General features: G+C 31.8%; 9 protein-coding genes and 1 pseudogene across 20 annotated transcripts in view; 2 read left to right on the top strand and 8 right to left on the bottom strand.

The window, feature by feature from the left end:
• The window catches only part of LOC130933166 (vacuolar protein sorting-associated protein 41 homolog), an 8,870-nt gene extending 420 nt beyond the window's left edge, over positions 1-8,450 (bottom strand). Inside the window, exons 1-20 of one of the 3 annotated variants that reach the window (XR_009067631.1) lie at positions 7,929-8,450; positions 7,462-7,731; positions 7,168-7,347; positions 6,733-6,990; positions 6,530-6,662; positions 6,349-6,439; positions 5,646-5,748; positions 5,276-5,379; positions 5,098-5,191; positions 4,826-4,981; positions 4,370-4,432; positions 4,189-4,254; positions 3,104-3,304; positions 1,997-2,074; positions 1,798-1,917; positions 1,598-1,678; positions 680-765; positions 370-417; positions 201-282; positions 53-88 (exon numbers count right to left, since the gene is read on the bottom strand). Coding sequence is in view for 2 of the 3 variants with exons in the window: in XM_057862712.1 (XP_057718695.1) it covers positions 1-88; positions 201-282; positions 680-765; positions 1,598-1,678; positions 1,798-1,917; positions 1,997-2,074; positions 3,104-3,304; positions 4,189-4,254; positions 4,370-4,432; positions 4,826-4,981; positions 5,098-5,191; positions 5,276-5,379; positions 5,646-5,748; positions 6,349-6,439; positions 6,530-6,662; positions 6,733-6,990; positions 7,168-7,347; positions 7,462-7,731; positions 7,929-8,225 (2,551 nt within the window). In the remaining variant the exon portion in view is untranslated. Of the gene's footprint in view, positions 89-200; positions 418-679; positions 766-1,597; positions 1,679-1,797; positions 1,918-1,996; positions 2,075-3,103; positions 3,305-4,188; positions 4,255-4,369; positions 4,433-4,825; positions 4,982-5,097; positions 5,192-5,275; positions 5,380-5,645; positions 5,749-6,348; positions 6,440-6,529; positions 6,663-6,732; positions 6,991-7,167; positions 7,348-7,461; positions 7,732-7,928 lie in introns of those variants that run through there. The other 2 variants (XM_057862712.1, XM_057862713.1) reach the window with 2 other exon arrangements.
• Positions 8,451-20,624: 12,174 nt separating this feature from the next.
• On the top strand, positions 20,625-23,991 carry LOC130932997 (pentatricopeptide repeat-containing protein At5g21222-like). Of its 4 annotated transcripts, none has more exons than XM_057862478.1 (4): positions 20,625-20,726; positions 21,250-21,335; positions 21,852-22,763; positions 22,851-23,990. In XM_057862478.1, exons 2-4 carry the CDS (start codon positions 21,273-21,275, stop codon positions 23,673-23,675), a joined length of 1,800 nt encoding a protein of 599 aa, XP_057718461.1. In that variant the 5' UTR covers positions 20,625-20,726; positions 21,250-21,272; the 3' UTR covers positions 23,676-23,990. The 4 variants fall into 4 exon arrangements, with proteins under 4 accessions (XP_057718461.1, XP_057718460.1, XP_057718462.1 ...); XM_057862477.1 differs by lacking the exon at positions 20,625-20,726 and adding an exon at positions 20,785-20,899 and having other exon boundaries at positions 22,851-23,991; XM_057862479.1 differs by lacking the exon at positions 20,625-20,726 and adding an exon at positions 20,813-20,938.
• Positions 23,992-26,242: 2,251 nt separating this feature from the next.
• On the top strand, positions 26,243-30,829 carry LOC130936626 (sugar transporter ERD6-like 6). Its single transcript, XM_057866721.1, has 18 exons — positions 26,243-26,564; positions 26,701-26,763; positions 27,004-27,093; positions 27,270-27,329; positions 27,411-27,476; positions 27,563-27,628; positions 27,714-27,789; positions 27,958-28,022; positions 28,107-28,199; positions 28,312-28,392; positions 28,502-28,586; positions 28,946-28,992; positions 29,077-29,139; positions 29,229-29,288; positions 29,384-29,449; positions 29,546-29,605; positions 29,896-30,010; positions 30,499-30,829. Exons 1-18 carry the CDS (start codon positions 26,373-26,375, stop codon positions 30,609-30,611), a joined length of 1,461 nt encoding a protein of 486 aa, XP_057722704.1. The 5' UTR covers positions 26,243-26,372; the 3' UTR covers positions 30,612-30,829.
• A 788-nt stretch (positions 30,830-31,617) lies between these two features.
• Positions 31,618-34,874, bottom strand: LOC130934952 (3-ketoacyl-CoA synthase 4-like; annotated as a pseudogene).
• A 4,672-nt stretch (positions 34,875-39,546) lies between these two features.
• LOC130935253 (3-ketoacyl-CoA synthase 4-like) lies at positions 39,547-41,315 on the bottom strand. Its single transcript, XM_057864901.1, has one exon. The coding sequence runs from the start codon at positions 41,313-41,315 to the stop codon at positions 39,756-39,758; it is 1,560 nt and encodes a 519-aa protein (XP_057720884.1). The 3' UTR covers positions 39,547-39,755.
• A 1,495-nt stretch (positions 41,316-42,810) lies between these two features.
• LOC130935254 (uncharacterized) lies at positions 42,811-46,667 on the bottom strand. Of its 3 annotated transcripts, XM_057864904.1 has the most exons (10): positions 46,484-46,667; positions 45,736-45,807; positions 45,574-45,648; positions 45,052-45,135; positions 44,392-44,472; positions 43,828-43,897; positions 43,634-43,725; positions 43,521-43,562; positions 43,322-43,402; positions 42,811-43,046 (listed from the first exon to the last, which is right to left on the bottom strand). In XM_057864904.1, exons 1-10 carry the CDS (start codon positions 46,508-46,510, stop codon positions 42,975-42,977), a joined length of 696 nt encoding a protein of 231 aa, XP_057720887.1. In that variant the 5' UTR covers positions 46,511-46,667; the 3' UTR covers positions 42,811-42,974. The 3 variants fall into 3 exon arrangements, with proteins under 3 accessions (XP_057720887.1, XP_057720885.1, XP_057720886.1); XM_057864902.1 differs by lacking the exon at positions 44,392-44,472; XM_057864903.1 differs by lacking the exon at positions 45,052-45,135.
• A 911-nt stretch (positions 46,668-47,578) lies between these two features.
• On the bottom strand, positions 47,579-53,658 carry LOC130935252 (uncharacterized). 3 transcript variants are annotated; one of them, XM_057864897.1, is made up of 6 exons: positions 53,486-53,637; positions 49,723-49,740; positions 49,198-49,466; positions 48,448-48,562; positions 48,177-48,295; positions 47,579-48,080 (listed from the first exon to the last, which is right to left on the bottom strand). In XM_057864897.1, the coding sequence occupies exons 3-6, from the start codon at positions 49,419-49,421 to the stop codon at positions 48,029-48,031; spliced, it is 510 nt and encodes a 169-aa protein (XP_057720880.1). In that variant the 5' UTR covers positions 49,422-49,466; positions 49,723-49,740; positions 53,486-53,637; the 3' UTR covers positions 47,579-48,028. The 3 variants fall into 3 exon arrangements, with proteins under 3 accessions (XP_057720880.1, XP_057720883.1, XP_057720881.1); XM_057864900.1 differs by lacking the exons at positions 49,723-49,740; positions 53,486-53,637 and adding an exon at positions 50,715-51,078; XM_057864898.1 differs by lacking the exon at positions 49,723-49,740 and having other exon boundaries at positions 47,581-48,080; positions 53,486-53,658.
• Positions 53,659-55,687: 2,029 nt separating this feature from the next.
• Positions 55,688-56,396, bottom strand: LOC130935251 (50S ribosomal protein L31, chloroplastic-like). Its single transcript, XM_057864896.1, has one exon. The coding sequence runs from the start codon at positions 56,291-56,293 to the stop codon at positions 55,898-55,900; it is 396 nt and encodes a 131-aa protein (XP_057720879.1). The 5' UTR covers positions 56,294-56,396; the 3' UTR covers positions 55,688-55,897.
• LOC130935249 (uncharacterized) lies at positions 56,259-58,909 on the bottom strand. Of its 3 annotated transcripts, XM_057864893.1 has the most exons (6): positions 58,675-58,909; positions 57,929-58,000; positions 57,767-57,841; positions 57,228-57,311; positions 56,573-56,653; positions 56,259-56,463 (listed from the first exon to the last, which is right to left on the bottom strand). In XM_057864893.1, exons 1-6 carry the CDS (start codon positions 58,699-58,701, stop codon positions 56,377-56,379), a joined length of 426 nt encoding a protein of 141 aa, XP_057720876.1. In that variant the 5' UTR covers positions 58,702-58,909; the 3' UTR covers positions 56,259-56,376. The 3 variants fall into 3 exon arrangements, with proteins under 3 accessions (XP_057720876.1, XP_057720877.1, XP_057720878.1); XM_057864894.1 differs by lacking the exon at positions 57,228-57,311; XM_057864895.1 differs by lacking the exons at positions 56,259-56,463; positions 56,573-56,653 and having other exon boundaries at positions 56,662-57,311.
• Positions 58,910-61,038: 2,129 nt separating this feature from the next.
• On the bottom strand, positions 61,039-62,628 carry LOC130936461 (protein RADIALIS-like 4). Its single transcript, XM_057866529.1, has 2 exons — positions 62,211-62,628; positions 61,039-61,325 (listed from the first exon to the last, which is right to left on the bottom strand). The coding sequence occupies exons 1-2, from the start codon at positions 62,489-62,491 to the stop codon at positions 61,301-61,303; spliced, it is 306 nt and encodes a 101-aa protein (XP_057722512.1). The 5' UTR covers positions 62,492-62,628; the 3' UTR covers positions 61,039-61,300.
• Between the last annotated feature and the right edge of the window lie 7,765 nt (positions 62,629-70,393).

The raw sequence follows: 70,393 nt of genomic DNA, 5'->3' as shown, positions 1-70,393 counted from the left end.
TCGCTCGTGGCTCATCTTCTTCATTAGTTAGACATATTCCCTGCTTTGCCTCTTTGTAATACTTAACTAAAAGGTTGACACAGTCCGCCTATTTTGATGTCAAAAAATCAGAGGGATACAATATAATATCAAATTAATTAGATTCTAAGGTTTCTCGTTATACTATACTATACTAGGGGTACGGTGGGGGAGAAAAGAACCTTAAGTATATCATTGCACCCATGTCTAAGTGATGTTTCAGTCCTGAAGTCAGTGATAATTTTTACCAGCCGATCCCTTAGCCTACGGAAGAGTAGACAGAGAAATTAAATTACACTGTATAAAACATAATGCTACTGAATAAGGCTGGAATTGGGAAGCCGGAATGACCTACGCAACCATGAACCTTCTGAGCACCCAAGTCAGGATCAAGATCCTCTAAAGTGAAAAGATTTGTAAAGTAAAAAAGTAAGTATTTAATGACCATTGAATTAAAATAGTGAGATTTACATATAATGAAAGTTATAAATTCAAGGGTGATTAACCTCTCATTTTATAACTTCACTAATTTCCTCACTTTAGAGAATCCAAATTCCTCAGTTCAAATACAAAAACAGATAGATGGACCTCTTCTAAAACTGAGTGCGATATTCAATCAAAATACTTTTTAATTAGTTGTTACGTCACATTCATTGCTTACCGAGGTATTTCCATCCCATTGGGAACCTTATTTACAATGTAGAGGGGGTCGAGGTTTCCAACTGTGTGCTCCAATAGTATGCCCACCTGTTGTCAATTACAAGAATCAAAGAACTCGTTGGACAAAGACAAGGTATACAAAACAAGTGAATATTGGATCGTTTGTTTTTAAGGATTTATTTCTTCTTAAACATTTTAACTCCCACACCAAAAACAAACAAACTGTTGTAAGGGACAACAGACATAACCTACTCCCTCTCCCGATGGAAAGATCTTTGCTCATCTGACTCCAGATAAAACTAGTGTTAAGATATGGTGAGGCAAGATGTGCCGAGTACAATAACGTTAACAAGACAACTCGACTCAGCAAAAACATAGAAGAGAAGTTCAGATTTAAGATATAAACATAGCCCAGCAGCAACCTTTGGGTTAACAAATATGACTGGCCTAGCTTTGAGACACTGGAAATGATGGTAGAAATACACTTTTGCATTTGGATTCTGTTTCTGTCCTCACTTCGGGAAGGAAATATAAGAATTTTTCGTCTTTTGGGATAAAAAAGTTGTGTCTCTGTCCCCATCTGGCCGTCTCTACAACCAAAAGAATTATTTCTCTGCTGTTTCGATATTTTTGTCTTGAAACGTAGCCAAAAGATGTGCTGTTTAAAATGATTGACACAAACAAAACTTGCGATGACAGTTTTCACGTGTTGGGAAGGAGATAGGGGAGTTAAGTACATGGTCATGTTAAAGACATGGCTTTTGGCTTCAGAAAATCTGATTGGTTACTTCTATTTACTAAAATATTGAATAAGTGCATGCACCTAAATAATTTTCATTTTCGCCCCAAAAAAGTTCTCAACAAAAATAACCAAACAGGCATGAACATATAAATATACATCTTAGCTATCAAGTTATACCATTTCAGGTTTGTTAAGGCATTGCTGGATTAGTTCTTCCCAAAGATCATCATCCTGCTGCATGGTGACAAACTCTACAGCCTGCAAAAGATTATGACCAATCCAAAATCAACATAAAATGCCAGAGATTCTGATTCAAAATTTGGATTTCGGTTGAAAGTTAAAACCAAAATCCACTTCTGGATGAATAGTTGAAATACCTCCTCTATGTCTCCCAGTTTATTTATAATTACAGCTAGAGCTTGCTTTGAGTTTCCCATCCTTCCTAGGATGAAGACTTGCTCTCTAATTAGATCTCTCCTTATGCAAATCTCATAAGCCTGAAAAACGATTGAGAAATGGTTCCGTGAATCACTAGCATGCGAATATATAGCTGTCATTTACAGGTTGATCCCAAACCTTCTCAAGGGTATAATGTTGACTGTTTCGAAGAAAAGGTACCAGCATCTTTGGATCATAGTCTGCATATAGTTCTACCTAAGCAGAAGAAAAAACAATGATATTAACTGAGAAAAAAAAATTCAGTTGCAGGCAAAGAAAGGAGGAAGAATATAGCAATAATATGCTATAATAGCTTGAAATGAATACTGATGCCTCCAACATGACAAAGAAATGCATCAATAGAACAAGGCCATCAGTCTACAAGTTGCAAATATGGCAGTAATAGCCAACAATTGTTAGCAAAACAGATTGAATTTCAGAGATCAGAACTAATCAAAACCAAACATTCTATAACTGATTGTGCGGACGACAGTTAGTTACTTTCTATTACACAATAAGAAATTCTGATTCCGTTTCGAAAACAAGGGCAAATCTCCACAGTGTACATAGAGCAACAAGGCAATGGGATCTAAGAATCCAAAGATATAGCCAAGGGCACGACCATATAGGACCAATTCAAGCTGTTATGGGAAGAAAAACGTCACATTTATTGTTGCATACTTGCATGTGAATCACCAGGTGTACGGGAATTTTGGTTGGATGAATTAGAAAGGATATAATGGCACAGGAAAAAGCAAATTCTTTAGTTACGGCATTTCAGTCTTTCATATTTGTTTTCGTTGTTGAAGTTTAATATATTCGATGTAGGTTGTTGTTCTCCTTGCTAATAATATTATTTACTTAAATTTTACAATTGAAAGAATATGTTTGTCTTCTAGAGAAAAACTTCAGCAAACGAGCAAGCACCCACAGACCAGGATATGATGACTTCTACCTTTTCAAACATCCAGAGAGCAAACTGGGACTCTATGAATAGAAGCTTTGGCCTTCACAGGTTGGTGTTAATAAAACGGGATATGAGTCATGTAGAAGTCATTAAAAAGATGAAGAAATTCTTTTGTCCAGGATGAAAAGTACAGACTTACAAAGCAGCAACTACCTTAGGTTGCAGCAGTGAAAGCAAACACGTGAATTTCACAAATCCAAAATACAAATTTTGCATTGATCTACGTTTAAGAATCCATAAAGTAAGCTTGCAAAGGTCTATATAGAAACAGAGCCTACCTGCATATCATGAAAGTCCCTCCCAGCATGTGGATTAACTTCAAATAATGAATGGAGATATAAATGCAAGAAGTATCTTGAGTCAGACTCATTATCAGCATTTTGAAGTTGCTTCACAACTTCAGGAGCGCTTATTAAGTTTTTAGCTTGGATTAACAGAGGAACAGCACGCTTGCAATCAATCATCATTAGTTGGAAAACCTGAACAGGTACAGCATGTATAATGAGACACCAATAGCTATATAGACAAGTTTTAAGGATACAATATGTTGTTAATGACATTGATTTGGTTATCAGTTAGTTGCTCATTAAGCACACAAAGTGATGGTTATATGTGTCATTTCATAATTTAGTATTAGAATAAGTAAAATTATAGGGTCAACTTAAGTTCTATGGTTATGGGGATCAGCATATAAAGTTAATCTTTTGTTTACAAACCGAAAGCTAAAAGTAGCTCAGGGAATGATAAGCATATTGTATATGTATACTAAAGTGTAAAATAACCTTTGATTTAAGTAACTAATTGCAATAAGCTCCCAAATCCCACTATAAAGGATACAAGTGACATTTTGTAATCATAATATAAATAAACAAAGATCTAGGACCATCTTATGAATTACAAGGCATAAACATATTCATTAGGCACTTGCTCATCAGTAACATTTATGCCCATTCTTTGTGTCATTTTCTATTGCCATTCCCAAAAACTCTAGTTTTTCTAACAAAAGTGGATACAAGTACAAACAAAACATCAATTCCCCTTAAACAAGAGGAAGGAAATACCACAAAGTTTTCTCCTTCAGATAAATATGAGACCATTCAAATATTAATAAACAAATTTTGGATAATTGGGATGGACTCTGCTACTCATCCATTTTTTTTATACATTTAATAAATATAAGAGATGTGACAACATCAATAACTAGATCCTAATACTGTAACAAAACTTGTAGAAAGATTCTATAGGTTCATTAATGCTTAATCATGAAATACCAAAGGAGAAATGTAGAGTATATTGCTCACATCAAGTGACACTGTAAAGACTAAAGATAGATAAATATCACTTCTGCAAATTGCAAGCATACCTTCTCACGAATTGCACCATGCAGTTTATGTTTATCAATGAAGTCAAATACTTCTGGCTTCATAAGCTGAAAGTTTCATCAAAGAAGGGTGTAGGAACTAAATCAGTATAAATGTACTTTAATCACTTTCAATCAATGCACTTGCTTCCTGAACACACAGAAAAGATATACGACCACCTACATCAGCATACAAAGCAACAGCTTTCTCATGTTGCCCATTAATTACATACAATTCTGCTAATGCCTGGCATAGAAAACAAATACATCATTATAAGCAAATGACTATCGAAAACATAAATATAACTAGTAAGACATCCCAGTCCCCAATTCCTGTAGGGCTTTGGTGTATTAGGGCAGAAAGTAATTCCAGGGTTTTTAATGATTTCTTTTTTAATATTGGTTTTGTTTGGGATGCGATTATTTAGTTGGTATTCCTTTGGTGCTCAGCATATGGTTTATTTATTGGTCTTCTACTGGTTGATATTCAAAGGGATTGACATGCATTGTTACATGGTTTATTTGTTAGCTATTTCTTTTCATATCTATCCGTGATTCTGTGTTTGTCGTATTCTCTCTTGTCCATTCCCTTAAACTAAAATTTCTTTTTCTATAAAAAGATAAAATGAGAAACGCTGACCTCCTTGAGTGGTTCAGTCATGGATGAAGTTTTAAGCTGAGGTTCAATAGCTGAAATAACAGATAGTGCAGAATAAATTACAGGTGGCCAGGACTTAATAGTGGACAAGAGATCCTTATGAAAGGAAGGATTTGTAGCCAATGCATTTAGAGCAACCTGTACAACAATAAGCAGAAAAAATGTCAAAGTTAGTTGATTGCAGAATGCAGCTTATATAAAGACATTACTTGTAAGTTGTAACAGTGACTACTTTGGTTTAGGCTTTAACCAACCTCATAGGCAGAATCACGCAGTCTAGGATTTTCTGTAGGCATGTACGGAACCAAAACAGGGAGTTGACGAAGGTGAGCAAAGTGGAAAACCCATCTGTTGAAAGCAGTCCATTGACACTCAATCATCAAACAAGAACTACAAGCCTGATTAACAGTTACCAGTATGTGGTTCAGTTACCTTTCCCAAGCTGAGGCTGACCCTCGAAGCAACTTGGGACACAATGAAGCTGCTTCAGAATATTTTCTTTCCACTATCAAATGATCAAGGTATCTAGATCCCACCTACAAATATAAAACTCAGCTATGATCGAATGGAAAAAAGTTAATTTAGAAGGAGACATATCAAGTGAAAGCAATGATTGTTAGAGTGAGTGGAGTAAACATTGACTATTAGAATGTTACAAAAAACGATCAATATAAAAGCATAAAGCCATAAGACTTCTTTTAGTGATCTTTCTTTTCTTTTAATCTTTGATCATTCATGTGTGGTTTAACAAAAATACATGGATAACCTTATTCCACTATTATGAGATAAGCTTACAACTTACCTCATCAAGAAGTTCACTTCTCCCATGACTTGATTCAACTACAGCCAAAGCTTTTTCATGCCACCCATGTTGAAGAAGCCAAGTAATATGATCTTCAGTATCCCTAATAATTAAAATGCATTTATTTCTCTCATCATCATCTTAATTTTTTTACTTCCAATTTATACTCCCAACTTATAAGATAGCAAAACACTTCAGATATTTTACATAAAAAAAACTCTAAAAGACAAACAACCTTCATTTGTACGTTTAATCTTCCTAGTGAACAATGGTGTTTAGATTGATTTACTAGTGTAGTGAATATAACAAAGTTAAAGAATCTGGCATATGATAGTGCAACGCCCTTTCTCAGAAGTTACTTTGAGGCATGTAATCTATTTAACTAAAATAAATAACAGCTCTATAGATTATCATACTATGATATTTTAATGAGCATATATATATAATCACGAATAAACTGAACAATGCTGATCCCTTGAACCAAACCCTTGTAATATTCTTCCATGCCAAGTGGTCAGCTGGCAAGAAAGACTGTTTATTTGTTTGCCAATCCCATAAGAATAAAGTTTTTAAAGTACGGTAGGATATATTAAAAAAACACCGCATCCTTTGTTTCTCCCTTTTATTTATTTATTTATTTATTTATTGGTTATAAGCAAATGCATCAATCACCAAACGATAAGATCAAGAAGTTGACATTGACCTTGGCTTTGCAATAACTACATCCTTTGGGGACACAATATAATAAAGTGGTTCATCACCTGCAGCCCACTGACCACCAGCATTACTGCTACCTACATTTGAATGAAAAAGGTAACTATTGCCGTGCAGGAGCAGCAGGAGAATTTCATCCACATAATATAAGAACACTGGATAATGTTCACCTGAGAAGGGAGCATGAGCAAGAGAATAGTCCTTTGCCTTGTAATGCTCAAAGCCGTGTACTGGTAGAGCATCTGTTGAAAGTTCATCATTGTTCCATGTTACTATTCGAACCTCTGGTCTTTGAGCATTGCCCTGTTTAAGAACAAACCAATTTATGATATAACTTCATTTCATCATATCATATGTAAGAAACCGTGAATACCTGCCGAGAAGGAGCAGTGCTACTAAAGTCCTTTTCTCCATCTTCTCCAGGAACATACGCCAGAACAACCAGAGCATCATCAAAGGGGGCAATTCCTGAGATGAAATAGCTAGTTTGAAATGATGCCACAATGTCCACCTGGCTCATACTAGACAAAGGAAAATTTCTGTATGTCCCATTGGCTACTTGATAGCGGTTTGTTCTTATTGAAGCAATTTTGACAGTAGTTCCCCAGCCAATAACCAAGAGGGTGTCACTCTGTACAATATGGAAGGATATTAAGCAAAATTAATTTTCATAAGAAATGTCTTGCAGTATTACATTTCTTTAAAGCAAGGACCAAACATTCAATCAAGTTATAGAAGCAGATAATGCTTCTGAGAAGACGCACCAGAAACAAATAGCAAGTCTATGCTCAGATATTTTACCACTGACCTGCCAAACCAAGTGAGGAAGCAAAAGCTCAGGCCTGGGGCTATCTCTTGGCCTTTCAATAAATGTTACCCGCTGGTTATTGGCAGTATCATAAACCTTCACTCCTGTGTTGTTTGCCCAAGCAACAAGACTCGTTCGCCACTTCACTGCATGTATTGGACCTTCCCCAGAGTGCAAAACCTTTTATAATATATATATTGTGGAGAATACAATACATATGGTTATAGTTTTCAACACACTAAAAAGAGTAGCACTATCCAAATTCATGCTAGAGTTAAGAAGAATCTTGCAGACCTGGTCACGATAGCCTAACCATGTCTTCGAATTCAAATACAAATTGCCAGCTAAACCACCTGCAACAAATCTCCTAGAGGCATTCCTTGTGTAATCAGGATCCAAGGCAATCGCCTTCATCGGCCGATGATACTCGAACTTCGTTTTCTCATCGGAAAAAAGACCGCAAATAACAACTGATCCATCATCGGAACAGCTTCCAATATACTCACCCTCTAAATCAAAGCTAAGGTCGTTAACAACAGCAGAATGAGCAGGGAACTCTTTCACCTGCAATCAGATATAAAATTTCACAAATGCAATCCACTCCATTGTGAAGTTCATGAAAAAGCTTGGGAACGTTACCGAAAGATCACGTAAGAGAGGGGAAAAAATGAAATGGCTAGCTACAATTTGAACGACGATAGCTCAGAATTTCACGAGAAGAACATTTCATAAATAAATAAATTGATGCGCAAGGAACGAACCTGGTTGCCGAGGAAATCGAGGATGTAGACAATGCCGTCGTGAGTACCGAGTGCGATCATGCGTTCCGCGACGGCGATGCAAGAAGCTGCGTCGTTAGATAGCAGCGCAGGTATACTTCCTCCCATTCTCTGGTACTTGAGCCTTGGCTCCTCTTCGTCATCTTCCTCTTCTCCTTCTTCTGCTTCTTCGTCTTCTTCTTCCTCCCCCTCCTCCTCCTCTTCTTCTTCTTCTTCTTCTTCTTCTTCTTCTCTCTCGTCATCTCCTTCGACGCCATTCTCGGACGGAATCGGAGCCATCGGAAGATAGTTACCGCCGGCAGGACCAACGGAACGGAGATCTGTTTGGAAGCTGAGAAATTCTATTCTCTCTGTTTTCTATTTTATTTTGTTTTATTGTGCAGTGTCGTTTTGCGTTCCGTTATTAAAATTTTGGAATGTCGTTCACGTTGAAGATGGGGAAGAAGGTTCTTTGGATATAGTTAGTAGTACTAATTAAGAGGAGTAATGAGGTGAACGACAATAATAATCATAACAGCAAGAGGGAGTGTTTTGTGTTGAATGAGATTGGGGGAACCCCGAGAAACCTGTAAGGCTGTAACTAACGGAAGTGGGTTATGTCATAAGTGGAGCATCTGTTTCTTGGCCGTTAGCGTTTTGCACTTTCTGTGACGACATCGTTTAACAAAACCAAAGTACCAAACTTAACGAATTTTTAAAGCTGTTATTATTTTTTTTTTTACTTTTTCAGACATCTTCTAGTTTAATAGGTAAAAAATTAATCCGTTATGATCCGAATTTTATTTAAAAATCTATCGCTAATTAATAAGTTTTTGTACACAAGATGAAATTTTAGAATTAGTTTAAGGGTCGATATATATATATATATATATATATGAGTTAACTGTCTTATATTATAAAAATACATTTTAAGAATATAATTATCAAATATTATATATACTAAAAATTAATTATCAATTAGTAAGGGTATATGACAATATATTGTTGAGTTTAGTAAATAAATAATATTATTTTAGTGATAATAAACATAGTGTTATTTGAGTTAATAGTCCAATTAAGATTTGATGAAATTGTTTAGTATTGCAGGCTCATGATTCATAATGCAGCCAAATCAATGAAGTTAAAAAGTCTAACTAGAAAGACCAAATACTTACAAGGTTGTTGAAAGAAATTGAATCCATAACCCAATCCTTTACCGTTCAAGCAAAAGAAAAGCAGCTCTAAGCTTATGCTAAGTTCATGTTGGGTAATGCTCAGTTTTTTCTTACCAAGAGCCAAAGAAGAAGAAAAGAAAGCTAATTAAGAAGATTATATCAAATCAATATCAATAAAAGCAAGTTAAGCTTAATCAAAAGGGTTAAAGGTAATTTATTTCTATTTATATGAAAATCAATTGTTTGTTGTTTTCTTTTTTTCTCTGCATTAGCTAGTAAGTTGAAGAAAGTGGGTAGCTATCTTACTCTGCTGTAATTCAATGGTTGATAATGAAATTTGGGGATAAAGCATAAGATTAAGGATTTAGATTTTGTCAAGCTCTTTGAAAAAGTTAATTGCTGCTGCTCTTTCTTCTACTGTCGTGCTTAATATTGATTTCTGATCCCTGATTTTCTATATTTATGAAAGAAAAAGAAAAGAAATTTAGCCAACTCAAAATTTAAGAAGTTGACCTTGTGAAAAAATTTTAACTGAAAAAAATAGAGCTCATACAAAAAGAAAAATCATCTTCATTTCTGCAAGAAGAGAGAGAACTCGGAAAAAAAAAAAGAGTGAAACCTTACAAATCAAGTTTGAAATCTTAAAAATATTGTATTTACACTAAGAGAAACATTCTACCAAGATAAAGAACAATGTTCGAGAGTTCAAAATATGAGTTCAGCATATAAAGTTTGAGTTGTAAATCATCATCTACTTGATGATTCATCATTGAGTATTCTGTTTTAAAGTTGTATCTTTCTTTGTTCTAAATCAGTGATAAAAGACATTCAAATGAGGTATTAAGTAAAAGTCATTGAAAAAAAATGCATAGAGAAATTTAGAGAGAAAATACAAGATTTATTTCTTGTCTTCTTTGATTGTATTTTTGTTTTGATTCTGATGTCTGAGTTGTATCTTTTGTTAAGTTGGGTAAACACTTAATGTGTTGAGAGTATAGGAAGTTGCATGGTCAAGTCAAGTTTAGGTAGAAGCTTGATTCGTCCCAGATAGGATTAGGTTGAATTTTAAAAAATTGGTGTATGTAATATTTGATATGATAGTGAAAATTTCACCGCTGCTGTGGTGAAGACTAGATGTAAGTTGCATTACACGATGCAATTGAACCAAGATACATGATTGTGTCATCTTCTTTTTCTTTACACCGATTATATTTTTTCACGATTTATGAGACAAAATAAAATTGTCTCCTGCAGACAAAATAGAAGCTAAATTACATTTTTTAGTTTAAGACAAAATTAATCAAATATAAAAAGAAAGTCATAAATTCAAACTCCTTCTCTAGACTACCAAAAACCTTTATATATATTTGATATCTTACAAATTATTTACTATTATAAATAAGTTTTGATTACTAATATATTATGTGTTCATTTATTCTACTATAACAAGTTTTCTATTCTTCTAGTGATTAATCGTTTAGTTTAAAAAATATATAGATCAATATGTATATTTGTATATAGTACTTTTGTATATATATATAATACATTAGAAATGAAAAGAAAAATGTTTTCTTAATGATTCTTTAGTAATGTTCTTAAAATATCTTTTTATTTTCATGCCCTACCTAGGGTTACAAATTAAACTTACTACGTCTTCCTGAGTGGGAAAAAAAATGAACGCAACATGTGCCTTTTCATGCATGCGTACGTTATCATTCTATGTTGTATCTGTGTGGCCCTTGCATTTTGTTGATATAATTGTTCATGGAATACTATGAATTGTTTAGAGGTGAATACAAAACCAAGTCAAGATAATAGATAATCACCAATTTAGAGGTGAATATATGTTGGAGTTACATATTTGACTAAATTAGTATTTATAATGATATGTATTTTTATTTTAACTTATTTACACATGAAAATATGAATAATCATTTTAAATGTGGACTAATATATTAAAAGGGATTTGGGCCGAAAGCATGGGCCGGATGGCCCGTTTATTATAACTTTTTTTATGAGTAAATGAACTAGTCTGCGCTTAATTTTAAAAAAACAATAACTCAATTTATTTAATTTGAACAAAATTTATACATTTTTAATATTTTAAATTTTATTTAACAATTAATCTAATGTCAATGAATTAAATTCATAATTTAATTTGGCCAATATTCTAGTTGGCAGTGTTATTACGTCCACCTAATTAAAGTGTTAATTATTTGTCCACTCTAATATTATGCAACAATTCATATTTAAGTTAAAGACAACAATATTCTTTTTTATAAATCTAAGCTATAATAAATAGTTACTAATTATTTGTTCATTTATTATTATTTGTTTTTGTCATACATCACTCTTGCTCTAAAATAATGCTTAAAAGAAAGGCTGAAAAACAAACAAAAGAAGAGACACTAATTACAACACTAATTGCTCTGTTAAAATTAAATTTTTAATAAGTCCAAGCTATAAATAGTTACTAATTACCAATTTTATGGTAGGGAAGACTCAAATAAATTAACATATAAATAGGAGGCCAAAAATAGCATATCCTCAAGTATAAATAAAGCCTCATATTGACACTAAAAGGTGTGCACTTCTTCATTGCAACCCCTTCCTTTTGGTTACACAAAAGAAGCAACTATTTGTTGCTTCAATTGTTGACTTTATTTATTGAATTTGAAAAGGGGGAGCAATAATTTTTGAATAATAAGGCAATGGCAAAGACATCCTTGGCTTTTGTATTTGCCTTGTTGTTGGCTTTGCCAATTCATTCAGTTTTTGCTAATGAAGTGAATCCATTGAACCTTTTTGATGGTGTTGAAGCACCAGTGGAAGCCAAGACTTTTGATTGGGTTCTAGAAGCCAAGTAAGTCATGCTTTTTTTTTTTTAATTTTTCTCATTTTTAGAACAATCACATTTGTCTATTACAATAAATAGTGTTATTTGAACACACATATTAGGGGTGCACAGACCGGCCCGGCCCGAAGGTTCGGCCCGGTCCCGAACACTTTAGGGGCTAATTTGGTGTGATTTTATTGGATTTAGGGCCGGGTAAGAATCTCAAAAATAGACCCGGTCATTATTTTGGGTCGGGTCCGGGCCATAACTCGGGTCACCCGAAGTTGGTCCGGTGGCTCGGTCATCATACACAATTAATATTTTGTGTTATTAGTGATGGATCATGACTATTCTTATGTGGAATTTAAGTATTGTAAACCTTAATATTTTGTGTTATTAGTCATTATAAAACTATAAGTTAATGTTTTATGTTTAGAATGCATAAGACTTTAGACTAATGCATAATATTGTGTTATTTGTATTGATTTAAATATTTGGTATTATTAGACAATATTAGTATTGATTGTGGTTATGCTTTAATTTTAAAGAAGGGTTGGTTTTTGTTATATTTTTCTAAGTGAATTTTACCATATTAAATAATGGTTGGAGTCTTGGAAATTTAGATATTTTTACATGCTAACTTACAAGAAGGTATCAACGTAATGTAATGTTAACGGCCCGATTTTTACTCGGTATAATTGTGGCCCGAAAGTGTATTGGTTTCATCGGGTCTAGGGTCGAGTTCGGATCTAATAAATAGACCCGGTGTATATTTTGGATCGGATTTGGGTCCCATCAGCCCCGACTTCACCCGGCCCATGTGCACCCCTAACACATATATATAGTCATCGTTATATTTTATGTCGATAAATTGTTTATTTGCAATTTGATAGATGAGGTGATGATTCTATTTATAATACATTGAATGCATATAAGGATATTGCATGATAGTATTATGAAAATCAAGAGAATTTTCTCCACTTTTTCATAAAAGAATCGGAAGAAAAAGGGGTATTTTAATTTAGAATATGAAGTTTTAAAATTTTATAGCTTTGTTATTGAAAAGAAAATCATTGAAAGTATAATATTTTTGTTTTACAAAATTGTGTATAAGATTTGTGTCATCTTAAAAAAAATCAATTTAATAGAAAGAATATCACATCAATCATTTTTATGTCTAATTTTATATTTAATTTATGCTATTTAAAAATATATTAAGTTAATTTTAATATATTTTTATGAAAAAAAACTCAAGAGTCAACTGAATTTATTATTTTTTGTCATTATTTTAGTTATCAATTTAATATTTTTAGTATAACAATTTAATAATATATTTTTAATTCGTATTTTTAAATATTACTAATTAATTACTGCTTACAAACAATAAATTTTATTAATTTTTTAGAAATTTTCAATTTTTATATCACCAAATGTATTTATTCACATACATGTCTTTTTTGTTTTTATATAAATCAGGAATTTAGAGACCGATAAAAAAATTCCTACAATATTCGATAAGAAAGTACAAGCACCAGCTGCATCTCCAAGAAGAGCTCTTGTAGAATCACCAGAATTGGCTCCACAAAAAGCTTTTCTTGATTTGGAATCATTAAAATTGGCTCTAAGAAGAAATCTTGTGCAGTCACCAGAATTGGCTCCACAAAGAGCTTTTCTTGACCTAGAGTCACTAAAATTAGCTCTAAGAAGAAATATTGTACAGTCACCAGAATTGGCTCCACAAAGAGCTTTTCTTGATCTTGAATCACTGAAATTGGCTCTAAGAAGAAATCTTGTACAATCACCAGAATTGGCTCCACAAAGAGCTTTCTTAGATTTGGAATCACTAAAATTGGCTCTAAGAAGAACTCTTACAGAATCACCAAAATTGGCTCCACAGAGTGCTTTCTTAGACGTAGAATCACTAAAATCAACTCTAAAAAGAGCTCTTGCAAAATCACCAGAATCGACTCCAAGAAAAATCCTCGTGGAATCACGGAAATTGGCTCCAAGAAGTGCACCCGCACAAGCACCAACATCTTCTCAAGAGAAAAAATGTTTCTTTATGATATGTATATAAACTAAGTTGATATCTTTTTTTTTATCGACTAAGTTTATACACCATATTTTTCTGTATTCAATTCATTCAAATTGATGTTGGAATATTTTTGTGCGGAAATTACATTCTTGATTCTCTTACAGTGTTATCTAGTTCGATCTTTTGCTTTAAGTTTGTCATACTTAATTAAATAAATCATCGATCAAATTTATATTAAAATCTTAACTCTTTTTTGTGTAACAAGACATAAAGTATGAAATAAAAATAAACAAGCTAACACTACAAGGGAATCGGGTGTTACCTGCGGTAAAATACCAGCCTTTTTTTCAGAGCGCTGCTGTTCGAGTGAGCTGCTGCAGTTTTTCATGCGTTTTGATGGTCCGCCTCCAATAGATCCAAAATGGTTGCCCTCTTTGTTCCAACCACATCTAATAATCTTATTGTCAGCCCAAATTGTCAGCCGTTCTCCCCAATCGCTCCAAATTGCCTGATTTGTTGCGATTCCTGCTGCGTAAATACTCTCCCGCTCCAAATAAACTGAATCGAGGCGGTATTGGGCCTTCACCACAGCAGATAACTTTGGGGGGAAGGGGGTTTTGCCTCACTAAAATACCCAGACAAAAAAAAAAAACGATTAAAAAAATGTACATTGAAATAAAAACGATTAAAAAAACGAAAAAAAATGTACATTGAAATAAAAAACAGCGTGGATTGCCAGTGTACAAAACAGTATTTTTGCGGCCATTTAACCGGAAAATAGTGGCGATTGCGAACTAGCCGTTAGAAATTTGAAAATTCAGGTTAGGAGATAGCGGCGGTTTTAAACCGCTGCCAGTTACATTTCAAAAAACATTGGCCGTTAAACCGCGACGTTTTTAAACCGCCGGTAAACGCATTAGTCTTTAAACCGTGGCCATTAAATAGCGGCGGTTTCAAACCGCCGAACATTTCGTGTGGATCACAGATTTCCAGATTGCGGCGGTTTTAAACCGCCGCTAAACATTGCGACGCTAATCCTGGGTTTTGCGGCGGTTGTGCCAAGGAGGCGACGCTTAACAAACCGCTGGAATTCCGTTTGGCGGCGGTTTAAAACCGCCGCAAATCACTTCAGAAACCGCCACTATTTCCCGATTTCCTTGTAGTATAAGTGTAGAAAATTAAGATAAAAAACTGAAAGAACAGAAGAAAAAGATGGAATTAAAATGAAAGAAACAAAAACAGTCTCATGATATTTTGGTAGATTCATGACTTGTGTTTTTGTATAATGGTGTGACGACTGAAAATTTTTAGAATTTAAATGTGAGGAAGTAATATAGAAACTTCTCTGATGTATTAAGACTAATTTTATTTATAAAAAAAATTCTAAACTATTTAATATAATTTTAAACCAGAAATAAAATTATGTTTGACCTTCAAAATTAATCATCCTTATTTTGTGACCATACTTCACGTCACATTATATCTTCTCTTATTTTATGTAATTCCCATTGTGATCTCTCCATTATTACAAGTAGGGGTGGAAACAGGCCAGACCAGGCCAGGCTTTACTCTTAACAGACCTAGTCTGTTATACAGTTGATTGGCCTGAGCCTGGCCTGCAGCCTGTTATAGGTTCTTTATAAAGTACTAGGCCTGACCTGTTATTCAGCCTGGCCTGGCCTGAAGCCTGTTAAAAGGCCTGATAATTTTTTTACAAAAATAAAAATATTATTTAAAAAATTATTTTTTAATAAAAATAGTTATATGTAATATGTCATATATTTAATATTTATAAAAAATTTTAAATTTTTAACATATTTAAAAAATACAAAAATATTTATAATAAAACATATTAAATTTAAAATATATTATAATTTTATTAATAATAAATAATTATTTATATATTTAATTATATTTTGATAGGCTCAGGCAGGCCTGACAGGCCTATAAGACTAATTAGTAAGCCTGGACCTGGTCTATTAATGTATTAAGGCTTTTAAAAGAGTTTGAGCCTGTACCTATTTTATAATAGGCCAGGCCAGACCAGGCCAAATACAGGCCAGGCTGCAGGCCCCTGGCAAACTGCCTGACCTTTTTTTACCCCTAATTACAAGCCCTTTATGCTTATTACTGAATAACTGAATAATAATAATAATAATAATAATAATAATAATAATAATAATAATAATAATAATAATAATAATAATAATAATGCTCATTTGAAGAAAAGTTTTCAAACCAAAAAATATAAATGACTTGATGAATAAATTATATGCCATAATTTTCCTCCAAAGCCAAAATGTTTCTATTTATAATTTAACATGGATAATATGATTTAATGATAATGTTAAAGAGACAAGAAAAAAAAATTCAAATTTCAAACAGCTCAAACTAACTTCGATTCTTAAAATATGTTGTTAATTTTATTATTATTAGTCTTAAATATTAATTAATACATATAAATGTATCCTAAAGTGAAGTAATAAAGAGACGAGGAAATCGAAATTCCTGCGTTACAGGTAGTAAAACTCCAAACTGTTGGATAGTAAAATTCTAACATGTTTTAGTGTGTATTTGAATTACGGTTTGTGAATGAAAGTTTGTATAAAATTAAGTTTGTAAAATTAATTTTGATTAAAAGTGAGTTGATATTAGCTGATTTATGTTTGGTAATTCTTATTTAAAATGGATTATAATAAACTAAATATTTTTTGAATTACATTATTTAAAATCACTTTAGATGAAAAATTATAAAAAAAGACATAAATTTAAATAATTATTTTATATTATCTTATAATTTTATTTTAGATATCTAAATATATTTTAATTTTTAGTACTTTCAGTATTCTTTACTCTAATAGGACTAATAGAATCATAATACAAAATAAAAAAATATTCTATAAAAAATAACAATAACAATTAAAAAATTCATATAAACAAAAAATAATAAGAGTTTTATAAAAAATAATAATATGCATGAGAGAGTATTGGAGAAAAAATATTATAAAACAAATAACAAATATATGAATAACGAAGGATACAATTGGTACATAAAAAATTTTTCCGGTCCACCGTAAAAAAGTGAACGGAAATTAATACTTTTTTAATTTTGTTTTTGGAAAATGTTTGATAACAAAAAAAATAGCCAAAAACAGCTAGAAACTTGTTTTATTTAGCATTTATTAATTATTGTGATAATTAATAAATATTAAATAAGGCAAATTCTAACTTTTTTTCTCCCTAGCATTACCGTTTTTTTTTTTAATAAAGCTAAGCTATATGCCTATAAATAAATATAAAAAATATTAGTCGTACACTAAAATTAGTTATTTACTAATGTATTCATTTATAAATACATGTGTAGTTTAGTTTATTTTTACTATGTATTTATATTTTAACATGTATTTATACTAGTAGTTAACTTTAATAGTTGATTTTAGTATACATATAGTATAGTTGAATAATTAAAGGCATGATTTTACAATTGATATGATATATTATAGTTTATAGACATGATCTTCATGATATAAATGTCAAATTTAACGATAAATTTTATAAAAAAATCCAACAAAAAATTATACAACGGACATAATGGTTATTTTAAACTGCTTTAGAATTTTTTTTTCGAAGATATTAAACTACCCAAAAAGCTAAATGAACTTTTTTTTTTTTGAAAATAGTAAACTACCGAAAAACCTAAATGAAACTTATATTGTGTTAATTGCTAAATTTATTGGATCCGTAGATTGTTAATTTGTTATTGCAACCACTTTATATTTGTATGAAGTCATATATAGCAATAGTTTCAAATTAATAACAAATATATAGGAGGCAAAAAATAGCATGTTCTTCCACTATAAATAAAGCCTCATATGTAACCCTAAGATTTGTGCACTTCTTTATTGCAACCCTGCCTTTTTAGTCACACAAAGGAAGCAATTATTGTTGGTTAAATTTTTGAATTTATTGAATTTGAAGAAAAAGAAAGAAAGGGAAGCAATAATTTTATTGACAATTAAGGCAATGGCAAAGTCATCATTGGCTTTGGTATTTGCCTTGGTATTGGCTTTGCCAATCCATTCTGTTTTTGGTGATGAGGTGAATGAGAATCCATGGAAGAACCTTTTTGATGAAGAAATCAGTGTTGGTTCACTGGAGGAGGTTCCTAAGCTTCACTTTGTTGATCATCATTCTGAATTCCAAGATTGGGTTCAAGAACTCAGGTAAGACATGATTTATTTCTTTTCCCTTAATTTCACCAAAATCACATTTGTCAATGTTTTTATAAATCATGTTATTTGATTATAATTATGTGAAAACTCACATTCAATCGTCTTCACGCGAAGTCGTTAATTGAGACCGTTAGATAATAATTTAGTCAAACATATTAAATTATCTAACGATTTTTAATTAACAACTTTATGTAAAGATAACTATATATGAGTTTTTTCTTTATAATTATCATTGTAATTTACATCAAGAAATTATTCATTTAATATTTGATTGAATAAGTAATTAATTTCATTTATAATGAAATTGATATTCTATTTCAATTGTAAAAAATAAACAATTATTTTTATTAGTTAAACGAATTTCATTTTATTAGGTTTTGAATAAATAAAATTCTTAATTTTTCTCTTATTTTATAATTTGAAAAGAAATAAGTGTGTAAATGAAATTATTTTTAAAGATTAATGTTTATAAGAAAATAACATTATATTAATTTGATAATCACTCAACTTTTCAGCAATTTGGACAATAAAAATGTCAACAAAGTAGTTTCTAAAGAAACACCAGCATCTGCACCGGTGCAAGCACCTAAAGTGTCTCCACCAAAACGTGCACCAACAGCATCACCAAAGGCTGCACCGAAAACTGCACCCAAGGCTGCACCAGTTGCATCACCAAGGTCTGCACCAAAAGCTGCACCAGTTGCATCACCTATAACTTCAAGAAGAATTCTTGTGGAATGACCAAAATTCACTCCAAAAATGTCTCCTATAACATCATCAAAATTATCTCCAAGAAGTGCACCCGCAAAACACCAACATTCAAAACCTATTAAGAGTGATTCTTTACATAAACAAACTCAATTGCAAAATGTTTAAACAAAGTTGATAACTCATAATTTTCTATCACTATTTTATTATTATTGACTATGTTTGTACACCATATCACAACTGTTTATTATCGAATTCATAATTTCAATTGATGTTGGCAACACTTTTGTGTCCCCCTCCTAAAATTAGGAGTAAGATTCGAATTCATAATTTTTAGTTGAGTATGATAAAACTATATTATTTGGGCTATAATTTATTAGTTTTGTGCTCTCTCCGTTACAAGACTGTTATGCGCTCTTTTAAATTAATAACTCATTTATATACATCATCATTTTGAGCAAAATAATTTACTATGATTTCACTTCAAACAATTATTTTATATCCACAATGATTATGATCAACTTTAATAGAGAATCTTATTACTATCACTTAAAGTGTTGCTTAATATTATTGTGCACTCTAATATTATACAATAATTTCTCTTTGGTTAAAGACATAAGCTAATTTGCCAATAAATTATAATTCAAATGACATAGTCTTCTTATACTAATTTAAGAAGTTACGCATTTGAATCTCTCTATACACATAAGTACTTAATAAAATATGAAAAAAATGTAAGCATCCATGAACCAAAACAAATCACCATACTGCAAATTTTCCACAAAACAAAAAAAATCCTAATAACATAAACAAAATAATGAGATGAACAGCAAATCTAATTAAATAAATCTAATTCAAACGATAAAAGCTTAAGTTTTAACATTTAATTCTAAATTATAATTTAGTTATCTTTATTTGATTTTAAAATTTCCATTGAAAATGATTTATATAAAAAATTTCTCGAAATCCAAAGTAATTATGCTTAAATTTAAATAAACCAAAGTAATTGTTCTGTCTACTAATTTAACAATTCAAACAGTAAATGTTAAGTCTTATACTAAAAATATGATATAGTATATTTTTTATTTTTGAAACTTGTTAAAAATTTTAAAAATATTCTTAAATTTTATTTTGTTTTAATTTTATTCCAAGAGTTTTTTATTTGTACCAAATATATTCATGGTGACTAATTTTTTAAAAAAATTAGGACCAATTAACAATACTTTCATCATAAGAACAACCTTTAACATAAATAAACCATACATAATTGTCATGCATTATTACTGATTTGGTCATAAATCTTTTAAAAATTTAATTGTCAAGAATATATTCGATACAAATAAAAAATTTTAAGAACAAAATTGAAACAAAATAAAATTTTTTAGTATTTTTAAAAATTTTCAATAAATTTCAGAAATAAAAAATATATTTTTCCTTAAAAATAAAATAACTAAAATCACATGCAACATACTATTTTAGAATAATGAAAATTTTACTTCAATAATTTAAATTTAGACCCTAATTTAATTAAAAATATATAATAATTACACAAATGAACACCAAATCTATTTAGAGTTTAGACCCTAAGCTTGTAACATGATTGAGAGACTGACACGTGGCACTCTAAAATTCTTTCAATTCAGTCTTATATATATTAAAAGATAAAATATGTGTGGATAAGAATCTCCAGTGTGTCACACCCACACAGGAAGCCACTAAACTCCAATTGCTATTTACTTTTTCTACATTCATAACATTATTATACTCTCTAACTGTCACAACTCCTCCCACAAGCTCCTCAACTGTTCTACGGAGGTACCCCTCCTCTATTTCAACTTCTCTGCCTCCAAAACCATAACATCATCTTGCATTGACTATGTAGTATAAATTACCATTATAGTTATCTTTTGAGTTTTGTTGATGTCTATTTTTAACCTTTAGTTTTGGATCCAAAATTTCACTTTGGATAGGTGATTCGAGCATGAAAGGTTTGAATTATCATTATCACTTAGGTTGACATGTTTAAGGTTTGTTGATCACTAATAGCTAACAAGAGAAACTCTTGAAGCCAGTAATTTTTAGTATTTTTTGCCATTATTTGATCAGCACAAACACTAAATTGTCATTTTACTAATTCATGTGTGCAAATTTTGAAAAAATATAAGTGCAAATTGTATTGATTCATGTTTGCAAAATTCTAGTAAATATAAATGCTTCTTGTGTGCAAAACGTCTGTAAATATGGATGCAAATTATTGTTGGCTAAGTGCTCGCCAAAAATGATAATATTTACTGACCATGTAGCATTAGCTAACACTCATGCTGCTGAAAACTTTCAGGAGAAGCTGCCAAGGGTAGAATCATGGACAGCACCCAAAAGGGAGCCCTTATGAGCAATGAAGGTCTTAAAGATTTACCACTCATGGTATATATTCTCCACTGCTCTACTTTATGGCAATTTCATTATGCTCTTACTCAGTTATATTTACTTTAACCTGTGACTGTGACTATGATTTCCCTAACTATTCCCATCATGTCGAGCATTTAGACGGCAATACTGATCTTCATTTCTGGGGAGTATAATAACAAAGAAGAAAAGGATATGAATGTAATTATGCATACAGAATCAGAATCAGGGTAGTTAATATTCTGTTTAGTTAGTTAGTGCTGTTAGTCTTGCTAGCCAAGGCAGAGGTAATGCTTGTATATATAAGTGTTGAACATCATCTTCTTTCTTTCTTTCTTTCTTGCAACACACTCATCGGTGTGGCTTTCAATTTCTCCACACAATAATCTCAAATCACTAGTTATTCATTCTCGAATGATTATGTGATTAGAAACATCCATGTTTTATTTGCAAAGTTACCCAGAATATTAGTATATTACAGTTATACTTAGTAACTCATAAACTTATTGTCTGATGGGCTCAATGGTGAAACAGGAACTGCAGCAATACAAGAATAACCAAAGAAAGTTAAGCTCTGCCCGAGAAGAGACCCGTGATCAATCTCGCTGCCTTATCTGCACACGAGACAACAGTTGTCAAACAGTTTATTCAAGAACCAAACTGATGCATACTTTGATTGGAAGAGGGAAGCCACAGGAAGCTCAGTCCATCTTCAATAGTTTAACAGAACAAGGACATAGGCCAACTCTTATAACATACACAGCTCTTGTGGCTGCCCTCACCCGCCAGAAGCGTTTCAAATCCATTAATTCGCTTCTTTCTAAAGTTGTAGAGAATGGAATGAAGCCTGATTCAATACTTCTCAATGCTATGATCAATGCCTTTTCCGATTCTGGCAAGGTTGATGAAGCCATGAAAATCTTTCAAAAGATGAAGGAGTATGGATGTAAACCTACAACTAGCACTTATAATACCCTCATTAAAGGATTTGGAGTTGCCGGAAGGCCTTCCGAATCTATGAAATTGCTAGAGATGATGGGCCAGGATGAAAATGTAAAAGCTAACGAGAGAACTTATAATATTCTCATCCAAGCCTGGTGCACCAAGAAGAATCTTGAAGAGGCATGGAATGTTATGTACAAGATGGTAGCGTCGGGCCTGCAGCCTGATGTTGTCACCTTCAACACGTTCGCAAGGGCTTATGCTCAGAATGGTGAGACAGAAAAGGCAGAAAGATTGATATTGAAAATGAAGTACAATAGAGTGAGGCCTAATGAACGAACTTGTGGTATCATAATAAGCGGTTATTGTAAAGAAGGCAATATGACAGAGGCCTTAAGGTTTCTTCACAGAATGAAGGAGCTTGGAGTTCAACCGAATCTCGTCATTTTCAACTCTCTAATCAAAGGATATTTAGACATTACAGACACAAATGGGGTAGATGAGGTGAGTTCTCATTTCTGATGCTTTTTATGAGATCAACATTTTCCTTTTAAGCATTCCCCTCTATAATAAAAATTGAAAATTGGGCAGGCACTAACATTGATGGAAGAATTTGGGATAAAACCAGATGTGGTGACATTTAGTACCATCATGAATGGATGGAGCACAGCAGGTCTTATGAAAAATTGCGAGGAGATATTCGAAGACATGGTGAAGGCTGGGATAGAGCCTGATATTCATGCATACAGCATCCTTGCAAAAGGTTATGTGCGCGCCGGACAGCCACAAAAAGCCGAGGCTCTTCTGGCCTCCATGAGAAAATATGGTGTCCATCCAAACGTTGTGATCTTCACTACCATCATCAGTGGATGGTGTGCTGCAGGAAGAATGGACCGTGCTGTTAAACTCTATGACAGAATGCATGAAGCCGGAACTCCGGCAAACTTGAAAACTTATGAGACTTTAATATGGGGATATGGAGAAGCAAAACAACCTTGGAAAGCAGAAGAGTTACTTGTTACCATGGAAAGCAGGGGTGTTGCCCCAGAAACCACCACTATGCAACTGGTTGCTGATGCCTGGCGCGCCATTGGTTTTTCCAAGGAAGCCAAGAGAATTCTAAATGCTTCAGAAGAGAATCTTGAAGTCAACAAGATACCATTTCAAAGCTTGGATAGGATTTATAATAAAGAGCAACTGAGTGATTCCCAGTCTAATCCACTGCAGAATGGCAACATAAGAAGCAAAATGATAGTCAATGGTTCTGTGATTTCCCAGAAGGCTACCACTTGCATTGTTTTGGTTCGAACAAGTTCATATCGGCTTCAGCCACTTATTATTAGTAAGCATGAAACTCAAAACAACATTTATAGGCCCCTCCTTGATTGTTGCAAGGCAGTGCCAATACATTGTTAAGCCTGCTGATTAGTTCTGTCCAAGTAATTGTAAATAGATGAAGACTCAGGTGCAGATAAATTTATGTGAAGTTGATAGCTGTGAGAGCCGTTAGATGACAATTTAGTCAAATCTATCAATTCATCTAGTAACTTTCATCTATCAACTTCACATGAAATTAACTGCACTTGAATTTCCACCTTGTAAATATCATCCGTGGAGTACGGAAAAAGAAAGTCACACTTGCAGTTTTTACAAAATGCTGGTGTAAGATATTCATGTTCAGTTGCCAAAGATGCATGATGACTGAAATCATTCGTTTACATTGCTTGTGTTTATAAAATTAGACACTTGTGAATTAACCATCTGAAAAATTTTAGATTTTATATACTTATATCCTCGCGTTTGTAAACTTTTTAAGATAATAAATAGAAGTTTAAGTCAAATTTCATATTCATGTAATATATAAAATGTCTCAATAATTTTTTTTTTTTACAATGCAAAAAAAAAGTGATATACTTACCTCCAAAAGAAAATCTTTAATCGATTATTTTAGTTATTTATTTATTTCAATATTTTTTAACTTTAGCTTTCGATAAAATGAAAGATGATGAATTTAGTTCACAAATACATAACATAATTCACCACTGATGAGATTTCACAAGAAAATAAATAATTAGCCTACTCCTCATGGATAAGATAAAATTGTATTTTAGAGAGAGAATTAGATTTAGATGTAGGTTTATCCAAATCTTAATTAAAAATTGCCAATATTATAAGGAGGATGCTCCTCCATGTGTCGTATTATTATTGGACGTATTAATGAATTGATTATTTTTTTAATTTTTTTATAACAATAACAATAAACCCAATAATCAACCAATTTACAAAATCCATTGGACCGTAGTTTTTAAAAAAAAAAAACAAAAATCAGGGATATATGTCTTTGTATAAAAAAATTTAAATATAATTTAGTTCAAATTGTGTAAATCGATCAGATCAAATCAAGTCTAATAATTATAATGCGGATAATTGAATTTATTATTATTACTATAATAAACCAACTTTATTCTAGTTTATTAAAAAATAAATTATTAATCAATTTAATAAAAATGTTCAATAATATTATGACATATATAAATGTTTTAAAAAAATAACGTTTTTAGTATTTTTATCAAAATAGTCTTTATATTATAAAGCATTACTCACTAAACAACAATAATTAGAAACGTTTGGTGTGTGGTCCCCTATGATTTAGATACACTTAATTTTTTATGTTTTTAGTATATTTTATATTTTAATATATATTTTACATAAATAATTTTTTTTACATATAATATGCTCCTATCTGAACAATGGGTCATAGAAATAACTACTTAATTTGGATGTAGAATCACATGTTAGATTTTTATTTTTACATGTTGACTTGACTCGGCCAAACCTAACATGAATGTGATAATAATATTATTGATTGACGAGCTAAAAAGACTTGCATAATTATTAATATGTATATTTATGTATAATAATATAACAAAATATTTTATGCATGTATAAAAAAAATTAATAACTAAATTAATTATTATATATTTATATATAAATATATATCATTTAACTTATTTTTAATTTATATTTTATATTTTAATATATTAACTATATACAAATAATTAATTTGATAGTTAATTTTTTTGTATATATAATATAATTTTAATATTAATATTATCCATAGTCCATAGCCTCCATAGGAATATAGGATTATTAGAAAATATAGAAACCAATACAAACACGAGACTCCAAATTTTATTATAAAAGACTTAAATGACTACTGCTAATACTAATACTAATAATAATATAACAGCAACTAATATAATACTATAATAATATAGAAGTTTGTTTGTTTCTTTGGGCCTTTGGCCCCGTCCCTTATCAAAAAATAATAATAATAATAATAATATAGAAGTAATTTACATAATTTGAAAAAAAAAAGTCATAACTTAAATGGAAAAAATAAAAATAAATTAAATCAATATATATAATATCCTCATTATATATAATATAAAAGTATAGATAATTAACTATTTGTATAAAATTCTTTTATATTAAGAATATATAAAAAATAAATTCATCACTAAATATGCTTAAACTTATAATAATAATAATAATAATTACAACATGGCTATTAAATTTAAAATAAAAAAATCAAAATAATAAATAAATCTATAAAAATTTATATTTTAAATAAATTATTTTTAAAAAAATTAACAAAATTTTTTAAGATACTAGATATAAACACACTACTTTTAAATTAACTTCTATAATTAAAATAAAAATTCTTTATTTAAACTAACTTATTCATATTTATTATTCTAAAAGACTTTATTAATAATTTTATTTTTAGAAACTAATATGTTCCAACTACAAATTATAAGAATTTTATTTATTACTCTACTTTAAAAAAAAAAAAACACATGATCAACATGAGTCACTATAAGATATTGATGAAATAGTGACGTGTCTCCACGTTAACGCCTATATAGTATGACAAATGATGTATATTATAATCTTTTTATATACTTTTCCCAGCTGTTATTCTTCTGAAAGAAATTTTATTGGCACATGATCCACGCATTCATATTCCATACTTTGTATGCTGCAAAAAAGAGTTTGACTTGAAGGAGAATTATTGTTATCATCATAGAATCATAACAAGAATTTAGAACAATGAGTTCAAGAGAGGACACTGAAGATGGAAGGGATCTGAGGAAGCCATTTTTGCACACTGGAAGTTGGTACCGTATGAACCACAAGCAATCGAGCTTGTTAGGTTCCTCACAGGCCATAAGAGATGCTTCAATTTCTGTATTTGCTTGTGTTGCCATTGTTGCTTTGGGTCCAATTCAGTTTGGTTTCACAGTAAGAACATGCTTTGACCGTTAGATTCGGTTCGGTAACTTGTTTGGAAAAACGGAAATATGCATAAATTTGTAATGCCTGTTTTAAAACATTGCCAAACAAAGCCTTACTATGAGTTGATTTATTTATTTTGCAGGGTGGGTATACATCTCCTACTCAATCTGCTATAATCAGTGATCTAGGACTTTCAGTCTCTGAGGTATGAAATTTTGAATTTTATATAGCATTTTGTTGTTGAGAATTGTTATTAGAAGTAATTTTGAACCCTAAATAGGATGTTGATCACTTTATTGTTGATTTTGAAGTCCATGTTATGATGTTTTTGAAGGGTTACTAAGTGTTTATAACACACAACAAAAGTAATAAAGTAATCTATAATGATCTCATTGTGTATGTTCAATGGCTTCATGAATTTATTGTGGCTTTTTTGTTTGGTCAGTTTTCTCTGTTTGGTTCTTTGTCCAATGTTGGTGCCATGGTTGGAGCAATATCCAGTGGTCAGATTGCTGAGTATATAGGGCGCAAAGGGGTAATTTATCTTCTGTTTCGAGTATCCGTAATGATATATCCTCCTAAATTATGGTCCTAATTATCCTCCTAACATCCAAACCAGGAAAGTGTCAAGTGCTTTGTGTTCTTTGATGGTTTCCTTTTTTGTCCCTCTAATTTGATGGCTAATTCTGTTCTTCGATGGTTAATTTGCAGTCTTTGATGATTGCATCGATTCCAAATGTCATTGGTTGGTTGATAATCTCATTTGCAAAGGTAAGTAATGGATAATTGTATTTTGTTATTACCGAAATGCCGTAATAGCACTGTCTTCTAAACATGTTATTCATATTTCAGGATACTTCTTTTCTCTATATGGGAAGGTTGTTGGAAGGGTTTGGCGTCGGAGTAATCTCTTATACGGTAGTTTCAATTGAAAATGCTTTATTGCAAATGTAGGATTATGTTATGTGCAGCACAAAGTTATTAATATTGTTTGAAATTCATAGGTGCCAGTATATATAGCCGAGATAGCGCCACAGAACTTGAGGGGAGGTCTGGGTTCAGTTAACCAGGTTGGTGTTGATACCTAAGAATTATTATCATCACATTGAAATTTCAATGCTATGTATCGAAATTTATTGTTTTCTCTGTGCATAGCTTTCTGTCACCATTGGAATTATGCTGGCTTATCTGCTGGGAATTTTTGTTCCTTGGAGAATTCTTGCAATTTTAGGTAAATCACAAAAATGATTAGTAATTTGTAAAATTGAAATGTTTCTTGTAACTGTAAAATTTCGAAACACTAAATTTGTCTCTGAGTTTGATTCTGGAATCACTGCATAGAGTTGTATATTAAGTAACAGAATTTAAATTATGCAGTCTTATGCACTTACTCTTGCAGGAATTTTGCCATGTGCAATATTGATGCCGGGTCTATTTTTCATTCCCGAGTCTCCTAGATGGCTGGTAATTGATTTCATGAATCGGTGTTCTTAAATGTCATTGAATGTGTGGCGATAGTTTAAAGAAAATTTTGTTTGCTTAATACAGGCAAAAATGGGCATGACAGATGAATTCGAGACCTCCTTACAAGTTCTTCGAGGTTTTGATACCGATATTGCTGAAGAGGCAACTGAAATAAGGGTAATAAGTAATAACCATTTGTTAATTTTGTTGTGCTGAATGAAAATTTTTTTAAGCATTCATTTATTGATTCATAAAATGGACCTTAAACATTGGAATCATTTTTATTCAGGCTGCTGTTGCATCATCAAGCAGAAGAACTGCACTTCGATTTGCGGAACTCAAACAAAGAAGATACTGGCTTCCCTTAATGGTACTTCTTATCTTTCTATAAGCACTAATTCCAATCTATGAGTTTTATGGAGTTCGAATACGTATCAGTGACTCTAACAAGCTTGTTTTTACTGACTTATCACTTGTAGATTGGAATTGGACTACTAGTTCTGCAACAGCTTTCTGGAATTAATGGAGTTCTTTTTTATGCCAGCACCATCTTTGAAGGCGCCGGTATCTTACACTAATTTCTAATTGTTTTCTAAAGTACTTCTCCGTTTCAAATAATTAATAAATGGATCTTGCTAATGTATAAAATTGCATAAGTACACGAAATTACCTCTAAAGAAGTAAACAATGTAATTAATGATTTTTAATCATAACAATCAAACTAAGCATTTTGGGGGGAAAAAACTAAAACTCCATCTTGATATTGGAAAATGAAACATTATTCTGCAACTTCAATTTAATTTGACCGGTACAATGAGATAGAGGGAGTACTTTCTTTCAGATAGCCTCGTGTTTCAAATTTCCAGTCTGTTATATATAAAAGCCTTTTCTTTACACTTATAATTTCAATATATATGTCATAGGGATTAGTTCAAGTGATGTAGCTACATTTGGAGTTGGTGCTGTTCAGGTTCAACTGAAAAGAAGATATTTCCCATTTTTCCTAAGAATCATTCTTAAATCATAAACTGACAAATATATAAATGTTATACAGGTTCTTGCCACCAGTCTAACCTTATGGTTGGCTGATAAATCCGGTCGCCGGCTTCTTCTTATTGTGAGTCCAAACTTCTCTTTTATGTTAAGTTGCATATGACTGTATCCTTGGATGATCAGATTGAGAATGGACAAATCTCTCATTTGCAGATATCTTCAGCTGGAATGGCTGTTAGTCTATTTGTCGTTGCAATCGCATTCTATGTGAAAGTAATAATACTATCATCAATTTTGTCGCTATTTACGCATTACATGTACATTCATCCTTTTTTTAATTGATAAATTTGCCTTAAATTTTACTCCAGGATTATATATCAGAGAGCTCTTCTTTATATGAGATATTGAGCTACCTATCGATGGCCGGAGTTGTGGTATGCAAATATATGCAAATCCATTATACAAAATAGAGTTATTAGTTGCTTGTTTTCCTAAGTGTTTTCACTTTGAACTTTCACCAATTCTTTCAGGCCATGGTTGTTGCATTCTCTTTAGGAATGGGAGCTATGCCATGGCTTATAATGTCCGAGGTACCATAATTTGTGAAATTTTAAGCCTCCAAATTGTAACTTGCATTTCCTCCAAAATAGGAACCTTAGTAGCTAAGCTGGTAACATTCTTTGCAGATACTGTGTTTTTGGGAGAGGAAAAAATTGAGTTTATGGATACGTAATTCTTGAGCGCAAATATAACACTTTTGAGATGAACAATGATCAATTTCGCATTTGCAAGAAACATAAACATAAGCTATAGTCCCTATTGTTGCTTGCATTTGAAGTTACATGTGATGTGATTGATGTCTTTAAATGTTACATCATAGATTCTTCCAATTAACATCAAAGGCTTTGCTGGAAGTTTCGCGACACTAGCCAACTGGTTCTTTTCCTGGTTGATCACATTGACAGCAAATATGCTCTTGGATTGGAGTTCTGGAGGTTTGTATGCATTTCCTGTTTTTATTTTTGATTAAATTACTTTGAAGATTCCTCTAGTTTCACTTAGTTTTGACTAAGCTTCCAAAGTTTCAAAGTTTGTAACCAACTTCTTTATATTGTATAAAAACTAGAACGACCATGCTATATGTATACTAAAAATTAGTCACCAAATCAGTCATTCGTATAGAATACATGTTGGAATGCAAAATATACACTGAAAGTGTGTGAAACAACACATGTATTTATATACAAATACATAATAACCAATTTCATGGCTGATTTTTTGTGTGCAGATAATATTTTTGAAACTCAAAATATATTTTAATCAAGCCAAGGCCCTCTAATTTAGATTAAAAAAATGTGATTAAACCCCTATACTAGATGATAAGCCATTGTGCATTTTTAAATGATTTTGTATTAATATAAGGACGTGATCACAAAATTTTTAAACTTGATTATTAACCACTTGCTACCTCTATTCTTCTTAGGAACCTTCACCATATATGCAGTAGTGTGTGCTTTCACAGTTGTATTTGTTTCCATTTGGGTCCCTGAGACAAAGGGAAAAACTCTTGAAGAAATCCAAAGGTCTTTTAGATGAAAGTTTCTTCTTCTGTGGCAGCATTTTTGTATTATTATTATTATTATTACTGTTATTGTTGTATTATTATTTGATTTAAGGATGAATTCCTCATTGTAATCCTGTAATGGCAAGTTCATTGAAATTTTGTGTGAAACTGTTGATTGGCTATGTTCATACTATTCAACATGTGTTGGTGCTCCTTTATGGAAAATGACAGTTAATACTCATTAGTTTAATTCATTTTTCTGTTATTTTGATTTCAATGGAAAACGGTAGCCAAATTAGTATTGCACTATTGTGTATGGATTTCAGATAGTTTCCATGGGATCGAAAGTTTAAACCTCATTGCAACTTATGCAAAAAATATAAAAAAATAAATAAATAAATTCAAACATTATTTTAACACTAATCTTTCTTAATAATTAATTCGTGTTTTTCGTTAATTAAAAAATATTTAAATACATAATTAATTAATAACGATTCTATTTTTATATATAGGAGTCACAAGTATTTAGATAAATAGTTATTTAAAAAATAAATAAAATAAATTTTACAATGATCAAACAACATTACTTAAGATTAGAAGTCAAACAAGTTGACTTTGGGTGGACAATAATCCAATTAGATATGTTCAATATACATAAATCCAGACCAAAATTTAAGTCCTATCAAGTGCTGTTTATTAATGCAGTTATGATTTAAATAAGATACTAAAGATTGGACAAAGATTTCTAGAGACCATTAACAACATACAGATGAATTTAAAAAACTAAACATAGTATTACACTTTTAAACGGTAAAAATTCAGCTACATTTAACTTCATGTAAAGTTAATAGCTGACGTTAGATGATAATTTAGTCAAATCATTTAACGATTTTCAACTATCAACTTCACATAAAGTTAATTGTACATGAATGTTCACCTTTTTACACTGACGATGCATCAAAATTAGACTCAGATCCTAACATTCCAGCAGCACCAATCAAACAAAAGGGAAAGCCAGACCAGAATCATCAACAAAGCTTATAAGGGTATTTCCACATGATACTTATGAATGCAATCTTCCCATGGTCCATTAGGAGAAGTGCTTCCCAAACTGCACTGTTACATTTAAACCCACTTCCAAATGCAATTTGCCATACCTTGTTTCCCCTTCTCATCCTCCCTTTGGCTTCTATATATGCCAGCTCATACCGAATCGTGCTAGACGAAGTGTTTCCAAACCGGTGCAGTGTCATCCTAGAAGCCTCAACATGGCAAGGAAGAAGCTGGAGATTCTTCTCCAACTCATCAATCACTGCCCTGCCACCAGCATGTATGCAAAAATGATCAAAAGCAAGCTTGAAATCCGGTATATAAGGCTTCACATACATCAGCCTTATCACTAATTGGGAGCACCAAAGGACCAAGACTGGTGATGTTTGTCTTAAGAGCATTGCCTGCAATATCCATTAAATTCTTAGACAAGGAAATGCTGGTCTTCCCGGCTTCGTCCTGTTCTTGATAGAGACACCGGAAGGCCTTGTCGTCGGCCCCAAGATGAGTCCTCACATGAACAAGCCTGTACTTTGCTCTTCTTCTGTCAACAGACTTATTTGACAGCAGCACGGCCGCGCAGCCGACACGAAACAAGCAATTGGGTATGAGCATGGATTTTTTGTAGGGATTTGGATGAGGATTAATAATATGTATGTAGTTTGGAGTGGATGTTGGTGAGATTGGAGAAGAAGAAGAGAGGAGTTTTTTGGATTTAGAGAGAGAAGAGTGGTTAGCAGAAATGGTGGTTATGTTTAAAAAGGAGAGGGAGGCTGAATACGCAAGATTATCAGGATTAATATATAGCGCGTTTTAAATTTCAATCGATTGGATGCAAATAAAAACTTATTTACGTCATATTTCAATCGATTAAATTCTCATATTAATTGATTGAATTGGAATATGCCATTAGTTACGTACAAACTTCAAAACATAACCAATCGATTGAATTTTCATTACCAATCGATTGAATTAATTAAACCCAGATTGCTTTGATGAATTCAATAGATTGTTTTGTGATAACCTGAAGTCCAATCGATTGAATTATGGAAAACCTGAAATTCAATCGATTGATTTTTTAAGAAACACGATTTCACAACCCTGGACGGATGTAACGGATCAAAAATAAACTTTTAATTGATTGGGATTGCCAAAAAGTTATTACGATAAATGGAATATCTAATTCGTTATTATTTTTGTTTTTTATTGTTAATAAACATAATAGATGAATGATAAAATAATAATTTATAAAATAAAAAATAGTTTTTATAATTAAATAAAATATATGGAGTTAATTTGTAATTAAAATTAGAAAATGACTATTTAGTAGTTATTAAAAAACTTAAAAAATATGTTTTGTTATGGGACCATTTAATGGTCCAAATGTTCTGGGATCATCGAATCCAGTGCCAGCTTTCATAAGCTATTTTCAAAAAGTAAAAGTTTTACCAAACCAAACCTAACAGGGAGACAACGACGAACTATATGTTGAATTTTGAAAATAAAAGCATGGCTGTTGGAGAGTAGATCATTAAAGCACAATATTGGTTTTCATTTTTAAGGTTGATATTTTCTCTACAATGTCAAGGAATCCATTGTTATTCATTTGTTATGATGGTAAATTAGTGTATGACGAAGAAGGTTCTATAATTTTTAAATCGGGGCAACCGATATTCACGTATATAACACTGGAGGTTGATAGTTTAACAGTTTTGAAGAATTTGATATTGTATTCCATCGGGCAGCAAGAGGAAAAAAGGGTGAAAAAGATTTACTATAGATATTCGAAGGTTGTAGAAGGCTTAGAGAAGGGGGGTTGAATCTATGATATTCTTTTGAGTTACTAAAATAACCCTTTAAAACAAACTTTCAATTCTGATTCTATTTGAACTCAGCAGCGGAAAATTTATGAGACAATTTATTTTTGTCTCATGAATATCAGAAAACAGAACAGAGCAGGGAAGAGAACACCATCATGTATTCTGGTTCAGTTGCATTGTGCAATGTAGGGGTGTCCATGGATCGGATCCGATCCGCATATCTGCGGTGTTTATCCGAATCCGATCCAAAAATTGCGGATATGGATCCGATCCGCAATGCTTTCGGATCGGATCGGATCGGATCCGCACACTAATCGGATCGGATTGCGGATTTTGTGTTGGTATCCGCATATCCGCATATCCGCAAAATTAAAGAAATAAATAAGTAAATATTCTTTTTATGTTTTATTTCAATTAATAATTATCATATATGTTATATTATTTTAATTTATTATTTAAGAAAAGTATGTTTAATATTATTTTAAGAGTAAACATATTTAAAAGAATAGAAAAAATGAATTTTATTGATATTTTTTTAATAAAAATAAGCTTTTAAAAATATTTATGTGTTTTGCGGATATATCCGATATCCGATCCGATCTAATCCGCAAATGTGCGGATCGGATCGGATCGGATCCAATCTTAAAAGTTGCGGATATTGGATCCGATCCGATCCGATGATTTTAATGCGGATCGGATCGAATTTTCGGCCATATTTGATCCGATCCGCATTAAAATCATCGGATTGGATCGGATTCAATATCCGCAACTTTTAAGGTTGGATCCGATCCGATCCAATCCGCACATTTGCGGATCGGATATCGGATATATCCGCAAAATACATAAATATTTTTAAAAGCTTATTTTTATTAAAAAATATCAATAAAATTTATTTTTTCTATTCTTTTACATATGTTTACTCTTAAAATAATATTAAACATACTTTTCTTAAATAATAAATTAAAATAATATAACATATATGATAATTATTAATTGAAATAAAACATAAAAAGAATATTTACTTATTTATTTCTTTAATTTTGCGGATATGCGGATCGGATATGCGGATACCAACACAAAATCCGCAATCCGATCCGATTAGTGTGCGGATCCGATCCGAAAGCATTGCGGATCAGATCCATATCTGCAATTTTTGGATCGGATTCGGATAAACACCGCGGATATGCGGATTGGATCCGATCCATGGACACCCCTAGCTTCAACAGCCTCTTTGTTATGTGATAAACCAGATTTGCTAGCCTTTAATTCAGTTTTTCATTCTGGCGGAATGCTCCTTTGGTTAGGAAACACTGTCCAGTTAGATGAACTTCTTCAAAGAGCTTTTTCTTAGAACATACACCTCAAGAACACTGGTTTTCTCTCCTTGGCTTCTGAATGATCAAAACTCTTCTTTTGTATCTCCATGCATGTTGCTGAGTTGTTGTCTCCTAGGTCAACCCTAGAGCAGTGTGCTTCACCAACTCACCGTGTCACTTTTTCAGTTAATCCTCAAACTAGAAACTTTGGTTCTGACTTCCCTTTGTTGACCGAAAGTCACAGAATCAACAGAAACAGATATCTTCAATGGTAAACCCAGATCTTGGCCATTGAAACACAACTTGGTCCCCAAGACACATATATGACCGTAGATGCACAACAGTGAATAGCAGAGATTATCTTTCCCATGTATCCCAATATAGAGTGGCAGAGAGTTAAAGATGAAGAGAAGAAAATGAGATGCATGTAGAAGGAAATAAAATCACCTTTAGCTTCTGACCTCTTCTTGATACAGATTGATGTGGGTGATTAGACTTCTACCTTTTGCTTAACTTTTTCTTTCTTGCTTCTTTGGTGAATAGCTTAGGAAAGAAGCTCTCTCTCACTTCTCTGATTTCTGACCAAGAGGAAAAAAGTTAACGTTGCTTTTGGTGAAAGCAAATTGGAGGGATTAGCCTTGAGTGATATCAAATCGGGCTTGGGTTCAATCAGATTCAATTAGCCCGTTTTGATTTCTTTGCTTTGTTCTTTTGGGCTTCCTTTGGATTGTAGCCCACCGGCCTTGTTTTAATTTCACCCAATTGGGCTGCTGTTGTGTATTGGTTTTGGTCTGCATTACTCAACCAAAATGATTAACAACTAATTGGGTAATTAGGCTAATAATCTAATGTTTGTCATCATCAATTATATTAGTTAATTTCTTAACTCAAAAATATCCGACCGAAGTAGATGGCAGTTTGTTTTATAAAAGGTATGTTACACTCGTATTGTCTCTGTTACAATTATATTTATGAGATAACGGTTGTGAGAAATGCGTTTATTGTATTGAATTAGGTACCGTTTGCGCGACGACGAGGACGTACGGCTCATACGGTCGTGGCACAACCAATGGACAAATATTCATCTGTTGGAATTATTCGTGTATCTCGTTGAGGTGGGTGGCCGAAGATCATCTGCAGATACTGTCGATAATAGTCCGTTGAGTGGAGCTGTTAAACGAACTATCAGAAGGACTATGGTGGACCTAAATATGCCACTCAAGGGGAGTCAGGAAGGGTCTAATGTTAAATCTTGTAATGTTGACTTGATGGACAATGAGGTTGAAAGTCTTGATGGTTCTGCTATTAGAGATCCGATGATGGATCAATATGAAGTTAACCCCGATGACATAGACAATGCCGATGAAGAACCAGCTGAAATTTCTGATGATGGTGACGAGGAAGAAGAGATGAACTACTATAGTGAAACTCAGATCACTCTTACACAGCTCGCCATCTTTCTACCATATTACCGGCTAGATCATTTCACGAGGTTGAATCTCGATGCAATGACTTCGGATTGGTCGTTTACCCTCTCATGTACCTCATCAGGCGCTCCTCTGTAGCGTCTTGCTCCAACTCTCCACAAACTGTGTTCTGGAACCACGTGAGCTTCATCGTCCACTTTGTCTTTGACTGTCGGTCATTTGGGCTCAGAACAACCCCGAGTAGTTACTCACATAACTCCTCAATCGTGCGTCCCTGATGGTGCTGTTCCCACCCACCAATGCACCCAGTCATAGGATCATCGTCAATCCTGAGCCCCAACTGGTACGCTACATCCTGCAGGGTGATAGTCATCTCCCCGCACGGTAGATGAAATGTGTGGGACTCAGGTCACTACCGCTCTATCAAAGCCGAAGCAAGCGGCCAATCATGCTCGAACTTGACCATATAGACCACATACTCAAACCCAACTCGTCTGAGATACGGCCTAATCTGCTCCGGCGGCCTTGCCATCAAATTACGCTTGGTGCGCAGTACCTGAGGCGCCTACCAAACAGAAACAAAAAACACAAAAAAAGGGACGTTTAGCACATAAAATAAGAGTTTCAGTACTAATTAATTAAACAAAATAAAAACTAATTAAAAAATTGTACCACTCTATCAAACCTGCTATCAATGTGCTCAGCGTGATTCAGACTATATATCTCACCCTCATAACCCAACAGCTGCTCCTCCATCTAAATACAATCCAATAAAATACAATCACAAACAATGAACTCACCTCCTTTTATGTTAACCAAATTATTAAATAAAAAATCTTGTTTAATTATTTAACTCGGCTTATAAATTTAATAATTCTAATTCTGCCCCAACTAAGTGACGCGGTCAACTATCTAATTAATTAATAAATAACTAACTGAACTCTAAATTTTTCAAATCAAAATTTTTCTCATCCAACTTAATTTAATTCATTCTTCCACTAATTACCTTCTGAGCACGCCTTAAACTAATTATTCTAGCTAAACTAACTAATAATTTACTTTGTTATACTAATTAACATGTTATAGAAAATAAACAACAGCTATACTTAAAAAATAATTACATAACAAATTTTAACTAACATAAAAAATAATTAATAGTAAATCTAACTAACATGTCATCAGTAATTCTATAACTCTAACTAACAAACAACTTATAACTAATTACTAAAAAATTAACTCTAAGTAAGCAAAAAATTTAACTCTAACTAAGCTATTATTTACTGATCTGGAACTAAGAATGTCGTCTGTAATGAACTTCACATGCGTCCAAAAGATAGGATAAAAGAGGAAGAGAGTAAATTTGGAAGAGAGATTGTAAAAGAATAGGACAAACACAAATAGTCCCACTAAATTTTTATAAGGTGCCAAACTCTACATAGAGTTCGTCGGAGTGCGACAAACTTTATAATTTATATAGAGTTCGCCGGGGGTACGGTGAACTTGCTCTAGTTACCAAAAAAAATCGCATCCTAAAAATTAAAGCTGGAAAGTGGGGTTTGAAAAATTATTTTTTTATTTTATTTGAAAAAAATCCAAATAAATTAATTAATTAAAGGGTAAGGAGGGAAGAGAACTTGTCAAAGTAAATCATCGTCCAACATAAAAAAAAAATTCAAATTAACACATGCATCATACTTATTTTTTAGATTAATTTATACTGTAAAAGTTGTAAATCTAATGTGTAAAGTCATACATGCACCACACTTCACTTTTTAACTACTCTATTAATTGCAAAACATACTTCCAAATTAACACATTCATCAAACCTTTTTAGATTAATTTGGATCAAACTCGACTAAAATGAGAAAATTAATAAAGTGAGAAAGTGAGAATCTAATCACTTATAAATTAAAATAGTAAAACTCACACATGATAGAAACTACCAAAATAAGAAAAAATGGTGATTTTTTTGGTGACTAGAAAAAATGGTGATTAATTCCTTATTTTGTCACTTTATAATTCTTTTCACTTTAGAAAATCTTTTTTCCTATTAATTGATTGCATAATTTTTTTTTGTCATTTAATTAAAAAGTAAACAAAAATAAAGGATATAAATATTAAACTAAGAATTTAATTGGTATGCAGTGATTGAATCATATGCTTGTATTTGTTCCTCCCCCTCCCAAAAAATAAAAATAAAAATAAAGAAGTTGGAAAATTTAAGAAGAATAGTTAACTCATCAAACACAAAAAGTTGAAAACCTTGTTTAGTGTCAAATTAGGCGTTCATAAATGAAATATAGCCCACGTGATTGTATTATAGGAATTCTTGATAATAATAATAAATAAACAAGCATCGGTTAGCATGTCAATCCTAGAAAATTATTTCATCATTCCAACAGGAGCATGATTAGTATTTCATCGAACATCTGAATCTTATTGTTCACATGTACGTCGTCACTTGCATTTTTTAAATGCTAATTTATTCTTGGATTTTTTCAATAAATCCAATAAATCGTTGCCTAATTGATGACATAACTCACAAAACTATTCCACAGCCAGAAGTCTCTAAGGAGAAAATTTTCGAAGCAAATATTCTCTGATATCTAAATCAAATCAATTCGCATGAGTGATATGTCGAAATAATATTCTTTATCCAAATAATGGTGAAAAAATAACCTAAAGTCTCTAGTAAAATATGAGCATAAAATAATCATAATACCCAATAAAAAGTTAACATAACTGACAAAAATACACACCATTCCAGCAAAAAGATAACTGCTACCATATAAGACAACAACGAATCTGGTTGGATAAATATAGAGAATTAAGGACAGTAATCAAAGCTATTACCAACTAATCTTACAAGGTGGGACAATAGTTCGCTACAAGGGCTCATTTTCTTTTGGTCATAGTTTTGGAAAGTCCCATCACATTATCTTCTGTCCCTACCTGCAAATCGCCATCACTTAGAATTCAAATATGAGTTTAGCAAACATGGGTCCTAAGGTACATGATAAGCTTACTATTAGTAGAAAGTTTTACATTTTTTCATTTAATAAATGCAAAATAAATCCATTGAAAACTTAAATTTTTTTGTATTTCCAATAAAAACTTTCTCCATTTGTAATCTTAACATGTACCCTTAGGATAAATAAACCCTTAAAATATATGAACACATTTTAGATTCTCATTTCTATGCACCATCGCTATATAAACTGGTTTTGAGATAAAGAATGAAAGTTACTTCTTTTATCTAATTTTACACTAAGTGGTGCTTCAAAATTTAACTTAACTAGACCAGATAATTCTCATGACTTAGAGTATAGAAAAAAGTTATAGAAGATTACAATGCAACTATAAAGGGTAAAAATTTCATAGAGAGCATTGGCAGCACAAAAAAACAGGAATCCACCACATCATACCCAAGAGACATGAATCTGACTAAATTGTAAGCTACTAGCAACATTCATCAAACTTCAAACAAAAATGAAATTGTAAAACGTATATGAACACATCTGCAATTGAGAGGCAAAAGGACATCGTGAATTCACTTCTATGTTCTAACTAATATGTTGCTGAGCTATGAGGGGTATTTCCACAGGATACTCATCAATGCAATCTTCCCATGGTCCATTAGGAGAAGGCTTCACATTATGAAGTGCCTCCCAAACTGCACTATTACACTTAAACCCACTTCCAAATGCAATTTGCCAAAGCCTATTTCCCCTTCTCATTCTCCCTTTGGCTTCTATATATGCCAGCTCATACCAAATGGAGCTCGACGAAGTGTTTCCAAACCGGTGAAGTGTCATCCTTGAAGCCTCAACATGCACAGGAAGAAGCTGGAGATTCTTCTCCAACTCATCAATCACCGCCCTGCCACCGGCATGTATGCAAAAATGATCAAAGGCAAGCTTGAAATCTGGTATATAAGGTTTCACATCAGCCTTGAACAACTTCCTCATTACCAATGTGGCGAAAAATAGAAGCTGTTCGCTGATTGGGAGCACCAAGGGGCCAAGGGTGGTGATGTTGGTCTTAAGCGCACTGCCTGCGATTGCCATCAAATCCTTAGACAAGGAAACACCAGTCTTCCCAGCATCATCCTGTTCCTGATAGACACACCGGAATGCCTTGTCATCGGCAGCGCGATTGGTCCTCACTACATGAACAAGCCTGTACTTCGCTCTCCTCCGATCAGCAGACTTGTTGGAGAGCAGCACGGCTGAACCCCCGACCCGAAACAAGCAATTAGGTATGAGCATAGATTTCTTATTCCCAAAGTACCAATTTTGAGTAATGTTCTCAGTGCTAACAACAACAGCGTAAGTATTCCTATGAACCTGCAACAAGTCTTTGGCAAGATCAATAGCTATAACTCCAGCACTACACCCCATTCCCCCCAAATTGAAGCTCTTGATGTTACCCCTCAATTTATACTTGTTAACAATCATGGCAGATAGGGAAGGCGTGGGGTTAAACAAACTGCAATTCACCACAAGAATGCCGATAGCCTTAGGCTTAAGATTGGTGTTTTGGAACAAACTATCCAAAGCACCAAACATAACCTCTTCGGCCTCAGCTCTAGCCGTAACCATGGAAGATCTAGGAGGTATGTAAAGCATGGCTTCGGGGACATAAGTCTCCTCTCCAAGTCCCGAGCGCAAGAGAATCTTGCGCTGGAACTCTAGGGAGGACTCATCAAAGTCTCCGGTGAGGCGAGAATGCTCCATAAAGCTACAGAAGGGGGCCTTGAAGCGATCGGCTGGGCGATAACAAGCAAAGTCAACAAGGTAGACAGGCCGAGGACGAGTGAGAATGAAAACTGTAAGTCCAAAGACAATGAAAGCAGAGCAAGTGAGGATGGATATTATATTGTACTGGAGGTGGAGCCACACATGGTGAAGATCATCAATATCAGTTTGAGAGAAATGGATTAAGGTCACAAAGATCAAAGGCACAAAGCAAAAGGTGAAGAGGTTGGAGATCAAGTAATGGTAGCCTAGTTTGACATACTTGAGCTTGACACTCTGCAGGAAATCCGGTAGAGCCATCCGAGATGGCGGCTGAATCTGAACAGCCGCAGCTGCGGTGCTGCCTTGGTTATCAGAGATGGTCATCTTCAGAATGCGAAACAAATAACAAAGGAATTGTTGAGTTCTCGAGTGTGATGAGTGAAGAGGTGAAGAGGTGAAGAGTAAGAAAGTCCAAGAAACACATGTATGTCTCGTACCTGAGAAGAAGGTAGCAGTTAAATAACGGCTCCGTGCAATGTGCGGTAACTGGGATTCTAAGATTCGGGGCAGGTGGGAACGAATTTTCTTTTTTTTTTTTTTCAAGAAATTATTTTGGTTAATTTCAACAACTCCTCCAATTATTTATTTGCATTTTTTGGGGTTGAAAAATTGAACTAATAATGTATAACAAAGAATGAGTTGGCGAGAAAATAAAAGAAATTTGAGACAGACGTATGCATGTTAGAAAATTCAAATGAAGAGTTGGATGACGTAAGGTGGGGAAGACTCTGGCGAGGACATGTAGATGATACACAAGTTGATATTATCAACATTTCAAAATTCAAAGACAGACTAATGGATATTTTTATTTAGAAAAAAATAACAATTTTTCAATTGATGAGGTGGAAGACAAGTTAGCAATCCAATAAAAAATATCTCCAAATTAGCACATGCACGGATGCACCACTTTTATTCTATTTTATTATATATAAACAGAACAATTTCCGTACACTTAAAAATTGTAAATTTAACAAATAGAATTGCTAATAAGTGTTATTCGAACCACTCATGTTAGTGTACACTAAAATTAACTGTCAAAATCAATAACTAATATAAAATATATATTGAAATATAAAATATATATTAAAAATAAATTAAATAACATATTTATACATAAAATCATAAATACATGACAACTAATTTTACTGTACAAATAAAATTTTTGCATGATATATGCACCACACTTGATCACTTATTTATAATTCTATTAAAAATTTAATTTTAATGTACTTCGCGTGTAAAATTTTACACATGTATCTAATTACGTAATATTATGTTAGCAAAAATAACTATCTTTTAGATTGATAGCGTGAATAGTCATTTAAAAGAACGAACATGATTAAACGACTATATAAAATATTTTATATTGTCAATGCATTAAAATTGAACACTTTTGTTAAAAGTTTATTATAATTTACCCTTAACTTTTTGCAAATATGGAAATTAACCTATTGAACCTTTTAAATGTGCAGATTATGTTGCCCATTTTTCCATTAGTATTAACAAAGTTTAGGGTATTGAAATTGCATACGTAAAATAATTCAGACAGGTGCATATAAACTAGAATTGAAGGGGTGTCCTGCAATTATTTTCTTGCATTACTATTATTATCACTGAATTATATGTTACTCTATAACAAAACTTTCAAAGAAGTAGATGTAACATTCAAACACTTGTAATCTTGATAATAAACATAAACACGCCAACTTGGCATATGTTCCATATGCATATAAAACTATATTATCTTAACAGGAGCATGATTTGGATTCAAAAGCACAAAATCATCAAAATTTTGATAGTATTGGCTACATTTAAGTCACTGCAATTTTCTAAATGCCAATTTATTCTTGGATTTTTCAATGAATTCAACCATTCATTGCACACCAGAAGTGTAATTACATGAGTTTAGATCAATGTAGAGAATTAAGGTCATCAATTAAAGTCATTACCAAGTAATTCAATAAAGTGGGTCAGTAGCTCAGGCTACATAGCCTCCTTTAAGAGTCTTTCAGTCACAGCTTTTGGAAGTCCCATCACACTATCTGTTGTCCCTACCTGCATATTAACATTTCTAAGAATTAGAAGTATTTTTCAATTAAAAGAGGAGAATAATTTTTAGAGTTTGATTGTTATGTTTATGCACACTGTCATACAATTGGATGCTTAACTTGTATAACTTCTAAGATAGTTGGTGTCTAAGTTAAATACTTTTACTAATGTGACAATAAATGATTTGATATCTTTGCACTACTTTTTTAACATTGACAATGCATGCAAATAAAATCCTAATTTTTTTTTATTTAACATAAGTTTTTTGAGAATAAACCAACCACTTCTCTGACAAATGGCAATATCGAAGGATGCTCTATTAGCAGCCCACCAGCAACGTTGAGAGTAACACCCTCATCAACCTAAATGGCAAGAAAAAAGATAAAAAGCTTATCAAACACCCAAATAAAAAATTTAAGATAGTTTTGTAGAATAAAGTGATCATCCATGACATAATCAATTCAAAGAAACAACACATACCAGCTTCTCAATTATTTCATCGGGTATTTCATTGAAATAGATCTGTAAGGTGAAACAAATTACTCAGAGAGAGAGAGAAAGAGAAAAAGAGAGAGGAGAGGAGAAAATCATACATCCACACGATCCCATTCTCCTTTTCTGAATCCAGTTTTGAGGTTTGTAACTAGAACGGATGACACAGTTGCTGCATGCCCCCCAGAATAATCTGAAATTTTGTAAAGAATTATATACATAGAAGGCCATTGGAAGTTCAAAAGAGAGAAAGCGGTTTTAGATTACACATGAATGGAATATAACATATGCAAACCTTTCAAGAATTGCTGAGCTTCTTCTTTGCTAGATGGTTTTTCCCTAACCACACCGTCATAGACCACCACCTCCAAATCATTTCATAATGAAGGCATAAGCAACTTCGACTGATAAAAAATTAGAAAAAAGAAACTTGACAATTTCTTTTACAAACTAATTTCATTACCACAAGGCCATTTATTTATGAGGATAGCAACCACCAACAAGCAAGAGCTTGGAGATCGTTTAGTTTTTCATCCATAATACAAGAACAGCAATTTGTTTTGACTCTGGAAATATTTTTAGGCTATTGATACACACTAGCCAAATCAGTTTAAAAAGAGAAGGGACGAGTAAAAGAGACAGCAAGAGCAACAAAATGCTAGAAACCAAGAAAACCAAGCCACAACGTAGCTGTTTTTTTTTTTTTCCCCCGATAGCAATGTTGGAGGACATTTGACTTGTTTCTGTTTCCTTCAGAAAAAGAATATCAAGTGATGTTGTTGCTTTAGTAACATGTGACGGAAGAACAAAGGAAAACTACAGAAGAAATATTTATAACTCGGAAAAATATGATGTATACTTGGTCACAAGTAATTAATAATGTTGGCTCAGCATCCTTTAGGTAGTCATCAACAGGGAGCTTCTGTAAGATAGCTTCTGCCTAAGGAATAAAAATGAGAGATGATAAGTACCTGAGTAGCAGTTTCATGAATAAAAGTGATGTGGTATTTTTGAAAGTGTGAATAGTTACATAACATCTCCACATAACTACTTAGAGAAGAGTCACACAAAGAAAAAGAACACACACACACACACACAAACACTGATGCAACAATTAAAAAAAAAAAAACTGAGCAAGATATTGCTCTGAAATGGTTTGATGAAGATGAGAAGATAAAACCCAAATCATTTACTTTGATCGTTCCTGAACCTAACAATGACATTCTCAACTTTGATTGTTCCTATCAGATAAGCATGAAAAACTGAAAAAGTGGACAGAAAAAAAACAAACAAACAAACAAACCGTTTACTTTGTTACAAAAGGAATGAAGTGTTCGAGTATCTTCATTTCTTCACATGGCTGGCTAATTTACTATTTATCTAATAAGCTATACCTCTTCAAAAGAAGCTAGTAAGCTACATATCCTCATTTAATAAATGGCCTGGGTAACACCACCTAACAACAACCATTAACACCTAACTAACGGTTGCCAATGACCAGAAAGGAAGCAAGATGTACTGTGTCTGCCGCAATTAAAATCATTGGTTCATCAACCCTCTCTTGGTTACTGGTAGTTTGAAGTTTAGATATGATGGCATTGGCCTGATACATAATCACATCCAAAATCAGAGGATAATTGATCATAGCATGGCCTTCCATGAAGGAAAGGGAAACAACACACAGAAAGCAAAAAACTAGGTGACATCATAAAAGCAGTTACAGCGTGCCTTTATAAGGTCTCTCTACTCTCTATCAGAAAGAATCAAGATATCTATTATCTCATCTAATACAGCACTAGCACCAAACAGAACTTTTCTTGCTGGTTCACTGGTGACAATGGATGCAGTTATTTATGCTTACTTTAAAATAGAAGTAATTTTTATAAAAAAGGTGGGGGGATATGCAATTTTATAATTGAATGGGGGAAAACGCATACAGTTTTAAGCAACATTTGTTTTTATAAAAAGAAATTAAGCAATATCAAGTAATTCATTTGTGGGATATAGAGAGCACTAAAGAAGTAATGACTAGAAGGAAAACCTTGGCTTCAGCTAGAGCCATAACCAGCTCTTCAGGAGTTTCCTTTCGGATGCTCTTCTCATCAATATCAGCAGTCTGCACGTAAATACAAAAGATTAAAGAAGCCACGTCCACAACCCAAAATCCAATCCAATCATTGTTGAACGAATGTCATTTACTTACCATTTTCGTGAATTCGTACCCCATTTCAGATAGTATCTTGCGCCGTGCTACTGAGGATGATCCCAATATAATCTGCAAATGACAATATATCATCAAACATTCAACATGATTCCATAATCTGACTTAAACTAAAATTGTAGACAACCAGAGCTTTAGTCAGAACTTCACTGCCAGCATGGGGTGTTATTGTCCTAACCCCTAAGCTATATCCAACCATCACCATGATTTCTGGCAAACATTGTGGTTATATATTTCTGGTTATGCACTTTTAACATCAAATTTGTTCTACTCCTTAAACCAATTTTCTTATGCTGAAATAACACACATCTATATAAATATAAATATAAGAAAACGGTAAAGATACACAGTACTAGTAAAAAGTAACTATGACAATGAGAATAGGAACTACGAAACACTCAAGTATAGATATGAATATGATGCAGATGCACACACACAGTTACATAATAAAAGATGAGAAGAGTTGCAGTTCCGTGCGAGTGAAACTTCCACAACAGACTCAACTCGTTGTTAACTGAATTCAGTTAGTTAGTTAGTTAGTTATGCTCCTGTTATATAAACAAATACAGTAAGTATAACTACATCTCTGCAAGTAACGTGAAAACAGGGATAGAACTTCAGAGGGTAATATATATTAAACAGCCAATCTCTAATTGAACGATGATTTGAAATAATTGAAATATAATTAACGGAAAGAGGAACCCTAGATTGGAAGGAGAAGAAGACGAACCTTGTAGGAAGAAGTGGAAGCTTCCATTGTTGCAAGCTAATAAACCGAATAGTGAGCGGGAAATGGAGACACAGGCTATGAAAAAAAAAAAAACCGAAAACGAGCGACTAAAATTAACGAACGAAGAGATTGGTGAATTTCGATTGAGCTGTGTACAAAGGTGTGTAAAATACTAAAATGTAGATGAGGAAAATCCCATCCCACCCCTATCCTTTTACGTAAATGACAACCCGCTCCTCAACCATACAAAATTGACATCCCGACTTTTGAATTTTGATAATTGATTTTATTGGACATTCAAATATTTGGGAGTGGATCTTCTTCTTTTTTTTTTTGGAATTGTTTGATAAAAGTATAATTTTTAATTATTTAAAAAAAATTTCACATGTTTTTTTTTTGTCCTACGTAAAAAATATAATGTGAGAGATCATACTTTATCAGACAATTAAAGAAAAAAATTGAGAGCATCATTCTCCAAACCTCCTTGTTAATCCTTCAAATAAATGATTAAGGATTTATGTGTCTTGTTAATAAAAAAGTTGAGAGTAAAAGAAACACTTTGATGTTTTTCTTGATTTCAATCAATTCATTTGAAAGCATTCATTGTATTCCTTAGAGTTTAGAAACTTTCCTTTAGGAGTTTATATTCAATACCTACACCAAACCAAAATGCCAAAACAACCTATTAATTCAACTAGTCATAAAGAAAATGATAGGTAAATACTCATTTAACTTTGATGCCAAATGCAACACCTTTGTCTCACCAAATAATCTCACAAATATTCATTAGTATATTCGTTCAAATGTTTAAGAAATGGTGTGATATAATATCATTTGTAAGTCAAAACGTACGTACTATAATCATCTGTGTATTTTAAGTTTAAGGTCTCACAAGGTCAAACTTTTGGCTATAACAAAAATACATATTATCATTTATTTCCAGTCAGTTAATCAAATGCTACTTTCTACGAGGTATTAGAGATGATGAATTAGATATTTTAATTGGGCGGAGAAAAAAAATAGGAATTTTAGTTTGGAGAAGAAAAAGAATTAGGAATCTTAAAGGAAAAGGCAAAAAAGATCGTGAAGAAGAGAAGAATAAGAACGCTGGATTTAAGAATGAAATGGGTTAACGTAAATTAATGAGACACATACACCTTAACCATGTGCCCAAAACGTGTGCGTTTTGCTAACAAGGTGGGGCCAATATCTAATTAAGATTGAATACATCATATGCTATAAGATTGAATAAATCAATAGCTCTCTGTTGAAGATTGAATGTTGATACAAGAGAAGCTCAATATCGCAGCAGCAACTCTGGCAAAAACAACTGAAGATCAAAGATATTCAAGATCACATTAACGACTGGACACTATAGTAGAATTCAGTCAACTAAGCGTGGTGGTTTGGTGGACAGGAAAAGGAAAGATTCAATTTTAGATGAAAGGATAAAAAAAGTTATTAAAAAACTTCACGAAATAATGAGTTTAGTTATAATGGTGATCAATGGTTCACCAATAATGGTGATTGGGAACTTCATAGCTTCTAGGCAATGCCTCTCACATACTGGTCCAATGTTGTATTGAACAGCTGACACCTACACAAACCCATCAAAGATTGATTCAACAAACAAGTTCTTCCATGGTAAATAAGGGGAAAATTTGAGAAGAAAAAGTGATATATACTACGTTACCTAATAGGAGATCCGGGTGTATAGAGTGGATTCTTGACAACATATTCAACATACAAATTGTAGATATACTTCAAGGAGTCCCGCAGATCACCGGTTCGAGGATGAGTCACTAGGATAATCTGCATGAAACATGAAAATCATGGAGAATCTCAATATAATCATAACCACAAGTTAATTACAAATATGGACAAAGTGCCAAATAAAAATTAATTACAACTTAAATCAGCACCAACTACATCTTAAGGTATACAAGAACATTGTTGTAGCTGACCTTTATTCCGGAAGGACTTTCCATGAAACTAAGTTTATATGTATTGGTCCGAAAACTGTGAAATGAACAACCTTGGCCGGGCAACTGAGGCACACCAAGGTTTCCTTTCTCTGCACTGCACAATAAGTTGGAATACGTGAACTAAACCTACCAGTTCAGTATAAAAAGTCTACACTAAAGAAACTCCTTTTACAATCATACAAAACATCCATCATCATTTATATTGTTGATCAATGGCAAATTGCAGAAATAGTAGACAAGATACAGAAATAAAACAATTTCACAAACAAAATATAACAAGCAGGATAAAACTACACCTAAATAGGATAAAAATGAAGGGCACATCAGAATAAACAACCATCGCATTAAGTACTATGAGATCATAGCACATTATTAACTTAATGATACCATGGTGTGAGGTTATAAACATTACTTACATGACCATTTAGGAATTCACAACCAAAACCAAGGACTTAATTTTCAATTGCAGGTTTATCACCTATGCCCAACTTAACTCCTTATCATTGTCTAGTGCTGTAATTTCTACACATTGCGCAGAAAATGATGTATAAATGCAAACACTATTCTTAAGAAGGTACCTTGGCAACAATGTAACAGAAATGGTCAATTATCCATGAAAAATGGTCACATTGTTAACACACTACCCTCACCCGAAATGATATCTGTTGCATAATTTTGCAACAATTCTTAACTTTGCGTATATTTATTTAAATAAAATAACCAACATACATGGTAGGGTCCATCTTCGCTGTTAGTGACTTCAGTGAAAAAAGGAGTCCAAACATTAACTTATGGTCTTGCTGAGCATTCAATGTCCGCAATGGGCGATTCCACTCCCGATAGAGCAAGCATACACCATTCCTATTGAACACATACATCATATGGCCATTGTTCCCTGAAGCTGTTGGTACAGGAGGTGATGGACTGATTTCAGACCCTCCGAAAAATTGCATTCTTGATCAACAAGGATGTAGAAAGAGATACCAGTATTTCAAAACCTGAAGTGGATGTTAATCACTTTTAGTGCAGTATTTCACAATTGGCAGTAAACATAAGGTATCAGGTTGCGAGAACCGAACCGGTCATTGAACCGGTCAAGTGACTGGTTCAATGATCCAACCAAAGTCGAACCATAATTGAACCGGTTTAATTAAATATACAATAAAATTATTAAAAATTCAATATATAATTTTAAATATTTAAATTCAATGATTTATAAACTAATAAAATTCAAAAATTCAGAGTTTACATCACCTTCCATATCTCCTCCATCTAATAAAACAGAATAAAAAGCCAATAAGAACCCAAAGTTAATACTTAACAACATATATCTTTATTAAATGAAACAAGTTTTGCTATTTCACTAAATCCCACCAATGATACCAAGTTACTGCATATTTTAAAGGGGCCAAAGCATCATAAAAGACTATATAGGATTTGTAAGAAGAATTCTGAAGCATCTACAAATATATGAGGTACTTAAGTTGGCCTTAGAATGAATTTTCATTGTCTTAAAAACAAGTTCTCTTTGCAAAAGATATGCAGTAAATGCAAGTTTTTTTCAAAACAAAATGCTCAATTAAATTGGCTTCTATCCCACAAAACAAGAAGCCACAGTACACCACAAAATCATAAAGAATCAACTGAAATTTCAGCAATCTACTTCTGACCATAAAAATTCCCCAAATTGGAACAACCAAACAAACAACCCATACCCGCACAACCCCAAGAATACAAAATTCAAGCTACAGGCCACAGAATAAAAGGAAAAAGGAACAGAAAGAATTAAGAAGAGTACCAATCTAATACCCAGAAATTTATTAATTTTTTTTATTATAAGACAACAAGTTTTTCAAGGCACAAAACAATCCAAATTACATATAGCCAAAAAGAACACAAATTACATCCAGAAAATTTTCAGAAAAATTAACTCAGCAAAGAAAAACAAACCATGAACAAAATTATACCAAAAAATTTAGCAAGATACCATCAACTCGGCCAGTAAAATTTAACAAATCAGTGAAACACCATCAACAAAATTAATCCAGAATAATTAAAATTCTCAACATCATAGTTTATTTCAGTTTCATACAAATTAATAAAAGAAAAAACATAACAAATCCATCAGAAACTCATAATCATGAACATTATTCCAAATTACAGAATCATATAATCAGAGGTAGAAACTCAAAATCGTCAAAATCAAGTTATTAACGACAAAAAAAAAACGAACAAGCACTGGTTACCGCGCGGCGAGGGAGGCACGAAACTGACGGCGAGGTAGGAGCGAAACAGACGGCGAGGCAGAGTGGAGCGAAACAGAATTGCTAGCGAAGGAGGAACGATTATACAGAGACGCAGAGGAGAAGAGCTTGTGCGAGAGAGAAGAGGGTCAAAGAGCTACCAATGTGCGAGAGAGAAGAGGGCCAGACGCAACGACGTAGAGGAGAAGAGGGCCGAGCAGAGCTTCCAGAGGTTACTAAATTTTGAATGTTAGGCGGCGCTGGCTTAGTGAGCACCACTGCTGCTGCAGTTTGAGAGAGAGAGAGAGGGACAGACGACGCCGAACTAGGGTGCAATGGAAATTAGGATTGGAACTTGGAAGGGAGAGGGCTGAGGGAGGAGTTCGTAGCAAGGTTGCCAGAATCGGACCTGTTAATAAACCGATAAGAATATTCTTATCGGTTCAATGATTTACTGGTTCGACTGGTGTTCAACTGGTTTTATTAAATATTAAATAAAATTATTGAAAATTAATAATTTAATATATGTAATGCTTGATCATTGTCTAATTGTTCTATCTTTAAAAATAAAAATTTTTAATTAGTAATAACTACAATTTACAAACACAAATTTACACAAATTAAATACAGCCAATAACTAAATATTAATTATTGAACAGATTTACAGAAAATTTCTAATCACATCAAGAAGCCAACAACATGCAATATCAAAAGTTCAAAACACAATTATCAATTACATATCGCATCAGAAGTTCAGAAAACAAACTTAGAAGTGAGAATCCATACAATTAGACAACTAAATCAACAATCAACAAAATTAATAAGTACCACCAAAATATAACGAAATTATTTTAGAAGAATTAACTCAAATTGAAAAGAACAGTGAACCTGAACAAAATCACTAAATGAAGTCAATCAAAATACAATAGTCCTCAACAAGCAACTAGAGAGGGCTAATTCCGTACTTCTAGCCTTGAAGACATTCACAGCCTCATCAAGAAACTTAGCAGAGAAAGAGAGAACCTGGAGAGCAAAGGGAAGAAGCTCGACTGCTTGAGCAGTGGAACAGAGGTGAAAGCAAGGTCCCGGTGAGAGGAGGTGACGGCCGAGCAGTGAAGTGAGACGAGATGCAACAGCGAGGAGAAGAGCTCCGCGATGGCGATTAACAATTACCTAATTCTAAAAATTTTCACCATATAGTAGGAGTGACTTTATGCTAGCCAGAGAGAACACAACATATAGGGAGATTAACAAAAAAAAATACGCAGTTCAATACAGGAACATGTCTGTGAATGCCATGATTGATTGAACCGGGTGAGGGATTTGTCATGGCTTCGTATGCGGATCCAAATTCAAAATCTAGAAATCTAAATTACAAATTACATACAACAATTCAAAATGACAGCAATTCAAAATCCAGATTATATCAATTCATACAGCATTCAAAATCCAGAATTATATTCAGCAAAATTCAATACAGCAGAATTGAACTTATATTGCAAAATTCAATATAGCAAAATTCAAAATCCAGAATCCCAAAATTAAACTTATATCAAATTTAGAATTACAAAATAATTCATTCATATAATTAACAAAATAAAAAAAAATTGAAAAGCAGAAGAACTCTGTATCAAGCCATCAATTCATATCAACGAAGAAAATCCAAATATTAACAAAATCAGAAAATCCAGCAAATCAATTATTAACAACTAACAAGTATTATCAGAATCAATTACTAAACCCTAAACCAGCAAACCGACATCGAGGAGATGGCTGCGAAGTGCGAACAGAGTTATCAACATCCAAGTATTATCAAAATCCAAGTCACAGTGCTTACCGCCGGCAAGGAGGAAGGCGAGCGACGGCGACGACAGAGTTTGGGGTATATGATAAAACCGGTACTTTAAGAAGCAAAACTTTCTTATCAACTAGTGTTGCTGCCCATGCAGTGCACGGGAGCAGCAACAAAAACCAAATATGCAAGGTTTATTTGTAATATCCATAACGAAGGTATCTCTTAGCATAGTGGTGCATCATATGCATTCAACAAACAGTAACAATACTAGTCCAAGATAAAAGCAAAATTTGTTGACACCAAATATTTCATCAATTACTTATACATAGATGATATCAGCAACCAACACAGAGAAAAACTAAGGATAACATATTACAAATTTGCAAAAGGTTATAGAAACACACAAGGTGATGCAAGATTGCAAGTCATCACCAAACCTCACTGTACCTCTACTAAATCAGACTTTGGCAACACCCCGAAACAGGACATGTTATCAACCATGTTCAGCACAATGCTGAGCTTTAAAAGCATGTACTAGATTATGTTTTCAATAAAAATAAATCAACAAGAAGTTTGTCAACAAAAGAAAACTAAAACTCTAATGTTGGTACCAACTGTTCTTAGCTATTAAATTCAATTGTAATGTGAATTGCATACCAAAGACTTCCAATCAACCAAGTACAGAACAAAAGATGAAAGTCCTCCACCTCCGATCCCTAACGTAATCAATCTAAAACCCAGCAAATGATTTTGTTCTCTACTTTAAAACAGATCCAAGAGATCGTCACTAATTCCTAGTATATGAACCCGATACACTTGAATTTTAAACAGAATCTAGTGCAAGTGCTCAAAATCAATGGTATTAGATAATACAGATTACAAAGCTAAGTTGATGCTTCAACTATTCTATGAACCACGATCGGCTGCATATGTTAATTGAAATGAACAAAGAAAAAAAAGAGACAGCAGCATTGTGCACCTTGCAATAGCTGAGGCGGAGAAGGCGGTGTTCGTTGCGGTGCCGGAAGCAGAGTTTGCACGCGGCAGTGAAGAGATCGGAGGGATGGTGGAAGAAGATTAGAGATTTGGAATGGGGAATGGAGTGTGGACGTGTCGTAGTGGTAGGGGTATTTTTGGGAACTGAAATATTTCTTTAATTGTTTTTTTTTTTAATAACAAAATATTGGGTTTGTATTTATTCTTATTTTTCGGTCCATATTATTTCAGTTTCCGCTACGTAGTCGTAAAGTGCACATGACATAAGTTAACTACTAGCTAGCTAGTTGGGCTTGTATGTTTATTTCGAGTTGGATATGGGCTTATGTTTTAACTTTGTTCTCAACAATATTTTTTTGTTTTCAACGGTATCCCCCAACCCGACAGGTCAAGGACTAATCTGTCGCAGTAGTGAGCTCCATTTAAGGGTTTGCTGCTGGCTAATGAGTTGCTGCATGCACAAGGCGGGATTCGAACCCCCATACTTATTTAATTAAACTAGTGAACTAACCACTAGACCAACCCAACTTAATTTATTCTCAACAATGTTATTGGGCTTTTCTAATAACAAGGCTAAACCCTTGTCCAAAAAAGCCCGTGGTGTTAATGAGTTTGTAATAGTATTAAAGATGATCAAAAATGCGATGCTGCCTTAAAAATTAATTTGTTATTAAAGTTTAAAAAAACATAAATCTTAAATTTTAAATTCTATATCTTAAAAATTAAATATGAATTATTGATCTAAAATATAATAAATAGAGTTAAGTTTTGTTTAATTAATAAAAAGTGCATTATTTTTTACTTAATAAATAATGTTTAAGGATGAGTCAAGTTTCATTGATGGCAACTAAGTGCGATTAATTGTTAATACACCCATTTTGTCTACGAACTCATTAAGAATGAGTAGCAAATATATAATCTTAATTAGTAAACATCCTTAGATTAGAAGGTTTACTTTAGTAGTGGAGTAATAAAGTATAATATATTTGAATTTTTTGCTAATCATTATGTGATGAAAATATTAGTAAACCACTACTAGTCTTCAATAAAATAATAATGTTAGTGATTGGATAAAAAAATGTACTTATATTTTCCAGTGACATGCATTACAAGCAATAATGAATTATTTGTCAATATCTTACGTTATTAATTTTGGTATTATATACTAATTATAAGCTATTAGAAACCTGTTGCACAATCTTCTTATGCAGAACAAAAGTTGCAAAATTTGTCAACCTTTGAGGGTTCTATTGTTTCACGACGGTTTCAAACCTTTCCTACACTAATTATGAATCCAAGTTATATGGTCGGTAGAATCAGTGTCAATTTTGATTTACATCACTTTTTTTAATAGATTGAATTGTCTTTAATTTTAGGTATTACATCACAAATTCATATACACTATTTTGTTAGTGCTGAAAAATCATTGAAGAATCAAGATCAAGCCATTTTCTGAGGCTAAAAAAGGGATAGTTTCTTAGTTTCATCTCCAAGACCTAGAGCAGCATCCAAAACTTCATTACATGATTCAGACATGATTAAGCTTAGTTTTCAACTTAAATTCTCCCTCTTATCATTATTCTTGTGGTAGTATCAAATGGTACATAGGCTCAAAACAGTGTGCACTTTGGTTAGAAAAAAATAGCACTAAAGAAAATAATAAAACTAACAATAACCTAATTTTCTTTTTTGATGAAGTATGTAACATCTATATTGGCTACAAAAACTAACAAAAAATTCATTTTACAACCATAACCGCTCTTTCTCTAATCTCAATTTAATTTAGCCTTTAAAATTATAACCATGATTCAATCTAGTCATTGACTTTAAAAATGTTCAATTTAGTCCTCAAAATAAGAATTCATAATCCAATTTGGTCACCAAAATTTCATAATAACCAAAATTGAATCATGCATACAATCTCAATAATAAAACTAAACCTTTACTTACAATTATAATAAGCATATCATTTCAGCTTATACATCACTACATAAAGCACCTGATAGATATATAATCATTCATGTATTTCTATCTAGCCGCTTAAATTTTTGGTATAATTAGTTTCATAACATTGTTTCAAAACTTATCCAGCAAAAAGTATAAGGCAATCACACCTTTGAGATAAGTGATTTCACAGAAAAATCTATATCTAACAATGATAAATGGAATGTATCAGACTTAAATATAACTAAAGCAAATAATCACATTCATTCTCATTCTTTAACAAAAATAAAATTAGCAAATGAACCATTGAAGCATAGTATCAAACACCACACGGGCATTTTCCATTTTTTCCCCCTTCTATAAACAACAAGAATCAATAATTCATAAGAAGCTACATAGATAGATAGGAATCAAACCAAATTGGGAAGTGTGTTGGATCTAATTAATTCTTCTACTTCTTCTTGCCACCTTTCTGAATACCCCTGCGCCTGGAGGGAATTACGATTTCACCCTTGAGTACCGGAATCTCCATAATTTCAGTGAGCTCACTGAACTTCTTCCTAAACTTCTCAACTTGGTCATCGTCAACCATAACCGCTGACCGGCTACCCAGGTAAAAGGGGTGGTTACCTGACCAAACGTCAACCACGTACTCCTTCTGGGTCCCACCGGTAGTCATCACGAGTTCCCCGTTGCAATACACTTTAGCATCCTCGTGGTACTGCGGGTGTATATCCTTCTTCCTGCACGTCACCCCCACCCTGCAATTTCCCACGGGTTTTGTTTTGGATGGGAGAGGATGGAAGGGTTTTGGGTGGAGGAATGTGTTGGTTATGCACTGCGCCATTTTTGTTCTGCAGGAGAGAGAGAGAGAGAGAGAGAGAGAGAGAGAAGATGAGATTATGGAGGTGATGATGTAGACCACGATGGCTATGTGGATGTGGTTATTTGATTTATGGGCCGACAATCACGACCCAATAGGCCCATAGGTATTCTTATTTGACTTGTTTCTGTTTCCTTCAGAAAAAGAATATCAAGTGATGTTGTTGCTTTAGTAACATGTGACGGAAGAACAAAGGAAAACTAGAGAAGAAATATTTATAACTCGGAAGAATATGATGTATACTTGGTCACAAGTAATTAATAATGTTGGTTCAGCATCCTTTAGGTAGTCATCAACAGGGAGCTTCTGTAAGATAGCTTCTGCCTAAGGAATAAAAATGAGAGATGATAAGTACCTGAGTAGCAGCTTCATGAATAAAAGTGATGTAGTACTTTTGAAAGTGTGAATAGTTACATAACATCTCCACATAACTATTTAGAGAAGAGTCACAAAAGAAAAAGAACACACACAGACACACTGATGCAACAATTAAAAAAAAAAAAAAAAACTGAGTAAGATATTGCTCTGAAATGGTTTGATGAAGACAAGAGAAGATAAACCCAAATCATTTACTTTGATCGTTCCTGAACCTAACAACGACATCCTCAACTTTGATTGTTCCTATCAGATAAGCATGAAAAACTGAAAAAGAGGACAGAAAATAAAATAAAAAAAACAAACGGTTTACTTTGTTACAAAAGGAATGAAGTGTTCAAGTATCTTCATTTCTTCACATGGCTGGCTAATTTACTATTTATCTAATAAGCTATAACCTCTTCAAAAGAAGCTAGTAAGCTACATATCCTCATTTAATAAATGGCCTGGGTAACACCACCTAACAACAACCATTAACACCTAACTAACAGTTGCCAATGACCAGAAAGGAAGCAAGATGTACTGTGTCTGCCGCAATTAAAATCATTGATTCATCAACCCTCTCTTGGTTACTGGTAGTTTGAAGTTTTGATATGATGGCATTAGCCTGATACATAATCACATCCAAAATCAGAGGATAATTGATCATAGCATGGCCTTCCATGAAGGAAAGGGAAACAACACACAGAAAGCAAAAAACTAGGTGACATCATAAAAGCAGTTACAGCGTGCCTTTATAAGGTCTCTCTACTCTCTATCAGAAAGAATCAAGATATCTATTATCTCATCTAATACAGCACTAGCACCAAACAGAACTTTTCTTGCTGGTTCACTGGTGACAATGGATGCAGTTATTTATGCTTACTTTAAAATATAATTTATAAAAAAAAAATTTTGAGAAGGGGGGGGGGGGGGGGGTATGCAATTCTATAATTGAATGGGGGAAAAAAACACATACAATTTTAAGCAACATTCTTTTTTATAAAAAGAAATTAAGCAATATCAAGTAATTCATTTGTGAGATATACAGAACACTAAAAAAGTAATGACTAGAAGGCAAACCTTGGCTTCAGCTAGAGCCATAACCAGCTCTTCAGGAGTTTCCTTTCGGATGCTCTTCTCATCAATATCAGCAGTCTGCACGTAAATACAAAAGATTAAAGAAGCCACGTCCACACCTTAAAATCCAATCCAATCATTGTTGAACGAATGTCATTTACTTACCATTTTCGTGAATTCGTACCCCATTTCAGATAGTATCTTGCGCCGTGCTACTGAGGATGATCCCAATATAATCTGCAAATGATAATATATCATCAAACATTCAACGTGATTCCATAATCTGACTTAAACTAAAATTGTAGACAACCAGAGCTTTAGTCAGAATTTCACTGCTAGCATGGGGTGTCATTGTCCTAACCCCTAAGCTAGATACAACCATCACCATGATTTCTGGCAAACACTGTGGTTATATTTTTCTGGTTATGCACTTTTAACATCAAATTTGTTCTACTTCTCCTTAAACCAATTTTCTTATGTTGAAATAACACACATCTATATAAATATAAAAATAAGAAAATGGTGAAGATACACAGTACTAGTAAAAAGTAATTATGACAATGAGAATAGGATCTACGAAACACTTAAGTATAGATATGATGCAAGATGCACACACACAGTTACATAATAAAAGATGATAAGAGTTGCAGTTCCATGCGAGTTAAACTGCCACAACAGACTCAGCTCGTTGTTAACTGAATTCAGTTAGTTAGTTAGTTAGTTATGTTACTGTTATATAAACAAATACAGTAAGTATAACTACATCTCTGCAAGTAACGTGAAAACAGGGATAGAACTTCAGAGGGTAATATACATTAAACAGCCAATCTCTAATTGAACGATGATTTGAAATAATTGAAATATAATTGACGGAAAGAGGAACCCTAGATTGGAAGGAGAAGAAGACGAACCTTGTAGGAAGAAGTGGAAGCTTCCATTGTTGCAAGCTAATAAACCGAATAGTGAGCGGGAAATGGAGACAGAGGCTATGAAAAAAAAAACATTTAGTTTTTATTTCTGAGGCGGAGAAGGCGGTGTTCGTTGCGGTGCCGGAAGCAGAATTTGCACGCGGCGGTGAAGAGATCGGAGGGATGGTGGAAGAAGATTAGAGATTCGGAATGGAGAATGCAGTGTGGACTTGTGGCAGTAGTAGGGGTAGGGGTAGGGGTATTTCTGGGAATTGAAATATTTCTTTTAATTGTTTTTTTTTTCTTTAATTGTTTTTTTTTTAAATAACAAAAAATTGGGTTTGTATTTATTCTTATTTTTCGGTCCATATTATTTCAGTATCGGTTGAGTAGAGTGCACATGACATAAGTTAACTACTAGCTAGCTAGTTGGGCTTGTTTGTTTATTTCGAGTTGGATATGGGCTTTTGTTTTAACTTTGTTCTCAATAATATTATTGGGCTTTTCTAATAACAAGGCTAAACCCTTGTCCAAAAACGCCCAAACCAATAGCGGCAGAAATTTGCCCAGACGGGGAATTTGTAGGTCTCCAATCATGTCGCACCAAGGTTCAAGTCCAAGGAGTGGATGCACAGAATCTTGGTCTAATGGTCATCATGTATGCTTTGTGCATGTAGCAATCTATTGGCCAACGATAAATCCTTAAATAGAATTTAGTACCGCGACGGATTAGTTCTTGACTTATTGAATCATGATAAACTAAAAAAAAAAGTAATAAATAAAATCTTTAAGCATTGTATGTGTCAGTGTGGTGTTAATAAGTTTGTAATACTTAGTATTAAAGATGATAAAAAATGCGATGCTGCCTTAAAAATTAATTTGTTAATTAAAGTTAAAAAAAAAACATAAATCTTAAATTTTAAATTCTATATTTTAAAAATTAAATATGAATTATTGATCTAAAATATAATAAATAGAGTTAAGTTTTGTTTAATTAATAAAAAGTGCATTATTTTTTACTTAATAAATAATGTTTAAGGATGAGTTAAGTTTCATTGATGGCAACTAAGTGCGATTAATCGTTAATACACCCATTTTGTCTACGAACTCATTAAGAATGAGTAGCAAATATATAATCTTAATTAGTAAACATCCTTAGATTAGAAGGTTTACTTTAGTAGTGGAGTAATAAAGTATAATATATTTGAATTTTTTGCTAATCATTATGTGATGAAAATATTAGTAAACCACTACTAGTCTTCAATAAAATAATAATGTTAGTGATTGGATAAAAAAATGTACTTATATTTTCCAGTGACATGCATTACAAGCAATAATGAATTATTTGTCAATATCTTACGTTATTAATTTTGGTATTATATACTAATTATAAGTTATTAGAAACCTGTTGCACAATCTTCTTATGCAGAACAATTTTGTCAACCTTTGAGGGTTCTATTGTTTCACGACGGTTTCAAACCTTTCCTACACTAATTATGAATCCAAGTTATATGGTCGGTAGAATCAGTGTCAATTTTGATTTACATCACTTTTTTTAATAGATTGAATTGTCTTTAATTTTAGGTATTACATCACAAATTCATATACACTATTTACTTACATACCTAATATTTTTAAGAATTTTTATTCATTATTTAATATTATCAAAATTTAAATCCAAATACAATATATTAAAAGATATGTTAATGTATCATCTCAATTAAGTCTCAATTAGGTACCGTTTGTTTTGAGGTATTGAGACAGAGACTGAAAGACTGAAAGACTGAAACTCAATATCATGTTTGTTGGTTTAGAGACTGGTACTAAAATTTCTGTCTCTGTCTCTATAATTTCAGTATTTCAGTACCTCTAAAAAGTAAGGACACAGGGACTAAAATTTTTAGAAATAGAGACTGAAATTTTAATAACATTTTATACCTAAAATATCCTTATTTCAACTAATTAATTCCAATTTTACCCTTTGTACAAATTAAATTAGAGTTTCATTCTTGTTTTAATTTCTATCTTTCATTTTGCACCAAACAGAATACTAAAATTTATTTCAATCTCTATTTCTTAGTCTCTATTTCTCAGTCTTAGCTCTCAGTTGCATCACTAAAAACGTTCACACTTATAAACTATTTAAAAATCATATTTTTACTTAGAATCGTGGAACTTGTAATATTTTTGACCATTTGGTACATATATATTGGTTTTTTTTTTTTTCTCAATTTGAAAAGTATTCTAAGATCATATCTAACATTACAAGTTTAGTCTCTATCAATATCATTTGTAATTTTGTATCCATCAAAAGGACAAATTAATGAAAAGAAGTACTTGACAAAAACTGGTCATGATTTACCATCAACCAGTTGGCATATATGATTGAGATAATTAATTAATAACTTTTTTTTTACATTACATATATATAAAGGGATAATAACATACAGCTAGCTACCATTGACACTTAAGGGGAAAAAAATCAAACCACATTTGATTTTTGTTATTAAAGAACAAAGCTAATTAAGCTACTAATAATAAGCTAGGTGCATTTTTTGGGTTTTCACTTAATCCACTTGATTTGTATAATATAATCTCTATTTTTTGTCCCACCAAGCTTAATTAGTCTTCACTGGAGTGTAAGAAACTTCAGCCTGCATTGCATGAACGAAATCAGATTCCAAGCCACATTATTAATTCACAATGAAATAATTAAAAAAAAAAGATAAACTTGAATAACAATTCACAACAATATAATAATAAGGTGTATGTGAAATAAATCATTTGTGTTTTGTCTAAATTAGACAGTAAACCCGGCATTTATGTGTCTCTACGCAATAACTTTTTTTATATATAAAAATAATACATAATTATTAGCAATTTAGCATGCCTATTCACTTTTTTTTCAAAATAATAATAATTATTAGTTTGGACAAAAAGAAGATATTAATTAATGTATATCCAAGCTCTAACCAATTTACTATTTATATCTATTAAATTTTTTTAATGTACTATTTTGAAAAATATAATAAGCACTACATACAGAATCCCTTTTAACTATCATGGTAAATTAAATATACCAGATACAATATAGTACATTTTTAGTTTGTGTATTAATTAAATAAAACAAGCAACTACTCCGTTTTAAAATAAGTGTCGATTTAAATGAACATAAAAAAAATAATGTAAAATAATTTCTATTTTAGTTATGTATGATAAAAGGTGAAAATCCAGTGAACTTCACGTGAAATTAATAACTGAGAGCTATTAGATGAAAATTTAATCAAATCATTTAAATTATTTAACGGTTCTCAACTATCAACTTTACCTGAAATTACCTGTACCTGAATTTTTATTATAATAAAAAATTATAAATATTATGTACACAAAAAAAATATTTATTAAATTAATTAATATATTTATATATAATATATATTTTATACGAATAACTGATTTCGTAACATACTTGATATATATTAATGGTGCAAATGGTATACATAATTATTAGTAGAAGTGGTAGAAAGTAGTAATAACAAGACCTTCTTTCTTCTTCCATGTAATTGTAACCTTTATTGCTGGATCCAACTGTTGCATTACTTGGAACATTTCTATAATTAGGCAAAGGAACATGTCCTTCCTCAATTTGCTTCAAATCCTCAACAAGCATCTCATAATGCATCTTCACTTCCTCCACCGTGGTCTTCCCTCCGACCGCCCTCGCCAGCTTCTGCCACCGGTCCGGCGTGTCCTTGTCGAACACGGCCAAAGCGTTCTCGAATCTCTTGTTCTGCTTTGATGTCCAAGCTGAGCTTGAGGCCATTGATGATCTTCTATATGTCACAACAACAAATGAAAAAAAATAATAAAAAAAATAAACACACTATACTATAGTATAGTATATGACTATATGGTAATGAAAATTAATATATATTCTCAATGTTATTAAGGGAGAGAAAGAGAGAGTTATTTATGTGAATAATATGGATGCATTGTACCCTTTATATAGTAGTGGTTGTGTGATGCTAGATGTTGCTTTCGGAGCATAAAGTGGGGGGACAAATTGTAAAAAATCATACTACTTTTTAGGTATTTCCCTATTTTACATGAGTGTGCAAAATTAGTTTAATATGTTTTTTAATTTTTTTTAGATGCATCTCTTAAATATTAATTTATACACTCTGACTCAATAATTTGAGTTTATCCTAAACTATTTAGAATTTCTTTTTTTTTCCTAGGATTTGGTATTGATTGTGAAAGATTGCATGTTAATATATTTTGAAAAAGTGCAATGTTTTTTAAAAAATATACCCACTATATATTAGAGATAATAAAAAAATTAATAAGGTTTTAGATTTTTATTTTTTTATAATTTTATAAAAAAAATCGATTAACTTAATTAGCATATTAATTTTAATATTTTATAGAGAATTAAAATTTTTTAATTAATAAAAAATATAATATTCTTTACTTAATAAAAAATATTTAAGGATAAATAATCGAATTTGAAACTACTGCTAGCTAGAAGAAGCTAAGATAAAGTTACATTATTCCACTTATAGCTATGGGATTATTGTTAGTGCAAATTTAATTAGTTTAATGCTAGTCACCAAAAAAAAAAAGAAGTTTAATGCTTAGACTTCAAGGAATATGGCATTATAACAAATATAGGAATTAGTAGCAAATTGAAGGGTCACGCCGACTTTGTATTAACCAAGAAAGTTAATTACATAATGTAAAATTCACTCATTCTTCAAATTCCTTTTTTCACATGCATGGCATGCCTTCTTTTTTTATTATTAAATTAAGAAGCATTTTGACCATATTTTAATAAGGAACATAAGAATAATGTCCCCCTTGAATTGACATGAGCAAAAAATTGAACCAGACATCTCTAATCTACAACTTCATCTCTCTCTCTCTCTCATATACAAGAATTATCATCACCTTAAATTTTGAACTCAATTGCCTTTTATTATTTTTCTTTAGGGTTGAATTACACTTAAAAAAATTTTAAAATTAAAATAATATTAATATGCAAGATACCACTTTTTTTTTTGTAAAATTATACACTAATTTCCTTTGAAGAAGTTTAAGTTATATATATATTCTCACATATATGACTTACTTTAATTTTATTATGAACATATCATATAAAAAGATTAATTTTCTTATGTGATGTAAAATTAGTTTATTTATATATAGTACATATATAAAAGATGTTAGGTGTGAAGAGATCAAAGTTTGTACTAGAAAAAAGGACAAGATATGGGTCCAGTAGTTCTAATGGCTGTACACTAAAATGTTCACGGGCGCCATGAATAATAATGATGATACAACCATGTAGAAAATCTCAGGCCATAATATTATAATATGTGCATGAATATATATATAAGATCATTTGAAGACATATAAAACCACAAAAGTCACTTTTTTCTTATTACCTTTTTGTTGTTTTCTCTTCCAGTGTCTATGTTGTGTTTGATGAAGTCATACAAGTGTGGATGCAATCCATTCAACTCCTTACTCACTAATCTTCCAAGAAAATGTGATTTTTATATCCAAATTTTCGTTTATCATAAATATTATTCTTAGATAGATAGCCTAATTAATTACTTTTGGTTTTCGGGGATTGTTTGTTAATTGGAAAAGTATATGGAACCAACTAATAATCAGTCAAAAATGGAATAATATAATTAATTATAATTAGTTTTATTAATTTATAATTTAATTTATTTTTTAAATTATTGTTGACCACGTTCAAAACATGAGGGAAAATACGCTAGTAATAGGAGAGAATCACGGAACAGATGCTTTGATCATTAATTAGTTGGTTCCATATAATTAATTATGTTTTATTAATGCGTAACACATGAAACATAGAAATCATATCTAAAACCATCCAATTTACAAGAAAAAGAAACATCCGTGTACCTATCAATAACAACATCCGGTTAAAATCACCGGTGCCTCTGGTTTATCAGTTGATTGATTCTTGGCTTATATAGAGTTGGTTCCCTAGCATTATTGTTGTTAATTACGTTTATCATATATATTTTTATCAAAAATACTAATTGTATATCAAAATCAATCACTAAAATTAGCTATTAATATATTTATATATAAATATATATATATATAATTTAATTTATTTTTAATATATATATTTATATTTTAATATATATTTTATATTGATAATTAACTTTAATAATTTATTTTAGTGTATTCGTAACATAATCCATATTTTAATTAGTTTCTAATCTCTGCTAATAGAGATGCTATGATATAGCATTATCCTACTGTTCATAGCATGCAGCTAATGTCAAAACAAAAACATTATATCTAGCTGTTACATTATCTTCTATATGTTATGTCATAACAAACAGAATAAAAGATATATGGTGAATAGCCTTAGAAGTTTGATTTAATATATTTTCCATCTCTCTCTCTCAAGAATTTCAATTTCAAGGTTGTATTAATAATCTAGCAAAAACAATAAGAATATACATAAATAATAATAATAATAATAATAATAATAATAATAATAATAATAATAATAATAAAATGTGCTTATTATTATTTCATTATATATATCCACGTGGAATGAAAGTGACACCTAATGAAAGTTATCAGGCTATTATATAGGAACCAGAATCTTTATATCTTTAGGCCTTGGACTCCTTTATCTCTTTGCTTACTTGGATTATTGGAATATATAATATATAATATATAACTAAGCCTCATCAATTGGTCACTCAATATCATTCTTAGAGCCACCAATGGTATTCTAATATATCCATTATGTGTTTTTTATTTTATTTGTCCAGTGTCATTTTTAAAATTTGATGATAGATGAACTTATTTATTTTTTAAGATATTAATGAAAAAATATAAACATATTTATTATTAAAAATCAATTTTATTCTTAATAAAAATATAATGATATTATTTCTTTTAAAAATTTGAATTAATAAAAAAGATAATATAAATAGATATATTTCTAACAAACTTTTTCAAATAAAAATGTTTTTTTAGGTTTGGTAAATTTTTTGTATAGATAACTTTTTTGTCTTATACTATTTTTTATTTTTAGTTTAACAAATATCGAATTTTAGATTTTTTAATCACAAAAATTCTTATACCATGTCATAAAACTATTTCTCTCAATAAATTTAAACTCTTAAAAAAATTTATCATGACATAAATGGTTATATATATTTCTAACTAAAAAAATATTAATGACAAAGATGATAGAAGTAAAAAGTAAAATTTTAAAAATTTTGATGAAGTAGTGATAAAATTATAATAAAAATCTAATTCGTTCCGTAATATATTTTTCTTTTTTTTTTCCTTTTTTTATAGTTCAAGAATTCATCAAAACCCAAACAACAACTACAACAAAAAGATTATACCAAGATGAGCATATATTAAAAAACGAGCGAATACACATTTCAATTAAACTTCATCATCTATCATAAGCAAAGATTATAAAGATTATAATATATATTGTTGTGTGTTAACCAAAATTTATGTCTTACTAAATAGATAATGTACATATATATATACTAGTGTATTTATGTTTTTGATTGATATAGTTACTTTTATTATTGTTACGGACCGTCGAGTCCAGTCCCACTAGCTGACGGGTCGGAGCACCGTCCTTAACCCAGGCCCAAACCATCCTTCGCAACGGGAAGGACACGTTGGGTCGGCTCCTAACACCTGATCCGGGGGCACGCCCGACTTACTCCTCATGCGGCCCATATCACCATTCGGGTCGGTATCCTCAAGACAGCACCTGAAGTCTCAACCCGAAGTCCGGAACGACCTGTCCCTTCCACGTGGGATGGGACAGCTCACAAATTTTTTGGTTAGTGGACTAGATCATTCATGAGCTCGCCCAGCACAGTATATAAGAGGAGAGGTCAACTCTCCTTCCGAGATACGTCATATTCTTACCTAATTCAACTACCATCTCGTAAGAACACTAACTTAACTGTCAGAGTGTCTTTGCAAGTAGCCACCCCCTTCATCACATCAACTCCAACGTCCCCATCTTACCATCCGCATCTCCTTCAGTTCCGAATCAACTCAGGATCTCGACCACTCTCATCCATCAACACCCGACTTCTCAAGTATCCGAGATCGTCAGGTAACAAACAATTACTAACATTTTAGAAGTTCCTCACTAACTATACATTCTATATTACAAAATATTTTAAAGAAATTATACAAAAAAATAACATAATAAATAAGAGTACATCCTGACAATAATAACTATTATTAATTTAACCTAATAATAAACGCTTGATCAATGCAAACAAGTGAATATTAACTTTGAAGCTTATAATATTATATTATATAAGGATGCACATAGATCGGATAATATTCGTACAATTTTTATAATTATTCGTATCTGATATAAATTTTGCATATATCATTGAATCCGTAGAACTACCAGATCACACTATGATAGGATCGAATTGCGAATTTGATAGTAATATTTGCGGATTTAATTTATAGATCCGTATATTTACACGTTTCATATAAATAGTTCTTAGTTTATGATATTTTGTTTTTAATTTTTTATGTTGTACTTCAACTCGGAATATTAAACTTATATCTTGTGTTATTTTTTTGTTATTCAAAAAAAATTTTATTGATAATATTTTAGGAGTAAATAGACATAAACAGATGAAAAATTAAATTTTCTTAGACATCTTTTTGTAAAAACAATTAAACATAAAAGTAATTTTTTTTTAGTTATCGGATATATTCGACTAATCCGATCCGCATAATCTAAAAAAATATGAATATTGTATATAAATACAGTGTAGACCGAATAAAATTATAAGTTATATCCAATTCGATTTTATCTGTGTATAGTCCTAATATTATACAAAGTGAAGTATAAGATAAAAGAAATGTTCTTTGATAACACAAATCAAAGATGAAAACACATTTCAACTTTATTCTATGTATATATATATTTCTGTAGCATGCAACAAGAATTGGTGAAGGAGGAGGCAGTGATGCTGATACATTTAGAATCCTTATCATCCACGTATATACCAAGATGAATATTATTTATTATCTCTGAGGATGAGATAGAGGAGCTTAATATATATTATATAATTCCCTTTCAACTTCAAAAGCTTTATGATCATCACTCATCACTACTCTTCTATATATGCCAATACATGCAAGTTGGAGAAAATAAATAAATAATGGGGCCATCAAATTAAAGCATTTATTATTTGTAACCGCAGATTGGGAGATCCATGCTTAGATTCCCCAAGTCCTAGATGCCCTGACATATTGTTAGTCAAAGAAACTGATGGTCTAGTCAAAGTATATAGCCTAATGAAATATAGGGGTTTTTCATCACTGCTACACCCTATTACAATAATTGTTAACCACAATCATCTAGATATTTCAGTAAGGGAATTTTTTGTTTTTGATATTTGAGTGATAATCGTGTTTTTTTAAAATGTGAATTGATAAGGTATTATTATTAAATGTAGAATTATTTAATTAAAAAAAGTAAAAATTAGACCGTCTGATTTGTTAAAAGTATATAAATTAAATCATTTGATTTGTAGATATATATAAATTAGACCGTTCAATTTGTGAAATGTACAGAAATTGGATCGTCTGAGTTTAAAAAAAAATTTTAAAATTTGAGATACATAAATCGGATCCTCTGATTCGTGTACTTTTCACAATCTTAAAAAACACTAAAAATTATAATATTAAGATATATCATTACTTTTACTTTTATATTTAAAAAAAACCTCAATAAAGTCAGAAATAACATTATTATATATTTATTTAATATTAGTCACTAAAATAAAATATATATTAAAATATAAAATACATATTAAAAATAAGTTAAATTATATATATTTATATATAAATATATTATAATTAATTTTAATAATTAATTTTATATGTAAATAATATTTTTATATTTTTTGTGGTAATTTCTTCATTTAATATAGAGACCTAGATCTGCCATCGGTTTTGGTGTATAAATCAAGAGTTTAATTAAAAAATTATTTTTTTCAGTTAATATTAATTAATTTTAATTTTTTAATTTTAAATTTTAAATTTTAAATATTATTGTTACGTGAGTAACCTGAGATAGGTGGATTGGGTTTGTAGGAGTGGCCCAAGTATGGCTGGATGGTGGTCTCCGACTTGATTAGCGTTTGAGAGCCGCCGTCCGACTAGTGTTTGTGAGAGAATGAGGGGTGATACCTGCAAAGACACTCTGATGTCTAAGTTAGCAAGAGGGTAAGCAATTTTAGAGGGTAAGCAATTTTAGAGGGTATTGGAACTTAGAGATACTTAAGGAGTGTCAGTTATTTATAGTGGTGATCCAATAACCACCGTTGAAGTAGTTCCACCTTTTAGGATGGATAACCGTCCATTTATCTTAGGGTAGTTGAGATATGGCTCTTGGAAGTGAATTGAGAGATTTTAGGGGCAGTTACTTATTTGAATAAGTGTTATGTGCCAGCTATCCTTTAAACCAGACTTCTTTGAGAAAGAATTTGTGTTGAATATCCTACCTCTTCCGAGGAAGTCGGTAGAAAGCGAAGGCCAATCTTTAGATTAGACCTTTTGATGTGTTTAGATCTAGACCATAGCGTTGTGACAGGGTATAAACAATTATCATCAACACTAAACCTTTCAAAAAAATAAGGATTAAAAAATTTTTTATAATAAAGAACAAAAATTAGGTAATATTGCATTAACTATTTACTTTTTCATAAATCAATACTCTAGTTTTAATGATCAAATTATAAATATTTCTAGAAAAAGATATATTTCGTTTGTTGGTAGAAAAAATTAAGATAAAAAATAAAATAAAGTAAAATATATACTACTCAGCCAAGACTTTCCTTGCTTGCTTTATAAGCTAAATAAAAATAAAGATTCTTAATCCACACCAAGTCTTAATTGTTGTTATTAGCTTATTCCAAATTCGGAATTAATTGTTGTTATTCTCAAAATCATTTCAGAACAAGCCATTATTTACTAAATGACATCACAACTTCCTCATTAACATAGACTTATGTTATGATTGTCCTTTTAATTCATTCCGTCCATACAAATCTATTGATTTATTTTTTTTTTCTATAAAATTAACTTATGAGTAATAAGATGATGATACTAAATAATATTTTTTTATTAAATCATTTATCACAAAATTTTAAGCCAATAAAAAAAATACATGAATAATTATATATCTAATATATTTTATTAATTTTTTAAGTTTATGTAAATTTTGTATAGACATTCTATTTTTTTATTTATCTTATATTGAGTTCTTTTTTAGACTTCAATAATATAAAAATCAAAATCTAGACTTTTAGATAATAGAGAGTCTTATACTATATATTATGAAATACTTATTATTTCAAAGTTTAAACTAATAAAAAATATAAATAATTATATTTTTAACAAAATAAAAATTTTATATATTTAAAAAAATTATTATGAATGAACAATTAAAAATACCATTATTATTTTGAATTAGTAGATTGTATAATATATATAAATAATTAAAAATTCATGATTATTTTTAACTTTGACATATCATTAATTATGAAATTAATAATTTGAAACAATGCAAGTAATTTCAAATGGGTGGCTAGTAATAATTAGCATACATAATCATAAAGAATAAAGAGGACAATACATGATATATATGCCATTT

Source organism: Arachis stenosperma, chromosome 6 (assembly GCF_014773155.1).
Source record: "Arachis stenosperma cultivar V10309 chromosome 6, arast.V10309.gnm1.PFL2, whole genome shotgun sequence".
Taxonomy (NCBI): Eukaryota; Viridiplantae; Streptophyta; class Magnoliopsida; order Fabales; family Fabaceae; genus Arachis; species Arachis stenosperma.
The sequence above is the reverse complement of the archived record's forward strand: the minus strand, read 5'-3'. Positions and strand labels throughout refer to the sequence as shown.

Coding starts and splice junctions, on each gene's coding strand:
- LOC130932997 (XM_057862477.1), top strand. Junction 21,336..21,851: donor TTAAAGATTTACCACTCATG/GTATATATTCTC, acceptor ATGGTGAAACAG/GAACTGCAGCAATACAAGAA. Junction 22,764..22,850: donor ACACAAATGGGGTAGATGAG/GTGAGTTCTCAT, acceptor AAAATTGGGCAG/GCACTAACATTGATGGAAGA.
- LOC130936626 (XM_057866721.1), top strand. CDS start 26,373: ATGAGTTCAAGAGAGGACACTGAAGATGGAAGGGATCTGAGGAAGCCA. Junction 27,629..27,713: donor GTCTGGGTTCAGTTAACCAG/GTTGGTGTTGAT, acceptor CTCTGTGCATAG/CTTTCTGTCACCATTGGAAT. Junction 30,011..30,498: donor CTTGGATTGGAGTTCTGGAG/GTTTGTATGCAT, acceptor TATTCTTCTTAG/GAACCTTCACCATATATGCA.
- LOC130935253 (XM_057864901.1), bottom strand. CDS start 41,315: ATGACCATCTCTGATAACCAAGGCAGCACCGCAGCTGCGGCTGTTCAG.
- LOC130935254 (XM_057864904.1), bottom strand. CDS start 46,510: ATGGAAGCTTCCACTTCTTCCTACAAG. Junction 45,808..46,483: donor CTTCCACTTCTTCCTACAAG/GTTCGTCTTCTT, acceptor TGTCATTTGCAG/ATTATATTGGGATCATCCTC. Junction 45,136..45,573: donor TGGCTCTAGCTGAAGCCAAG/GTTTTCCTTCTA, acceptor ATTATGTATCAG/GCCAATGCCATCATATCTAA.
- LOC130935252 (XM_057864898.1), bottom strand. CDS start 49,421: ATGCAATTTTTCGGAGGGTCTGAAATCAGTCCATCACCTCCTGTACCA. Junction 48,296..48,447: donor AAAGTCCTTCCGGAATAAAG/GTCAGCTACAAC, acceptor TGTTTCATGCAG/ATTATCCTAGTGACTCATCC. Junction 48,081..48,176: donor ACACCCGGATCTCCTATTAG/GTAACGTAGTAT, acceptor GGGTTTGTGTAG/GTGTCAGCTGTTCAATACAA.
- LOC130935251 (XM_057864896.1), bottom strand. CDS start 56,293: ATGGCGCAGTGCATAACCAACACATTCCTCCACCCAAAACCCTTCCAT.
- LOC130935249 (XM_057864893.1), bottom strand. CDS start 58,701: ATGGAAGCTTCCACTTCTTCCTACAAG. Junction 58,001..58,674: donor CTTCCACTTCTTCCTACAAG/GTTCGTCTTCTT, acceptor TATCATTTGCAG/ATTATATTGGGATCATCCTC. Junction 57,842..57,928: donor GGTACGAATTCACGAAAATG/GTAAGTAAATGA, acceptor ATTTACGTGCAG/ACTGCTGATATTGATGAGAA.
- LOC130936461 (XM_057866529.1), bottom strand. CDS start 62,491: ATGGCCTCAAGCTCAGCTTGGACATCAAAGCAGAACAAGAGATTCGAG. Junction 61,326..62,210: donor TACATGGAAGAAGAAAGAAG/GTCTTGTTATTA, acceptor CATGCAATGCAG/GCTGAAGTTTCTTACACTCC.